This window comes from Sorex araneus, chromosome 3 (genome assembly GCF_027595985.1).
Source record: "Sorex araneus isolate mSorAra2 chromosome 3, mSorAra2.pri, whole genome shotgun sequence".
Lineage (NCBI taxonomy): Eukaryota > Metazoa > Chordata > Mammalia > Eulipotyphla > Soricidae > Sorex > Sorex araneus.
The window spans coordinates 164,792,532-164,864,145 of NC_073304.1; the positions used below are offsets into that span (position 1 = coordinate 164,792,532).

Here is a 71,614-nt window from a genome sequence, read left to right on the forward strand (position 1 = left end):
GAAATGCATCTGGACTCCACATTAGGTTACTGGCCCCGGGCCACTCCAGGTGAGAAAAGATGCCACCAGTTCCCCCTGGCGGCTTGGTGGCTGCCATTTTCCAGAGGCCAACGGACAACCAGGTATGGGCCTGCAGTGATGAGACACGCAGGGCCTCACAGGATGGGGATGGAGCCAGCCGTTTCCTCAACTGCCCAATGAGATCCCAAGTTGCCAGCCACAAACGGGCCCTCTGGCTACTGATCAAGCAGCTTAAGCCATGATCCCAGAGACTCAGAAACAAATCTCAGAACCCAGCGGCTTTTGGCAGCCATGATACGATGTTCATAATCAGCAATAGAATACAACTTGTCTAATGTTGCCTTTTCAGCAGATCTGAGTCCTGGGGTAAAATCTCAAATAATAATGGTGGGTCTGGTGTCTAAATATTGAATTTAATAAAAGTAGAGAGAGTAATGTGGAAATCATCTGCCACACAGGTAGGGGGAGGGTGTGGGATGGGGGGTATACTGGGGTTTTTGGTGGTGGAAAATGTGCACGTGTGAAGGGAAAGGTAATTCATCATTGTATGATTGAGACTTAAACCCAAGAGCTTTGTAACTGCTCTCACAGTGATTCAATAAATAAGTTTATTTTTTAAAAATTAAAATTAAAAAATGATTTTAGAAGTGATAGATCACTTGTGTTCTGCAGCATGGAAGAGCCAGTGACAGAAATGGTGTTTCACAGCCACCTATGAGGATGGAAATGCCTGGGAAGGGGAAGGGGAGAAGTGCTTCCTGAGATGGGCTCCTGGCAGATGCCCCTGGTGTGAGCAAACCAGAATCCTGCAAAATCCTCTCTGCTAGTGAATGTGGCCTCCCATCTTTAGAAATCAACCATTTCAGTTCAGATTTGCTGGGTATTTTGCCCGATTTATGGAGAGAGCCCTATGTATGTCATATGTTATTGCATATTAATTTGTATTATATATTCCTATGTTACTATGTATTATACATTTGCACTATATATATAATAACTAGGATTTGGAGCTTCTCAAGATTAGCTGCTCAACTTGCTTTTCCCTGTAGTTTCCTTGGAGTTTCCCATCACCTCCTCACATTATGTGAGAACCCCAAAAACCTGAGCCTCAAGTGAGCAGAGAACATAGTTTTTCCATAGGTGTCTGCCTCCACTTCCGGAGGTGGGGGCCCTCATATCCTCACAGAGATTGACTGGGTGGCAGGCAAAGAAGGGGACCCTGAGAAACATACTGGGCCTTACTCTACACACACCCTGGTGCTTGCTGGACCTCTCTAGGCCCTGCTGGTGGCACCTACCTCCATGGCAGAGAAATGGAACAAAGAGAGGCTACCCACCAATAAGCCAGCAATTAGGGCTTTTCTGTTTTGTCGTGCTTTGCCCACGGGGTGTCAGTCTGCATGAGGAGGAGCCACCGTTGGCACTGATGCCCTTTCTCCTCTCCGTGTCTGAAATTTGAGAAGGCATCTCAAATGCAGCCCTTGGCATCCAGAGGGCAACTCAGTGGCTTAAAGCCCAACTTCTGCATCTGTGGGCCATATTGCTGAATGGGGGAGGAAGGGTCAGGGGAAGTTTGGCAACAGTGAAAGTTTCCTGAACACACACCACCCAAAAGTTCACACGGAATTATAGAAGAAATAATTCTTGCACTGCAGAGGGGAAAGGAGTGGGAATGGAGTCCAGTGAAGAAGCTCCAGCCAAGAGCGCTGGCCAGGCAAGTGCAAGGCCAAGAGTCCAAACCCAGGGCCACTGCCTGCACCAAAGCAGACCAGCCAGCCTCACTGTCTCAGGCCCCTTGGCAGGGGCAAAGGGACGGAGCGGGCTGTTCTACAGTGGGAAGGTCTTTTCTTTCCAACTCTCTCCTCCTTCCCTCAGTGTGTGTAATGAGCACCCAAGAACCCTGTGGAGATTAGCAAAAGGCTCAGGGGCTTCCAATGAAGGATTTCTGACACACAGAGACAACACACTCTAGGAACCACAACCTTCTGAACATTTGCATTCAGAATGTGTGCCTTTGACTCGACCGAGAAATGTCAATTGTTCATAAACAGTATCAAGAGCCCAGTGCAACCTGCCATACTGGTCCCTGTGGGCAGGGCACGGCCAGCACACTAGGGCCACTGGGTGCCCAGAGCCATACGTAGGTCACAAGACTCCACACAGACACCGCTGCCCACGTTCTTCGGGACAGGAGTCTGGCGGGTGAATTTGCTTGCGCTTCCTCTCCGGAAACACACGTCTTTGTTTTCTCAACAACCGACCTGAATGCAAGTTTCTATATAAGGGATTTGAATAGGAACTCTTCAGCAACTCCTGGCTCACGCAGGTGGATTCTTTAAATAGACACAATGCACCAAGTGCTGTGTCTGGGGTGGGAACATGGGTGCCACTTTCAAACTCTCTACGCAAGGAGGGCAGGGAGAGAATGAGACCCCGAATGCCCCCAAACACAAAGAATACTCCAGGTGCAGGTTTAGAGCAGCATTTCCCCACTGTGGGCCCTAGAGCCGTCTGGATAATCCCAGGGCACCACAGGGAAGTAGTATTAGTGGGGCCCATGGCACAAGATTAGGAGCCAACCGTTAGGACAGGGGTTGTGTGTGGGGGGGGAGGGGGGTACAAGAAGAAAACAAGGTTGGAAGCAGGCCATGGTCAGAGGACAGGAAGGCTGAGAAGTGCTGGGGCAGAGGACTGGTAGCACTGTATCACTGTCATCCCGTTGTTCATCAATTTGCTCAAGTGGGCACCAGTAACATCTCCATTGTGAGACTTGTTGTTACTGTTTTTGGCATATTGAGTACGCCATGGGGAACTTGCCAGGCTCTGCCGTGCGAGCAGGATACTCTCGGTAGCTTGCCAGGCTCTCCGAGAGGGATGGAAGACAGAGGACGGGGACCTGATAAAAGTGCTCAGCTGAAATTCTTTCAGTTCCCTTTGTTGTTGTACGCAAAGGAGGTGGCTGAGTTTGTGAGGGAGCACTGCCCAGCTCTCTGCCCTGAAGCTCTGAAGAAAGGGTCCCCTCCCCTCCCCTCCTCTGAAGGTGCCCTCTCCACCTCCTTTCCCTCACCGTCTGTGCCCATTTCCCTGTCCCTCGGCACCTCTAAGAGTTGAGGAATTTGATGGACTTCCCAGCTATTCTGGTGCTTTTATTTTTTTGATTCATTCCACAAGTCTTTATCGAAGCCTGGCTGGATTCAAATGCTTATCTCAGCTAATTGTTCTCTCCACTCCCCCTTTCCACTCCTAATATGCCACATACAGGCCCCTGCATCCTTCTTTCCCCAGGACACCCCAGGACACCCCCAAACCTTTCAGATTCCTGGCTTCTCCTGGGCAGCGGAATTGCAGTAGCCCCACGTGGAGCTTGGATCTTCCCTGGGTACCACTGAGAAATCTGGATTTCCACAGCTATAAGTACTATGGGTTTAGAGGCATTTCTTTGAATGTCCAGTTCTAATTCTGGTCAAACTTCTCATCTAATAATAGCTACAGGATAATGTTGTGATTGTGCCACTAGCACCTTAAAATCAACATATACAAGAAGAGAAGTCTTTCCCCATCAGAATGAACTCTGTTCCTTGTTTTCTAGTTCTCTCTTCTGGGTCTTGTTTTGTTTTTTTGAGTTTGTGGGGGTGGTGATAAAGGGAGAGAGAAGGGTCCTTAGAGCATCTCCCTTCCTTGCTATTCCCACTGTTTCTCATGACTCGGCCATTTCTACCTTCTCGGCTTCCTCACCCGAGATCAACCTGCATTAATCTATCAAAAAATCATCCAGTTGTCCCCAAGACATATGTCAATAAATAAAACACACAAAATGTGACAATTCCTCCTGGTGGAACATTAAAAACCTCCATCACCAACACCATCAAGGAGAACATTTCCCAGATTGGTTTTCATCATCTTCAACAATTCTATCCTCGACAGCCACAAAAGCAAAATTTCTTTCAGTAAATCCAGACTAAATCCCTCAAGTATGGCACAAGCAACCAGCTACCTGCTTAATAAAGAAAGAAATTACATAAGGCATGAGCCAGGAATGGTGCTATATAGGAGAACCAGGGCAAGCGGGCGCCGCCAGATTCCTAGGGAAGGTGAGTTTTAATGATGTTTCCATTGCGAAGACGGCACAGGAACCAGAACTTGCAGGGTGCCAGGACACTGAGCCATAGGGAGATGGGGTGACCTTCCAGCAGACATTTTTGAAGATGAACTTCAAAAACGTGCAGGAGTACTCAGAGCCAGAGGGGTCGGGGGTGAGGACCTGAGGGTGATGAGATCGGGGCTCAAGGTCAAGAAAGAGGATTTTGGTTTTCACTCTGAGCAAAATGCAGAGTCGCTGTCTGGAGGGGTGACAGGACTAGCTGCTGTGGTGAGACTGGCGAGGGGTAAGGGTAGAAGTCAGGAGAACCAGCTGGGAGGTGGCTTCTGCAGGAACTCCCGGGGTGGGGGGGCGGGAGGGGGACTCCTATCAGTGGAAGAATAATGGCAGGAGTCCCGGAGTCTGCTTTGTAAGTGGCATCATCAGGAATGCTAGAAGCTGGTTTGTGACACAAGTGACAGAGAGGAAAGGAACCAGGACCCTGGAACTATGGGACTGAGCAGTTCCAAGCAGGGCATGGAGCTTGAGACAGGGGGGTTCTGAGAGAGCAAATGAGAATGGAGTTGCTATTTAGTGAAGTAGGGCTGGAACCAACTTCTAGATACCCGAGTGAAGATGGATGCCCAAACCTAAAATCCACACAGGCCATGGCAAGGAGCAACCATCTGCAACTCATCAACACAGATGGCATTTTGCGTGCTTTGGCTCCATTCCCCAAGTTCCTGAGCTGTGTTTTCTGTTCATACCTTGTACCTCTTCACTGCTCCTTCCAGCTCGTGCCGCATGTTATGTCTACAAGGCCTGTTGCCCTCCCTGAGCCTGTCCACAGCCTTCCTAGTCTGACCCATGTCCAGCCCTTCCCACAAAGCTTCACCAATACTCCTGAGTGTGCGTGTGAAAGTCTGACATCTCTCATTAAAACGGGATCTTTCAGGACATTTGCTGTAGGTTCTAAATTTATTCTGTATCCCCCGTGGCTCAGAGCCCAACTTGGCGCTAAATCAGACCCAACTGGTACATAAGCCTAATTACTTGATGACAAAATTTCGCAAGTTCTGGTCTACCATCTCAGAAACTTTCTCGATTAATCATCCTGTGGTTATCTGTTAAACTGATACAGAGCAGGTCTATTTCTAAGAGGTTGTTCGGATATACGTATAAAAGCATAACTTGGCAAGTCGGACTGAAATTATTGACTAAAAGAGCCTGCTGGGTAAGCAAAATTGTCAGCAAACACACAAAGGCTCCTAGTCTAAACCTCTCCGTGCCTCCATCCTCATCATACCCCCACCCCCACCCACTGGCTGCTGTACCCATCCAGTTAGCCAAAAATGCTCAACAGAAATGCCCAGATTGGAATCATAGAAAGTCCTTAAGGTCCATGTTCCTATGTATAACTGTGGTCCTCAAACTTCAGAATCACCTCATGGTATTGTGACAGCCAGCACAGATTTCTGTCCCCCCCCAATCACGATGACTTTTACCTAATGGGCCAGTAACAACTAGTGCTGGCAGGACCACAGAGAAATAGGCACCCTCATTCACTACTGGTGCAAGTGTTGTCTGGTTCATCCTTTACAGAAAATAATATAGAGATTTCTTCAAAATGTCAAAATGGAAACACTGTAGCATTCAGTGATCCCACTCCTTGGCATCTATCCCAAGAATACCAAAACACCAATTCAGAAAGATCCACACCCACTGATATTTACTGCAATGCCATTCACAACAGCCAAGATTTGGAAACAACCCAAGTACCCAACGAGGGATGAGTGGGGAAAAAAACTGTGATGGACATTTAGAAGAGAACAGCACTTAGCTATGAGGAAAGATAAACTCTCGTTTTATGACAACATGGATAAAACTGGCAAAGAAAATAAGTCATAAGAATGATAAATACTGGATTATCTCCCTCTTAGATGGTGTATAAAGCAGTGAAGCAAAGGAGAAAGCGATGTCCAATAAAGAGCAAGCCTGTAGTGAGTTTGCAGAGCTGAGGTTAGCACACAGGAGACAGGGAAGCCAGAAGTGAATGAGAAGGGACACGATGAAGAGATGCTGGCATCTGGGTGACGTAGTATGGACACGGGCTCTGGTCAGTGCCACCCAAGAGGGTTTTCTGGCAAGATCTGCACTTCTAGTCCCACCGAGCCTCCTTTTCTGCCCCTTCATGCTGGGAGTATCCCCTTTTCTCCTTCAAGCTGCTCAGGGCCAACTGCCACCATCTGCTCATCTGTCTTCCAGCCTCAGAGGTCAGGGCCAACTTGAGCCCTTGTCCCCAACTTCGTGCTGCTCTTCAGTCGTCCTTCCTTGAGGAATTTCTCTCTCCTTCCCAAATCTTCAGTCCTGCTTTAGGTATGCCCAGATATTCTCCCATCCCTGCCCCTCTAAGAAGGCAAATAGCCTTAAAACCAGAGCAAACCTGCCTCCTCACACGACACTTCCACTTGCATGCTTCCCCCCACCCACTGCCCCTTGCATGCTCCTCCCCTTCCCTCCAGCCCTTCGTAATTTCTGATCCTCCACATGCTCCTGTGCATTCCCCCTTACCTCTTGCCTGCATTCGCCCAGAATTCCCTGTACACTCTCCTTGTGTCTTTATGATTCTAAAATCTGCCCTCCAAGAAGCAGCTGCTACTAGAGAAGCAAATCCAACCACACTTCTCCTCCCTCCCTTAGAAACCTCCAGAGCAGGGCCCGAGAGAGAGTACAGGAATGAAGATGCAGACTTTGCAGGCAGCCTACCTGATTTGTCCTGGAGACCCCAAACACCATCCGGGTGTCCTGGGTAATGTCCCTCACCGCAGTGTCCAGGCAGCACTGACACCTCTGGCCCTCACACTGAATCTCTATCTACCAGGTGGGATCCCTGGACCTCATCAGCACCACCCATAGGTGTTCCCCTGTCTCCATCAGGAGCTGACACCTTGGCTGCCTCACCCCAACAGCCCAGACTTCCTTCTATTATTGCACCATGAACATCTGCGTTATAATCATTTTTAAGTATTTCTCTCCGCCCACTAGATAGCATGTTCTTTTGTGTCCCCAGTTCTCGACACAATGCCTGACACACAGAAAATAATAAATCCGTGATGAATAAATGCTGCCATAGACTTTTCAAAAAAGGAAGTGGGGTACATCCATACAATTCTAGGAGCAGCACCTGAGATTCCTTTGTAACAAGCATGAGGTCATTAAGCTTTAAAGCTAAGCCTGTTAAGCCTCTTCAATTAAAAGATACATAGTGAGACCAAAGGCTGTCAAAATGAAACCAAAATCAGAAAAAAATAATGGTTTCACTAAAACCAGGTTGCCTGTGACTATGTATGAATAAAATAATATATTGTCTTGGAACTTAAGTGTTCTCTCTCTATTGCATGCTGGGATGCTGCATGAAGCACGCTGGCGTTCAAGGTATTTCCACGAGCACACTTTATCACACAATGACAGCCACCACCCGGCCTCAGGCAGGTGCCACATGGCTTCTGGCTTGGTTTCTGCCTCCTCAAACACAGCCTAGAGCCCCCACGGTTTCAGTCAGATTAAAGAATTATTTTCCACTAAATGCCTAATGTTGGCAGTGCTAGTGTAGTCTGCTGTTCTCTCAGTTGCTGAATGCTGTGTCAGATATGCATGCTGGTAACACCTCTGCAAAAATGGATTTCCACCATCCGACCCTCCCCAGAGAGCTTCCCAGGTCAGAAACTGCTGTGGGATTCCTCTTCCAGCTCCACCAGCAGCTCAGCATGTCAGTTCAAAGGCCATGTCATGGCCAGATACACCTTTAGAGACAGGAACGCCCTGGGCCCAGAAGCAATGCTTCTAAGAAACTCAGAACCAGGGACAAATTTTCTCCTGTAGAACCTATTCTAAAATTCTTCAATCTGAAAATAGCACATTTTAGGGGTTGTTGGGGCAACAATGTAAGCAAAGTTAGAATCTCAGCTCTGTTTTCTTATTAGCAGTCATGAGCTATTAGTAAATAACTTAGCCACAAACCTGTCTTTCAAGCTATAAGCTGGATCAGGTACAGCACAGTTACACTGCCCGCGGTGCTGCAGTACCTTCAGTAAGTATATGTAGTGTTGTGCCCAATTAATATTTGTTATTGGGAATGAATGACACTTCCCTTTTAGTGATCTTTAAACATCTTTTCATAGCAAGTCACTGTGTTTTCAAAAGTTTAAAAGCTCTCACCGCATGCATGAAACAGGTAACTTAAGAACCGTTAGCCACTTAGGCAAAAATACTACATAGCACAAACGGGACAGATCTAGCTTTTATATCAAAACAGACAGAACAGCACTGTAGCACTCTCATCCCGTTGTTCATCAATTTACTCAAGCGGGCACCAGTAATGTCTCCATTGTGAGACTTGTTGTTACTATTTTTGGCATATCGAATATGCCACGGGTAGCTTGCCAGGCTCTGCCTTGCAGGCAGGATACTCTAGGTAACTTTCGAGGCTCTCTGCGAGGGATGGAGGAATTTAAACTGGGTCAGTCATGTGCAAGGAAAACAACCCTACCCGCTGTGTTATCACTCCAGTCCAAAACAGACAGAATAGGTAGGAAAAACTATTGTTTCAAGTCACCTGATCTCTGCTACTGTAGGTCTTCCTGGGTGCGAATGCTAGAGAAGGCAGTGAAGCACTGATGGATAGAAGATGAAACAGTGTTTCATTTTGCCACCCCCCACCCCCACCCCCCCACAGCACACTGGGGATAAAACGCTGGGTCCCAGACAGCCAGGCCTGTGCTCTAATCCTTAAATTATCTCCTTACTCTGATTTAGTGTTTGTTAATTTTTTTAAAAATTTGATACAATTTACATGAATTTCCATCAAAAAGCAGGAGACAGACAGGGCAAAACGACCTGGGTTCCAGCCATCTCCAATTCAAGGAGTCGCTTACTTCAATAAGAAAATAGAATCAGGTTTAGTAGGAGGCTATTAATTATTCCATCTCCAACTGACCGCCTCTGCTTCATCTGCTTAAGTCCCAGGAGACTTCAGCAAACGGGTGTATCAAGGCGTGAGAGTGAAGCACACAGTCAAGGATCTCCTGGCAGAGAAACGATCCCGGCAGACGAGCAACTCGAGATTTAATGTAAGTCACCACTCAACCCCTTGTGAAGCTTTAGGGTTTGTACTTTCTGAAATTCATAGGTCCCCTCTCCCATCTGCATCTGTCTGCCACTCTCCAGGGCAAAGCTCTGCTCTAGTTGCCTTATAATATAATTTATCTGTGTTAACTTTGGGGCGTGGGATAGTACAGTGGGTAGGGAGCTCGCTTTGTATGTGGCCGACCTGGATCCCAAATGGAGTATAAAAAAATGTTTTCCATCTTTAAAAATTGCCTGATTTGGGGCTGGAGCGATAGCACAGCGGGTAGGGCGTTTGCCTTGCATGCGGCGGACCCAGGTTTGGTTCCCAGCATCCCATATGGTCTCCTGAGCACGACAGGAGTAATTCCTGAGTGTAGAGCCAAGAGTCACCCCTGTGCATCGCCAGGTATGACCCAAAAAGCAAAAAATTAAAAATTAAAAAAATTAAAATAAAAATTGCCTTACTGACTTCGTGCTCAAGATCTCGGATGATCAAATAGTTGCTCTCAAGTCTTTAGCTTCGAACTCAGGAACTACTCACTTCCCAGTCACCTCACTGCCCACTACCATCAGATCGCACATTTCAGCAGGTGACTTTGGGAGGGTCACATGATCAGATCGCACATTTCAGCAGGTGACTTTGGGAGGGTCACATGTTCAGATCACAGCAACTCGCAAACAACGGACACAGAAACCAAGGAAAATACATGATGCAGAAAAAAGTTCTAGGGACAGAAAGGTACAGGTTCATCCTAAGAATGGGAGTTTAGAATGCTCAGGTCTCTGGCACACAGCGGCTGGGGCTCAGCTGGGGCCCAACATCTCAGAATACCCGAGTGCCAGCAACCTGGCGAACCTGGGCAGCTAAATTTGGGCTTTCCCAAAACATGGAGAGTTGGACTTCAGGTTTATTGCTGTGGACAGACTGTCTGTCCACCCGCTCATGGTTTTATGTTCCCAACTACCACCCCGGAATATCAGCACACTCCAAAAAAGCAACACTGCTTGATTCCTTCCCCATCTCCTCTTGGTGTCAGGAATCCTGAAGGGGCCCCTGCTGGACAGCAGCATTAACAGGGCTAACTGCAGAGACCAGCCTGGCCTTTTCTTTGTCATGCAAGTGCAGTAGGTGGCCATGAGTCCAGTCCAGTCTCTTGGGGAAGTTCAGACAGGAAGGTCCTGGGGGCCGGAGCGATAGCACAGCGGGTAGGGCGTTTGCCTTGCACGCGGCCGACCTGGGTTCGATCCCCGGCATCCCATATGGTCCCCCAAGCACTGCCAGGAGCAATTCCTGAGTGCAAAGCCAGGAGTAACCCCTGAGCATCGCTGGGTGTGACCCAAAAAGCAAAAAAAAAAAAAACCCCCCAAAAAAAAAAACAGACAGGAAGGTCCTACTTAGTCATGTTCAGAGGCTGTAATGGGAAGATAATAAAGAGCACAAGGCAACTCTGAGGGGGTGAGAGATCCAACCAAGCCATTTTGCCAGACACACTGTGCTAGACACACACATGCACACCACACACACACACACACACACACACACACACACACACACACACACACCACAGAGCAAAGATCCCATGTCAGACCAGACCTGGAAATGTCATCTCACAGGATGAAGTTAAGGATCTGACCCTGGCAGGTGGTGGGGGCCAAATGCATCACAGACATCCTCATGAGCAGGAGTTTCAAGAGGAACACACACACACACACACACACACACACAGACATACACATAGAAAAGATACAGAAGAGTCACAGTGCAATGGACAAGGCAGAGCCTGGAGCCAACCACGAGATCACAAGACAGGCAGCCTCAACATATCCCAGAGCACAGCCACGTCAGCACCCAAATAGGACCGCAAAAATAAAGGTCAGCCTTGTTTAGGCCACACTTCCATCCTGGTCACTGCAACTAAGAAAGGAACACACATTCACTAGGAAACTGCATCCTCAACACACCTGCTTTCTGGAGCAGGAATCTGATGCCCAAATTGCTGCTAATGTCCACAGTGGCTCTGTGGATCCATCTTTACAATTTCCCCTCAAGAATATCTGCTTTTTTGCCATGAAACATTTCCCACTTCTTCACAGTAGGAATAAGAGGCAGGTAAAAAAAAGAGGAATCTCTTGATTCCTTCATCAAGAGAGACATGCCAGAGACTGGAGTCAACCACCACTTCTGTGCGTTTCAGTTATAATTGTATGGTCTCACAACTATGACTGCATGTATTTTTTTTTCTCTTTCTCAAAATTCTTTTATTCTTCTCTATGCTACTAGATTCTTCCATCAAAATATTAAAGTATGAACCATCTACCAATATCTTGTACCCCTAAAAAAGGTAATTAGACTTGTCATAAAGATTTCTGTCACACTGTTTCAAAATTACTCTGTTTCTACCAAGCACCATATGAGCTAATCATTAAAAATATTAATTAATAATATTTTAAAAATTGTTAGGACAATAAAGAGAAGGAAGGAGAAAAAGATATAAGCAGTAAATAGTCAGATTATTTTGTTTTGAAATTCAATACATGATCTGGAAGTTACTGAGCTTTCTAAGTTTTTCTTTTCTTTTCCTTTTTTTCTCTAAGTTTTTCTTATGTGATCATAAAGATTCATTTAAAATTATCAAATATGTAATACCTAGCACAGAGACTTGGCCAAAATTATTTGCCAAGTAGGAAGAGCAGTTCATGTTGGAATTAAAATCACGTGGAATGAAGAATATAGTTAAAATGGGGAAGCGGGGTTCAGAATGGATCTAAGAATCAGACTCTGATGTGGAATCTATTTTTTTCTGGCTTATGGGCCAATATTAGTTCATTGTTATTAGCTATCACTGTCATCAAAACTTTATAGTAAGGAACATTGAGGAAATATACATGAAAGTTTCTGAGGTCAATATTCTACACAAATATAAAGTAACTAAAGATTTCTGAAGGTACTAACTGAGAAAAATGCTGGAGAAAATGTCCCAAGTGGGACATCAATTTGGATTTTATGAACTCGGAGTTACACTGCCGACAGGGTCCCAAAAGTAACCACTTCCCCTTGGCACATCTCTTCTCATGCAGCCTCTGGTGTTTGCTTTTCAAACCTTAACTGGGATTATTTTGTTTCCTAAGTTTTCCTAACCCCTTGCCTTCCAACTGGCTGCTCAAATCTCCAGGCAAGGCCACCCAGGAGTGGGCTGTGTTATCAGCTGGGGTTCTGGGCTAATCATCTTTCCTGATTACTTTTGGAAGGAAACCATGGCCAGCACAAAGAGAGAAGCCTGACAGTTGAGCACATTGATGGGGAACGGGGATGAACAGCAGGTGCATGGGGGCCAGCCCGATCAACACATTTATGGCCCTGAGTCCTCCCAAGTGTTTGATTTGGGTGGCGAGAAGGGGTGGCTCCAGCCGCAGAACAGATGTGCCCTGCCTCGCTCCATACCCCAACAACTGTCTGTGCCCCCCATCCAGAAGGCTAGCTGCGGGGTGTTTACCTCTCGCCCAGCTGCTATTTGGAGGCACCAATCACTGGCACCTGTCAGTTACCTCCGCATGGAAACTTTCTCAGGCCCCTCCCTGGGATTTGCATGATGACTTCTCGAGAAGTAACAGAAAACGAAAACCCACCATGGGAAGGAAGCTGGACGACAACATATCCCATAGTGGCCCTGATCTCCCTGACACACCACAGAACCCATCTCTTGGCCAGCACCAAGCAGCCACTCCCTCCTCGGGCAGCACCCCTCTCCCCGACTTTCCAGCCACGCAGCCACGGGGACACTTGTGTCCCGTCTCTGGGCCTCAGTGCCCTTGCCTGTAAGAGCAGAGGATTAGGAGGGCCCCTCCCGCTTCCGTTTCCAATTTAAAAACTCGTAACTGGGGCTGGAGCAATAGCACAGTGGTTAGAGTGTTTGCCTTGCACACGGCCAATCGGGTTCAATTCCCAGCATCCCATATGGTTCCCTGAGCACCGCCAGGAGTAATTCCTAAGTACAGAGTCAGGAGTAACCCCTGTGCATCGCCAGGTGTGACCCCAAAAGAAAAAAACAACTCGCAACTTGAAGATGCATCACCCCATTCCTTTTTCTTCTTTACTTGGGCCATTCACAGGGAAAACTGTTCCTGGCTATAACAGGAGCACTGGCCCTCTGAGGTCCTGCTGGCGTTTCCAGCCTCAGCTATCATGGTAAGGCCTTGCTGAAGCATCTGGGCTCTGGGTCCCAGCGCCCTGAACTCAGATCCCTGTCAGCAACACCTCACTGGCAGGGAAAGTCATTTAATCTTACCATCCCAGGTTGATAAGATTATCTGCCTCAGAGGTTATCATAAGGGTTAGTTAGTCTTACTATTTGCCAAGGGCTTGGCACGAGGGATGTGTTCAATCAAGGTGCTGGCTCTGAAATGAGGGTGGCATGCGAGCAAGGCAGCTGCCCAGGGCAGAGTGGGAGAAAGAGCCTGTTTAGAAATGCAGAGCTACGGGTTTGCCCCCAGCACCAAGTGCCTGGGAGTAGCGGTCAGTGCATACACGGATGTCAGACCGGGTGCATGGGGGGCGAGGGGTGTGCCCAGGGCAGCTGGGAAACCTGCTGGAGGAGGTGAGCCTTGAGCAAAGCATGGGAAAGAGGTGGAGTGAGCAGAAACAAGGGCTCCACAGAGGCAGATGGGGTTTGGGCGGGAGTTCGGGGCATGGGTGAGGTCCTGTCAGTGCAGCAGGGAGAGTGAGGAAGGGGAGGAGGAGGAGGTAGTCACAGGCCTGGCCTCAGCCTTGCAGGCGAGCGTCCCAGATGCCCAGCTCCCTCCCAATGCACAGCACACGCATCTGCTATACGCTCACCCCCAGCACCCTCGCTCCAAAATTCTCTCTCCCCCGACTAGTTCGGATCCTATTGTTTTGAGGAATCAAAGTGGGCCCAGGCAGAAGGACTGGAGCACTAGAGTAAGGAGTCTCACAGCCCAACTGGGCTGTGCCTGAGAGTGAGAACACCCCAGAGGCCTGGGAAGAGGTAGCCTGGGAAGGGACTGAGTCACAGCTGCCATGCGCCGTGTTTGCGGTGGTGGCAGGGCCTGCCACAGGACGCGTGTGGCTCCTGTGGTGGTGACAATACCCAGTACCGCATGGAGGAGAGACAAGCCCCCAGGTGGGGTGAGGTAGGAAGCTGAGGGGCTGCAATCAGGACCCAGATTGCCTGGTTTCTGGAGTCTTGTCTCTGCCCAACTCTGCCCCTTCATAAAGGAAGGGGGGAGATGAAGGCCCTGTGTGGTGTTCCCCCTGCAAACTGCTTCACCCCTGCAGCTCCAAGGAACCCAGCAGCTCACTTTTAGACAGTCAAGTTTCTTAGGAGCCTTAATAAACACAACTGACCCACCCATGAAGCATGGAATGGCGGAGAGTGGGGGGTGAGGGGTGGGGGTGGTGCTCTCCTGCCAGGCTCACCTTCTCAGGTGCAGTGGGAGAGACAGGGAGAGGGAGATACCCCAGAGTCTCCTTTCCGAGACACTACACCAACCTTTAGTTTGTCCTGCCAAAGACAGAAGCCAAGGCCAGAGCAAAAGCTAACTATAGCCCTCTGCCAGCCCAAGCCCACTGACACTGCAGCTTCTAGGCTGTGATCCTGCATTTTGCTACACTCAAGGCAGTGCCAGGGAAAGAACAGAATATGAGTGATATGAGGCCTGGGCTGCAGTGCCTTAGAGCTGGCAGCTGCTGCCTGCACTTCCGTTGCAGGGAAATTCCTCGGGCCTAGCCCTCCCTGCACCCTTGGATCAAAGAGCACAGCTTAGGTGAGAGCAAGGGTGAGCTGGGGATGGAACTCGAAGCTCTGAGGGTGCAAGTGTAAGAACCGTGACTGCAGGCAGCACTCAGCGCTTCTCTGATTCTTGTCTTTTCTCAAGGGCCACACTCTGTGGTGCTGGGGTTGGGGTGCAGGAGGGAGGCAGGCGATGCCAGGGATGGGGTGCGGAGAGTCACACATCCATATGTAAATATATGGCTTGACCCTTGAGTCAGAGAGCTGGTTTCTTAAAGTGTATCCTGTTGGTTCGTTCTCATCTCTTCAACTCTGATTCACTGAGCCCGCCTGCTGCTGGGCACTGGCAAGAGGTGTCGGGGCTTGTTCGGAACCGCCCAGGGTCATCAGACAGCAAAGTGCTGTTTCGCTGTGTTGTGTGGCCCAGGATCTGCACTGGAGTTTAGAAGCAGCTGTGCTCTCGTATGCCTCAATTGTTTCTCTGCCATAACCCATCTCACTTGCCCCAGAGACATTTCCCCTGGACTGCTAGCAGAAGGCTCTGCTTCTCTGGGGGGGTTTCGTAGTGACGGAAAAAAGGGGCCCATGTCTACTGGGCTAGCATCTCCCCACACCTTTCACTCACTCTCAGAGCACAGAGCTTAGCAGAATGCTTGTTTTTTTTTTAATTTTTTAAATTTTATTGAATCACTGTGAGACAGTTACAAGCTTTCATGTTTGGGTTACAGTCACACAATGATCAAACACCCATCCCTCCACTAGTGCACATTCCCTGCCACCAATATCCTGGGTATATCCCCCCTTTCCCACCCTCCCCCTGCCTCCATGGCAGACAATATTCCCCATACTCTCTCTCTACTCTTGGTTGCAGTGTCTTGCAACAGAGACACTGAAAGGTCATCATGTTTGGTCCATTATCTACTTTCGGCATGCATCTCCCATCCCAACTGGTTCCTCCAGCCATCATTTTCTTAGTGATCCCTTCTCTATTCCATCTGCCTTCTCCCCTCTGCTCATGAAGCAGTCTTCCAGCTATGGGGCAATCCTCCTGGCCCTTGTATCTACTGTCCTTGGGTGTCAGCCTCATGTGATGCTACCCTACACTCCACAAATGAGTACAGTCCCTCTATGAGTAGACTGCTTGTTAATGTTGCCATCTAAGCCCCTTCATGAACCCAGAAAGAACTAAAAAAAAAAAAGATCTAAGCAGGCAGTAAACCCAAAACGCCAATGTTTCAATATAGGGGTGCAAGTCCTGACCTTTACATCCATTTGAAAGAATGCTTTCTCCAGAACTGGCCCATTGTCTGACTTTAATTAGCCCGCTGTCCTGCCCTGTTTGGAGAACTGAACCACGTTTCCAGGGCTTTCCACGCTCCCCACCTAACCACCTGCTCCTTCCCTGCCACAGACATTTTTAAAAATAATCATCATAAAGGCAAACTCTTTGCAACTTATTTTTTCAGCTGTTCGACTGGCTCTGTCATTTTTTTTAAAGTCATGAAATTTAAAATATTTCCTGGCAGTGGATTCTTTCACGCCGCTTACAAAAATAATCAGGTTTTGCAGCAAAACAGCCATGGCACGTCCATCTGGCAGGGCTGAAGTTCTGCAGATCCTGTTCTGGCCAAAGCGTCCAGGACCATTTATCAGCACATCTCCCCGAGGCTCCCAGGGCTCTAACTGCTCCCCCAGCACAGGGAGCATTACCGAGGGTACCCCGACACAGCGGGCTGTGCTCTGTGGCTGGACCACAAGGCCTGACTTCCCCAAGGACACAGCCTGGCCCCTGGACCTTGCTTTGGGCAAGCAAGGGAGTTTTAACAGTCAAATGTCTAGAAGTCGTTCAGACACCAGAAACTGAAGACACTTGGAATATTAGTTTTTTAAAAAAACATTTACAGTGAGAGGAAGCTTTAATGAAAAATTGTAACTTTTCACTCACTAATGAACTTAAAGACAACAAAATGAGTGTCTAGAGTAAAAAGCAGATGTGGACGAACCTCCCATGGACCCTGGGCACCAACCGCACCCCCCGGGCACCAACCCCCCCACCTCCTTTTCTTTCCCAGGGCTCACCCCACTCGGATTCATGGAAAATCTTCCAGAACTTCGCTCTAACAGCTTATGGGGAATGAAGCAAGGTCGTGGATGTCGGAACCGATGTTGTAGATGTGCTTGCGCTAAGGCTAAATCTCATTAACTAAAGGCTTCCTGATACAGCCCCTTCCCGTGAGAGCATTTAAACCAGACTTGGAGCCTTGGCTTGGCCGCCACACATTTGAAGACCTCACGGAAATCCTGCCATGCTTCTGTGTCGTCTGTTTATGCCAGTTTACATATCGCCTACTGTCCCCAAGGTTGGTGATAATGAAACATGTGGCACAGGACCAGATGAGCTCACTTTGGGAGACAAATTCCCCCTAGTCTAGGCTTTGGGGACAGAAGGCGAATGTATGCAAGGACACGGGGCTCAATATTCTATCTTCACAAATTCATATTGACTTTAGGGTTGGACCGACCCAACATGCTGGGAAGCTAAAGACTTTCCGAGTTTACAGGGCAGTGTTAGGGGCAGTGCCAGTCCCCTCTTTACACACAGGTACCAGTGGGGAGGCTGCTGATAATGAAAAGAGAAAAGAGCCCTGGGAGTTGGCACAGGTGTCCAGCAAGCTCGCAGCACCCACAGGGTGAGGATCGACCCTTGCCAGGTTCAAAAATAAAGCCAGAGGCCAGGTTCAAAAATAAAGCCAGAGGGAGTGGGAACAGGACCAGTGGGAGTGCTGCCCTCTGGTCTCCAGAAAGCCCATGTCTACAGGGACCCCATCATTGAACCTGAACCACAGCCTGGCCTCGCCCTCCAGCCACCATTCCTGTTCCATCAGCTTCAACTCCAGGTCATCGCCCCAAAATGCCCTTCCTCATTATTAATCCTGCTAAGCAACTTCTGAACAAAGTCCATGCTCCTTAGCAGGACTCCAGCGTCTGTGTGCCCTGGCTCCACCCTAACTTCTCTTCCGCTTCCTGCCTGTGCATACCTTGCACACGGCTCTACATCTGAGTCTCTGCTTAGTCTTCAATACCACCTTTTCGTGGTGCTAGGGTGGAACCAACCTGGGGTCTCACACAAGCAAAGCATGTACTGTACCATTCTACTCTACTCTGCCCCTGCCATGTTTTGTTCTACTCTGTTGCGACATCCCTTTTATCTGCTGACCAAGTCCCTTTCATCATCCTTCAAAAGGGGACTGGCCCCTCACCTATAGTAGGAGATTCAGCCCAATTTTGCCAAGTCACAGCTTGTCGGCACGCTACTTTCACCCTCACTCTGCTCCCCACCTGCAATGAATCAGTCTCAGCAGATTTAGTGGGTCACCCAGACTAAGGAGCATAACTAGCTTTGTGACTTTAGACAAGTCCTTCATATTGTCTATTAGTTTCCCAATGAATAAGCTAGACATAACTTAAAATCGATTTCACTAGTTATAGACAAAGATGTATGACATAAAGTATGTAAATATACACAGCACAATATAGCATGTGTCATGACTACATATAACATCTACATACTGTATGATTTCTATACAGTCAGTACAAAGTGTATCCTGCACATCTCTCTACATTAGTGGTTATTAAAAAGGATGAAACCCAGAGTCTGCCCAAAAAGTAAATGCTCACAAGATGCCTCTCAAGTCTAATTTTTAATAAGCACACTGCTTACATATAGACATTTACCCAAGTGCCTTTCCCATGAAACTGCAAGGGCCCTGAGAACAGAATCCATGCTGCGTTCTTTGCAATTCTGGAAACTACTACAATCCTGATGCATTGTGGGCACACAAAATTCATTTCCATGTCATCAACTAGATGAAACTTCTCCCAATAAATAACTTATTTTCCCTGAAGGAGAGATGTGCTCCCCAACCCCACCCAGCCTCACAGTTGTTTCACGCCTGGACCTTCTATTCTCCTGTCCATACCTCTCACCCTTTGGGCCCAATGCACAGCCGAGCATGTGGATTTCCCAAGACAGCTGAGCAGAGACCCTGTACCAGGGTTCAGGCTGTACCACGAGCAACTCTTCCCTGGCTATGTGCAATTGTTTACCTCGGCCCCATCCTGAGAAGCTGTGATGAGTTACCATTCTCTCACAGTTAGAAGAGGGCCCAGGGTGTCTCTGCGGGGGTCCCTAGGAGGTTCAGCCAGGCTGGATCCCCCCAAGGTGCTCCTTTGCCTTTCATCCACCCTCCCTAAGGTCAGCTGCCTTCCTCAGGAGAAGACCCACAGGCCCTTCTCACGGAAAGCTGCATGCCTCCACAGGGAGTCTGCACTGGTGGTCCAAGCAAGTCACCTACACAGCCTAGGTGCAAGGTGGTCAAGAGGCCAGGCCCTGCTCCATGGGAAGAGATTTGTGTAAGGGACCTGTCTTCCTAAGAAGGGGGCTAACCTTAAGACTCGGGGATGCACTTGTCCTGGCACCCACAGTTGGAAGCACTGTGCCTCGCACCTCACAGGTACTCCACACACATACCTGAGGTCTGACAGAAGGACCCACCCACAGAGAAAACCCGCTGGTCTCCCCTCTATAGACCTGAGATGACCATGTCTGCTGTATAACAAGTTGCCGTCAGATCAGGCACAAGGAAGATGCAGTTCCTAGTCATTATAGAGTATTTTATTCTTATTTATGGTTAACTTATTGTGTACAGTGGTAAGTAGTACTTAAACCAAACCCTGTTCCATAGCCTACAAATAACTAGTAATATCTCTGAGGTTGGGTTTGGCAGTTTAGTGCCTGTACATCATTTCACACCTACCAGAATAGCCCTGGTTCTGCTTATTTGACACTGTCACTAAGACACCTGATTCCCTGTGCTAATTCTCTTCTTCCAATCTCACATGAGTATGCTTTGGGGCCTGTTTGTGTTATATCCATTCAGATTAGGCTTTATTTTCAAAACTGGAGGAAAAGCACATGACCTGGTGTGAGTCTAAATTCAAAGAATAAAATATGGTGTTAAAATATCCAAAACAGAAGCTGAAACGATAGTACAGTGGGGAAATAATTTGCCTTGCACGTGGTTGACCTAGGTTTGATCCCCAGCATCACATATGGTCTCATGGGCACCACCAGGAGTGATTCCGGAATACAGATACAGGAGTAAGCCCTGAGCATTGCAGGTTGTGGCCCCGAGACAATAAATAAATAAATAAATAAAATATCCAAAATAGTTATAAGTATCTCCTACCTCCCCTTCAGATGCAGGAACAATGAGAAATTCAATGCATAGAATTGCTGTAATTTCCTTGAAGAGGGATCCTGGTTCTTTGCAAGTGTCTATAACCATTATCATTTAAGCATTAGTAGCAATATCTTAAATTTAAAGACATAACTTTGTATTTCTATGAAATTAGAAACAAAAATTAGTTATACAAAGTATGAGCCCTTTCTGAAGTTACTCGGCAATCTCTTACCTAGCCCACTTTGATATATTTATTTGACCAGGTTGGCACCTACAAAATATTATAGGGCCATAAAAATGACTATGCCTATACTCCAGGAAAACTTCTAATCTTATCACTTTACTGCCTTGGTGACCTATTAGTTCAAATTAACTCATTTTCATGGAGGGGCTTTGGGGCAGCTGTGAGCCTGCCGTGTTAGCTACAGGAAGTTGCAGACTGGCAAATTTCATTCAAATATAAACCTCTAAATTTGGCTACCGGGCATTGCAGGATCCTGTTGTTTGCAGTATGCAAAATAAAAATTATATACCATCTCGCTTGGTCAAAAGTTATGCGCTCTTCGATATTAATTTCAGTATTCTTTCTGGAGGAGTCGGATGGTGAGAGGCAGCCATGTGGCGACACTGTGTTGAAGGGAGGAAGCTAGGATGCAATTCCTCCTTTATGCCAACGACAACAACGATGATGATGAGGGTCTGTGCCCCAAGTTCCCGCTTTAGCCCCGTTCTTTCCTGCCTATAAAATCTGTGCATGCAATTGGAGATATTAGGGTGTCAGTTATGAAACGTGTGCAGGGAACCCCTTGGAATGCCCACACGAGCCCTTCACAACTCTCCAGTGGTCCTGGGAAGAGGGGTTCCGAATATCGGTGGGCATATTTCTCTGTTCAATTTAAAATTTTTTTTATTTCTTTATTTTTAATATCCCGGTGATACACAGGGATTATTCCTGGCTCTGCACTCAGGAATTACCCCTGGCAGTGCTCGGGACCATATGGGATGCTGGGAATTGAACCTAGGATGGCCGTGTGCAAGGCAAATGCCCTACCTGCTGTGCTATCACTCCAGCCCCATATTTCTCTGTTTAAACACCTTCCAGAACACCTTAGAAGGGACAGCACTAATTACAACTACATAATAATTTCATGAAAATGCTTCAGATTATGCCTGAGGTGGACGGTGAGAGGAACTTGTCAAAATTTGTCAAATCCGAGGCTGGAGAGGTAGTACAGTAGGTAGGGCACTTGCCATGCACATGGCCTACCTGGGTCTGATCGCTGGCATACCACATGCCCCTCAGAGCCCTACCAGGAGTGGTCCCTGAGTACACAGCCAGGAGTAAGTCCTGAGAACCATGGGGTGTGACCCAAAACCACCCCCTTAAAATCTGTCAAAATTAATCAAAATACATGAGATTTACTACAAAGCATATCTCAGTAGACCCTACAAAACTAATGTGTATGTTTATATGTATATGTTGTGTGTGTGTGTGTAGTAATTAAGAACCAGACCATGAAATCAGAAAGGTTCTTATTTTCATCCCACTCACCACCAACCCAGGGGATGTCGTGTTTCCTCCTTATTAGGATGAGAATAGTTATCACTTATTTTCTGGGGTTGTTGTGATACATAATACATATAATTCATGTGGCTATGTGTCTGATAGTGCATTTATGAAACTGCTACAAGTATATGCTCATTAATTTGACTACAGTTTAAATATCTGATGGAAAATACTTGAAATCAGGAAAACAGCCTTTGTAACCTGTTTGGAAAAGATATATAAATATCTAGTTTCAATATTTAGTGACGCTATCTGTTGTGGTCCTACTAGATGTGCCAAGAGTGGGCATGCCTCAGCGATAATCCTGGATCAAGATCCTTCCTTGAACCCATTTTTATTCATTGGTGAGCCAGCAAAAAAGGAAGGAAAATCTGCTGAGCTGGGACTGAAAGGCAGGAGAGTTTGGCATGACTGAAAGGCAGGAGAGTTTGGCATGTTGGGAAAATTTTGGAGCAGAAATTAAGATATTAACTGATGTGTTTGAATTAAAAATCACTGAACACATGAGAAAACAAATCACAATGAAGGTGTCAGGATAAACAATAAACAACATTTAAATTCCCAAGATGATTAGAATTGACCAAATATGAAACATTCAGCTATTCAGTAATAAACTCCCTACAAGAAACTCCAGAACCTAAGCAGAATTTTTTAAATAAAACTTTTTAGAATGATAAAATATATATTGATGATTAAAACTAAATAGCGTATTAGCTATAGTTGAAAGAATCAGTGAAGTGGATACAGACCTGAAGAATTCTATATCTACATCAAAATATAGAACAAAGAACCATGAGAAACTGATGAAAGGAGGGGTATTGAGGACAGGAGTCAGAGATAAAATTATAACTCTACAGAATCCCAGAGGAGAGGGTAAGGGTAGAAGACATAATTTTGGTAAACAAATGCGTATAAACAGATAAGGCAATATTTTTCTCCACTTCTTTTTAATTGAATAACCATGAGCTACAGTTACAAAACTTTCATGTTTGAGTCAGTCATACAATGACTGAACATTCGTGTGTTCACCAGTGTACACTTTCCACCACCAATGTCCCCAATATCCCTCTCATCTCCCCTCCTTCTCCCCCTGTTTCTATGGGAGACAATTTCCTTCTTACTCTCTCTCTACTTATGGGCATTATGGTTTGCAACACAGACAATGAGAGGCCATCATGTTTGGTCTTTTATCCACTTTCAGCACACATATCCCATCCCGAATGACCCTCCAACTATCATTGACTTAGTGATCCTTTTTAAGGCAATATTTAAAGAGATACTGGTCCAAACTTTTCCAAAGTTTAGTCAAAACATGAATGCCCAAGTGCATGCTATTCCAAATAGGATCAATGTTTTCCAATTCATCTCTATATGAAGGTGAGCTAGAAGAATCCTACCATTAGAGCAAAAATATTTTAAAAAGCACCCAGAAACTAAAGATTGTCACACACAAAAGCTATAAGATTAGCAGCAAACTTCTCAACCTTAATAGATGCAAAAAGAAAATGGAGAGATAACTTTAAAGGCTGAGAGAAGAAACCTATATACAGACTTAAGATTATGCACCTAGCAATTTCATCAAGTTTAAGGGCAAAAAAAAATCCAATTTACCACAAATACCATCTAAAAATTTTTTCCAAAGAATTACTATAGAAGGAAAATTAATCTAAGAAAAATGTCTGGGCGGAAATATATGATAAGAAATCAGTGAAAGTGTAAGTAAATGTGTTCAAGGCACTTACTGAAGGTTGACAACAGCTACAATGGCGTGTTCATTTAACAAAAAGGCAAAGCTAAAATAAGAAAACGGTAGCCATTATCAGTGATGGAAAAGATAGGTCAGCTACTACAGCGGAGGGGCTGAGTCAGTGATATTCAGGAAATGACACTCAGGTAAGTTAGGAGAGGAGTGAGTATGGATGGCCCAAGGACACTGTAGTCTGTCAGAGGGAAAACTGAGGCTTTGTCAAGCATGCAAGGCAAAATTTTATGGGTAACCACAAAGAACGAAGGGAGAGCAATTGCCCACAGCAGAAAGAAGGCAAAAATTGTGTCACAGAAACAAGGACAAGAGCTTCCCCCAGCCCCCCACCATCAAATAATAAAAACAACCAATGAGACTATGATTGTGACAGCTTGGAAGTCTGGGGATATTAAAACTGGGTTGGAGGGAGTGCTGGTGATTCTGCAATAATCATGAAAAATGGCAGCTTGGGGCCACCCAAGCACCAGTGGAGGTGGCTCATATGAAAAAACTAACTTTTTCTATTCGTGGGCCATACCCAGTAGTGCTCAGGGCTTACTCCTGGCAGTGTTGGGGCATGTACATAGTACCAGGGATCAAATCAGGATCCAGCCATATACAAGAAATACAAGCTGTTTTAACCCCTCTACAGTTCTCCAACCCCCTAATTTTTTTTTAACTTTTAACTGGGACTGGAGGATAGTGCAGCGGGTAGGACATTTGCTTTGAACGCAGCTGACCCAGGTTCGATTCCTCCATCCCTCTCGGAGAGCCTGGCAAGCTACCAAGAGTATCCCGCCTGCACAGCACAGCCTGGCAAGCTACCCATGGCATATTCGATATGCCAAAAACAGTAACAACGAGTCTCACAATAAAGACGTTACTGGTGCCCGCTCAAGCAAATTGATGAACAATGGGAGGACAGTGCTACAGTGCTACTTTTAACTGAGAAGAAAGGGTAGGAGAGTGTGAAAAAAGTGATCTACTCTGAGAATACTGGGTTCCCCTTCACTAGACGTCAATTGTCCCCCACCTGCACCCAACCCACCCTCCCCCCCACACACACACTGATATTACAAAGAGAGGTTTGGCGTTAGTGGCAGGCGGGCAGGAGAGACTATGAAATCCCGCCCAGCTCAGGAGCACCAGGACTATGAGGGTCAGTGCTTAGCGCTCAGATCAGAGCTCTGGAGATCAATAACTATTTACAGCAGCTACATTTTCCATGTATTGGAGTGATAGCACAGCGGGTAGGACATTTGCCTTGCACGCAGCCGACCCAGGTTCAATTCCTACACCCCTCTCAGGGAGCCTGGCAAGCTACCAAGAGTATCCCGCGTGCACAGCAGAGCCTGACAAGCTACCCATGGCATATTGGATATGCCAAAAACAGTAACAAGTCTCACAATGGAGATGTTACTGGTGCCCACTTGAGCAAATCGATGAGCAAAGGGATGACAGTGATACAGTGATACATTTTCCACCTTGTTCGAGGCATCTGGGGCATGAATTTGCATTTGTTTGTTTGAAGACCTGATCATCCCTCACTCAGCCCCCTTCTCCCCTACTGAGCCTCCTTGGGATGTGGGAACGGAGGCTGGCCGTGAGCAGAGTGGGAAACAGCAGACACACAGGGGTCCCTCCCACTGTGCCGCCTCTTCCCAGTTCCCAGCTCCTGGTGTTTCTTAACTTGAAGTTTAGAGTTTCTGCCTCTTGCCTGATGAGACCAGTTCTCTGCTTCTCCCTGTCCCCTTCCTACAAAAACAATGGCCAGTTTGAGGGAGGATCCACCCTAACCCAGTATATCCTCCCCATTTTAGCCCAACCACAGGTCAGAACTCAGAATTCCTATCTCCAATAAGGCTGGATCCATTAACACGCCACAGGATTAAGGTCCATAGGTCTCTGTGGGGGCCAGGAAGATGTAGACATATTTCCACCACCACCAACCTCCAACCTCCCAGGCCTGCACTGCATCACATCAGTGTCCTGGACCCTGAGGATGAGTCATGGAAAAGGTCCTGAGCTCTGGGGGAGTGTCTAGTCTATGTGAAGGCAGACGGTGAAGATGGTGGTGCCATATGCCAAGCTTGTGCCTCTGTGTGCAGACACACACACCATCACTGTGTCTATTTGATGAGGAACATTAGTGCAAACAGCAAAATACAAAGAATGAACCAGTCCATTTCATCGAGCCAGGTCTCTGGGGGGATGTTTCCCAGAGCCTAAAACTTCATTCTCTGCTACTCAGTTGCTCCCCCTCACCGAGCCGCCCCCAAATAGTGTTGCTGAGGATGGGAAACCACACCGGGGCATTGCACTGCTGACAGGTTTGTGCTCTCCTTGCCTTCCAGGGCGGCGTCACCTCCTCCCAGTCTCCGTTCACCCAGGTGCCAGGTCAGTACCCAACTTCCACCAGCAATCACTTCATTTCCTTTGGAGCTTTCGGTGGAAACTTTGGGCTCTCATGGTGTGGCTCTGTTTGGGACTATGTGGTGGTGGGACCATCTGAGTGGTCCCCAGAGGACCCAGGGCTGCCCCCGCAGATCATAGGCACACAGACAAGAGGTTCAGTGAGCTCTGGATGCTGCTCACACCCTGGTGCTTGGGGCCACCAAGGCCATACCCGGTGGATTGGGGCAAGAGGGCAGTGGTCCAGGGCTAAACCTGGCCCCGCTCAAGGGGCCTGTGGGGCTGAGATCATGCCCAGGTGCATGCTTGTCATGTGCACTAACCCCTGTGCTATCTCCCTGCCTCCATGCGTCTATAAATGCCACACATCTCTCACAGAGTCAGCCTTGGCTGAACTACTAAAGCGGAAATCAGCGAAGACAGACCTGTGCAGGGATTCTGGAAGACAGTACTGTGTTTCAACGGTCTTTTGTTCCCCCACCTAGAAGCAACATATTGGGCCAAAGCAATAGTAGGAGACCCCTTTCCCCCAAGACAATGTCTCCATGTCTAAAATTCTGGCAGCTTGACCTGAGAGATAAGACAGCAGGAGCAGCCCTGGAGGCAGAGGGGGGTACCAGCACGCCATTCCCTGGCCTGAGTCAGGCTCTCCCTGCACTTCCCGTCATCACTTCCAGGAGACCACAGGCCACCCTTGTCAGGGGGGTGTGCTCTCATCCATGTGTGCATACACACAAACACACACACACAAGCACACACACTTCCCAAACATCCCTCTCAGAAGTGGCCTAGTAACTGTGGGGACCATCAGAGCTGCAGGAGGGGCTGGAGTCAGGGCCTGGGAAGGTTTCCCCTGTGGGCCCGTCTCTAAGATCTTTCTCAGTTATGGCCACGGCCACTGCCACCTGGCTGCTTCTGCCCCCTTCTGCAGCATGGCTGAAGCCTCTTCTTCCACCTAGAATTGTTCTCCCCCTTGAGAAGGAGAAAAGCAAAAAGGGCCAGAGCAATAATACAGTAGGTAGGTAGGTAGGTAGGGTGCTTGCCTTGCATGCAGCTGACCGGGTTTGAGCCTGGGCACCACATACGGTCCCCCAACCCCTACCAGGAGTGATCCCTGAGTGCAAACCCAGGAGTCCACCTCTCCCAAGGATGCAAATTGATGGCAGAGAGAGAACCTTCTTGATTGAATTTTCATTTGCTCCGCTCATGATGAAACCTCTTGTTGCCACTTTCACATTCACCAGCAAATGAGAAGTGTGGGGCTAGAGGGTGGATGGTGGACGTGGAGGACACAGGGGGTGTGCTCTAAGTCTCTAGGGGCAAGCCTGGCTTCTTTATAAGGAATGAACACTTACTTGTGTATCTGAGCTCAGGATACGACTTCCAGGTTTGCAGAAAACAGACTAGACCTAGACCCGACCCCCCTGGAGCTGGCAGATGGTGTGGAAAAAAGGTTCAAGGCGAAGTTTCCTCTCCTGTGGCTTTGACTAAAGTGCTGAGCATCCCAAGAGCCCTAATTGCAAAGGAGAGGAGGGGTCTTCCTGAGTCTGTCCCTGCTGCGCGCAGGCGTGGATCCACTGTGGGTGGGGGAAGACAAAGGATTTAGAAACATAAAAATAAAGCAAGGCAGATGCCTTTTCTTCTTCCCAGTCCTCTGGGCTCAGGCTGTGGGGTCTAGCTAAGGAGACCACCTCCACAGCACACTCTCAAATACGTCTGGGTGCCATGAGCTAAAGAGCCACACAGTCCTCAGCAGGGACAGCGTCACTCGTGTGACCCTGAGCGATCTGGCCCCTGCCTCGGCACTCAGGCCTCTCCTCCGACTTTCCCATCTGGGAAATAAGAGTTCCCGGCCCCACGTTCACTTTCCCGCCCAGACGCGCAGTGAACGGTAAACCCGCGGCAGCCAGCAGAGGGCAGCAAACAACATGGGACGGGACCTCGTGGAAGCCCCAGCCTCCCCCGCCAGGCTCTGCCCGGGCAGCACTGCCTGAGAGGACAGTGCGGGGAGACTGCGGTGTAAATCCCGCCTCCCGCGAGCACCACGCAGCCTAGACAAACTGAATCCCCCAGGGCACTTGTACAAGAGCTTGGGCCGTGCTAAGAGTCTAGTGTGTGTGGAGACGGCTCAGAAGCTAGGAGAAGGGTGGGGGAGAGTTGGGGTGCTCCTCCTGCATTTGGTAGAATGTAAATGATTCCCAGGGATGGGTCTTCCCCCCTCCCTCTCTCTCTCATCTCATCCCTTCCCAGCACTGTGCATGGCACGGATTCAGTCCAATCAAAGGCTGCTGAGTGAGAGCCTAATTGGAATGAACTAAAACTAGAAAGAACATAATCTAAAATGAACTCATACAAATATGTCATTTGCACGGAACCAGTTAGAAGCAGCAATGCAACGCTAGGTACCACTTTTCCAGCAGACACTGTGCTTGGCTGGACACTCCCCACAATGCCAAGGGACGGCAGGTCACTGGGGATGTGACCAGAGCTCCCTCCCCAGGGCCCCTGCCTCCAGCTCTTGCAGCACCTTCCTGGTGGCCTAGTAAATGTATTTCAATGCTGGCCTTGGCGGCCGATCCGCTTTTGAACCTCACTTCCCACACAAACTCAGTGGCCACAGAGATGCCCCGGCCCCTGAAACGGCCCTTCTGCCCCCTGCACTCGCTTTCCACAGCAGGTTCTCCGGCCATGTCTGGTTTCTACGGCGTCAGGAGGTCGTTCCTCTCCGACTCGGACTTCCACAGCACCAAGCAGTATCCTGGCGACGCCTGTGGCTCTGGCATGACCAAGGCCTTTCCCTGCGAGCCCTCAGCGGGGTCCAGCCACCCGGCCCTCCTGGACCCCTACTTTCCGGAGCCCTACGGCGACCACCGCCCATCCGCACTGACCCCCAGTCCAGGCTCTCTGTTCAGTGCCTCACCCCTGCCACCGCTGCTGCCGCCACCCTTCCCCGGAGACCCCGCACACCTGGTGCTGGTGAGTGGATGGAGGCCCGATGTTGGGGTGTGGCATCAGGCCAGCCCTGACACCCGTACCCCAAGGCTGAAGTGCTCAGCCAGGAGCCTGCCTCCTGATCCATGCCCAGCAGGACAGCCAGAGGGACCTCCTAGGGGTGGGGGAACAAGCAGGGGGCACAGGTGCTGTATCCACACGCCACTGCCTCAGCAGCTGGTCCCCTCCATCCTCCAGCAAAGGCCCCACAGTGACAGCTCAGACGGGGCTCAGCTGCTGTCTTTCTCCCCACTCCACGCTCCCGTGTTCCAACCCCGTGAAACTTTGCTCCCCATCCTTCCAGAGGGGTAAGGCCCAAGCGGTACAGGCAGGCCTGCCAGCACACAGGCCCGCCGAGGCCACGCACTGGCAGTGCCCTGCCTAGAGGAGAAAGCTCTGTCCCCATGCGAACAGACCCTGCTGACTCACCCCTGTGACCTATGTCTTCTCCCCAGAGGGACACATGGGAGCAGACGATGCCTGAAGGACTCAGCCAGCCAGACCCCGGGCCCACAGACACACTGTCAACCCTGTCACCGGGCACAAGCTGCCTGTCCCAGCTGGAGTCAGGAAGCGCCGGCCAGCACAGGAGCTCGAGCTGGGCACCCGCACTGCCCGGGGCTTCATCCTATTCGCTACATGCACTGGAGGATCTGTACCACGGCCCAGGGTACCCCACCCCATCCGCTTACCCCTTCAGCCCCTTCATGACAGTGTCCAATGACCAACCACCCAAGATGGTGCCCGACGAGGGCACAGATCCCTCCGTGCTGCAGGACCCTTCACCATGGACCAAAGAAGACGGGAGCATAGCCTGGGGGTCATTCGAGTGCCGCAGAGCTTACTGAGGGGCACCAAGGACTCTGCCGATGCTTTTAAGTTGGGTCTGCATCTGGGTCTTTCATCCCTGTGGCAGCTCATTCAGAACTGGATTTTCGAAGTGGGTCATCCTGCCACACTCTGTCAATGGACAATGCCACTTACTTGTAATCCTCCCCACCACCACACAGCACTGGACCACAACTGGTGGTTAACTCAGTGTATCCGGATCCATATTCGAGGGAGACAGCCTGACACTGAGGTCTTTTGGAGACCTCGGCATCCCTGACCTCCCACATCTCCTTTTATCTTTAAAGAATCTTTTTTCCCCTCTTAGCAGTGATACTTTTCTCTTAATTTACATTCAAACCTTGATGAGCTCATAGAATATAGTGTTTATTCCAGTTCCATTTTTCTTAGGTGTGAACAGTGTGTGCTCTGTTGCAAAAGAAAACACATGAATGCAAAATAGGCTACATGAAACACAAGTCATATTTACACCTGAGGACTTTAAAGAAGGAAACCATTAGTAGCATTTTTCTCCTGCCTGTGACCAGTAACAAGTATTATGCCTCACAAAAGTGCTTTACTGCCACACAACTAAGGTCATAAATACTGTTTGAGTCTGCCTAAGTCCATGGTGTTCAAAAATGAGTCTAATCCAAAAATAATAAAATTTATTAAATATCTTTGATTAGTAATAGCCTTAGTTAAACTATTGTCTCTCTGATGGAATAACCCTAGAGTTATCCACAGTTATAAGTAAGACGGGCATTGTGTGCTCAAATATGAATACATGCATTCTGAAGAAAAGACTTGGATTGAATTTGGGGAAGCAAAGACTCTTTGGAGCAAGACATTTTGTTAGGTTTGAGCCAGTAGAACTAGTTAACTAGTAAAACACAATACTCTCCAGGGGAAGGGAGACTTGCCAGTCACAAACCTACAGCTCAGGCTATGTATAAATAAACTGATACCAGAAGCATTCCTCTGTCTTCCGAGTTTAACCATTATACATTTTTTTTGCTAATTAGGTTCCTAAAATACTTCCCACCTAATGGAGTGCCCACATGTAGACCCAAGTCCATCATTAATGTCCTGCACAAGATTTGATTTTTTTTAATTTATTTTATTGAATCACCATGTGGAAACTTACAAAGTTCTCAGGCTGATGTCTCAGTTATACAATGCTCAAACACCCATCCTTTCACCAGTGCCCATATTCCACCACCAAAAAACAAACAAACAAAAACCCAGTATACCTCCCACCCCTCCCAACCCCCTACCCCCCTGCATAACTGATAAATTTCACTTCCTTTTCTCTTTACCTTAATTACATTCCATATTTCAACACAAAACTCACTATTGTTGTTGGAGTTTCAACACAGAACTCACTATTCTTGTTGGAGTTTATCCCCCAAGAATACGGCCCTATTGACAAGGAAACATTTGATAATTAGTTTTCCACTAATGAGAATGAAGAGATATAAAGGCTACCTTGGCCGAGCGATTTAGGATTTCTGTATTTTAGTAATTAAGTCCAGGGAGATTTAAGTTGGAAATTGCATCATTTCCCTTCCTGGAGCAGCATGGAGCAAAAGCTTAGTTCACAGTCTGGATACATGGCTACAAGCACTCCCTGGGATCCCAAGTAATATAGCTGGATCTGGATCCTGGTTGTTCAGCAGCAAAGCAGCTGTACAAAGGCATGGCCACCCGGGTCGAATCTCGGTGGAGCTCCAGCCGGCACCGGCCCCGGCCGGAGACTGCCACAAGATTTGATTTTGCAATGAGTGACTCAAGGCCCACATATGACAATGACACTGCCCTCCCATCTTCCTCGCACCATCCTCTCTCCCCTCCTTTCTCACATCTGTCTGACCTCTCTGGTACCTCCTGACCCAATGTCACCATCTTTTCCTGGGGCCAGTCCTCTAATTATTCCACTTGGCTTTCCAGAGTCCCTTAACTCAGTCTCTGGGACACCCTGTCGTAGTGTGCCATGCTCTCATCAGCAGAGGAGTCCAGACAGTCAATAAGAACATAAAATCACACCCAGAAGAAATGATTGCTGTTCCTCCTTCTCCAGGCCGTCTGGGACATTTATGCAAATTCTCCTAAATTAGGAAGGACCCTGGAGAGAGGGCTTCACCTTTCTGGTGCATCTCCCACTTCTCAGTCCCAACCTGCACCTTTCCTCCAAGGGCCAGTTCCTCTCACAGCCTGAGATGCACTTTGACAATGCCCCTCCATGAAGGGTGCAACTTCTGGGTTAGGGAGGCTGCAATCTGTGAGGCCAGAGAATGAGTCCCATTCCCAAGGTCCTTGGCAGTACCATCTGTCCCTCCATGTCTTTCACGCTGGACAACAGGTGACTGCCCCCTGCAAGACTCAGGGGTCTTGGACCAGAGACAGCCTTGCACGGAGCCAACTCCAGTTCAATTCTTAGCCCAACACGGTGCCCCCAGGACTGCAGGGTGCAGTCCTGGAGGTTCCTAAACACTGTTGGGGCTACCTGAGAAGGCCCCAATTCTGCAGGCTGTGTCACATCTTGCCCACCACCCATATAGACTTCCATTCCGGTCCCCCCACACACGAACTTCCGGTCCAGGCCCCACTCACATGAACTTCCGGTCCAGTCCCCCTACCCACATGAAATTCCGGCCCAGGCCTCCCACCCACATGAATTTCTGGTCCAGGCCTCCCACCCACATGAATTTCTGGTCCAGGCCCCACTCACATGAATTTCTGGTCCAGTCCCCCTACCCACATGAACTTCCGGTATAGACTTCCCCTCCCCACAACATGAACTTCCATTCTGGTCCAGCCCAAGATTCTAAGGGGCTCATCCTGTCCCCTGCCCCCAATATAATCAAGGCCAGGGTCGTAAACTGGTCTCAGCATCATTTTTCTGGAGTAGCTGTATAAAATGGACCATCATTACCATTCCGCAAAGCAGCCAGGGCCCAAAAGTGGGTTGTCAATGTGGGCGATGTGTGGATTAAGTACTCCCCACTACGTCTGTCCCTTGCGTGGGGTCCTGTGAAGGTCCAAGTCCCTACCGCCCTCAGCTCCTTTGGGCCCAACCCTAAGAGGTGGTGCTCAGGCCCGCAGCATGCATGGTGCACTTCTTGTACCTGGTCCATGGCAGCAGTCACGGCCACACCCCAGGCAAGGTGGCAGCAGCAGCAGCAGCAGGGATGGGGCTTTGGGCAGGTTCACCTTGGGGATGCTCCTGGGCCTGCCTTCGGGAAGCTAGGAAACAACTCAACCCAAGCCGAGGATGCTGGGTCCTGCGGTGCCCTGGGGCCATGCAACAGATGGGCCTGTGGAAGGAGAGGGAGGCAGCACCACTGCAGGGGCAGCCCCTGGAGCCTCCGACCGGACCCTCTGTACATGTTGCCTCGCTCCTGCCCTGCCCTACTGCCGGGACCCTTGGCACATGCTGCGTCCTACCTGGCTGCACATGCTACCTCCAGGCCAGCCCACACTCTCGGCTCATGCACCTCCGGCCCGGGGCCTCAGAACACAACACAGGTGCCACCCACCAGCGTCCTCGGCACATGGAAGTCCCACTGGACACAATCCAACATGCCCAAGCACACAGAACCCCAATCCTGCCCCTGCCCCCAGACCTCCAGCTGGCCTCTTCTAGCCAGTAAGAGCTCAGGTAATTAAAAAGTGAGTGAAGGGACCTGGCGGCAGTGCTAATACCTACAAATGGTGAATGACATTTTTAAAATTCTATTTAGCTTGCCAATACATCCCTACATTGTATTGTGGTCCTGTTTCATTGTTCAGAGACTTTACCATGTTAAAAAAATGAAACCAAGCTACCAATTATGACAGGGACATTAATCTTATTTCCCTGGCACATTCTCCATCGGATTCTTCTTTTCCGTTGCCTGCCTCGGTGAAATGCTTCTTTTCCTAGTAAAGCACACCACCAGTCTAAGGGTAGAAGGGAGGGGGAAGAATCATGCCACTTCCAGCCCTCTCTTTCCTGAATCAGGTTTCCTGGATTAGTGGGAGTAGAGTAATGTTCCATCTCTTTGGTGATGTCTGTCTAGTTCAAGCTGGACCAGATAATAAAGTCCAAAAATGAAAGTAAGGAGAGAGCCAGTATAGACAGCTGTCTAGTAAATCACAGGGAAACGTCATCACAGCATATGTAATGGCACAGGTTCTTATTAGTAAGTGATACACACTCCCAAAGAATGATCAGAGGGGCAGAGAGATAGTACAGCAAGTAAGGTGCTTGCTTTGAATGATGCTGACCTGGGTTCTATCCCCAACACCACATACGGTCTTTTGAGCACCACCAGGATCCCTGAGAGCAGATCATGTGTAGCCCCAAAGCCAAAAAAAACAAAAAAGAATAAGCAAAAAAATAAATCTTACACCTGATTAATGTAAATCTGATAAATGTTTTCAGATGAGCATAAGGACTTGCTTCAGCTCAGTTACTAGTACAGTATGATGGTAGTTATTGAAGCTACTGAACTTAACTGAAGTTCCAGAGTATTTCTCAAAGAAATTCTACAATAGGAAAATAATTACTCCAATAAAAAGATACATTTTATACAGACATGTATATGTATATATACAGCTCATGTATTTGATTCATTTTCAATATGTGAACATAAACAATACATCCATTTAAAACATCACTTGTATTGAAAGAAATAAAATAGTCACTGAAGTCCAAGATTTGTGACATTCCATTCTAATAATTCTGCCAGTCTCACACCGATTTGACACCTTCTTTAGAGTTCATGACTAGTTTCTGTCTAAACTATTCCTTCTCTTCAAAACAGTATTGCAGTGTTCCCCTTTACCACATCCCGTAACTACTAACTCTGGAGAGGCTAGAGAGAGCATCACAGATTCTAACTTTAAAATAGTGATTCACTTAATTACTAATCAAAGCGGCAACTGCTGGATAGCTCTGCTCTGTGACACCAGAAACAGGCTTAGGACCCAACAGTTCAGAGTTACTTAGAAAACTTGGTATAACCTTTTTTTACATGGGCCTGAGATCATTCCTCAGATGGGCCAATTAGACCTGATTCTGTGGGCTTTCTGTGCCTAATGAATGAGGAGGTAAGTCATCAGCATGTTTGCATTCAGAGGAGCCACCATCTCTGCAAGTCATGAAACTGTCACAAGGTAGATCTGGGGCATTAACGGTAGTATCTTTAAGACAACTAACTTAGGAAAGGGTTAGATACAGAACAATCTCCTGTATATAGGACTTAAAGATACAAAGCAAGGTAGTAATAAAGAGCCAAAGGTAACATAATGGAGAACTGATCCACACAAGTGATCTGGTGTGTATAGGAAGGTTCAAAAGGAGGGACATTGTAGTTCTTGGGGAAGGGAGTTGGGTACACTGGTGATGGATGTGATGTTGAAATTATGTGCCTGGTAAGTCACAATTAATGGTATTGTAAATCACAGAACCTCAATCAATAAAAAAATTTAATATATCCATTTAATTAGTAACCAATAAAATTTTAAAATCAATATAAATTTTTAAAATAATGCATTTTATAAGAGCATTTAATAAGTAATATTACTAAACCTTTGAAGTAGCAATGAAAAATGTTTATATATTAGTTTAATATCTACATATACCATTTTAGACTGCTGAGAAATCTTATAAATGTTGTGCAATACTTGGGTATTATTTCTGGTGTGGTTAAGGCAAATATGATGAACAGGCCAGAAGCTAGAATCCTCTCCAAATCAGTGTACATAATTATAATATCTTCTGTACTTACTTGTAAATATTGATACCATGTTATCTTTGATCTTTGACATGTAATCATAATCTCTGATAAGATACATGAGTTTTCAGTATTCACTGACATTGTCAATACATTACAAGCCAAAGAGAATGACATTTTTATGAATTTAAAAAAAATGTGGACCAAAAAATCATATCTAACAATTAACTCTTTTACATTGAGAAAATTTGAGAGATGTTTTTGTCAACCTACCTAGTAACAAAGTATCTTGAGTGAAATAATCCAAAATTTAATGCTTACAAATGTTTAGTTATAAATTAAATATTGCTTATCTGGCATATTTATTAATATAGTCATAGGTTTTATCGTGAAATCTTAAAATGTTTTATGCCTTTATTACTACATAATAAGACCAACATTTTAAGTAAAAGATAAGACATTTCATGCAGTGTCTGATGGTATATCCCTTATCTCAAATTAATATCATAAAATGCTAAATCCCCATGGAAACCACTAAGGAAAAAACTTTAAACTTTGAGTATGTTTTATGGGGGAAAGATTGGTATAAATCATCACCTAATATTTTCACCTAATATTTTCCTGTTCATTTCCCTATGCACCAAACACTCAATTGCATGCCAGTATGTACTTGTTGCTCCATGTTTTTGGAACTTGATATTTTCCACAAGTTTTGGTAACAGTGTCCCAAAGCCAAAATGACAAAAGAACTTTGCATTAATAAAGAGAATTTAGATCTGTAGTCAAATTTGGAGGGAATAATCTATCATTTTGCTATTCATGTTGAATAGTATTCTACTTTGGAGAAAAAAATACAGTGTTCTGCAATGTCATTTGCATACAAAAGTCTGCCAAATGTTTTCAGTGGATATCTTCAGTTTAAAATATAAAGAAATTGGGCAGGAGAGAGAGTACAGCATGAAAGTGCTTGCCTTGCAGGAGGCCAAATCAGGTTCCATTCCAGGCACCCCATAGGGTCCTCAAGCTTTCCAGGAGCGACCCCTGAGTGCAGAGCTGGGAATAAGTCCTTAGCACCACCAGGTGTGGCCCATAAGCAAACGAAGAATAGAGAAGTCTAGTCTATGCCCAATATGCTGGATTCCAAGGAGGTAACAAGCTAAAGGGTTGCTGAACTCCATGACTGAGATCTCTGTAAACCTTTGTTCTATGAAGATCTGGAGAGATTACAGTGAGCCTCAAGAAAGCAGGTTCAGGGCTGGGTGAGAGGAGGGCCTGGTAACTTCTTCAGTCTTATCACAACCCAGGCGGGTCAGAGCAGATAACTGTCTGTGATCAAATGAATGAGTCAGTGAAGGAAGCCCAAACCCCAGGATGGAGAAGGAGTGTGCAGAAATGGGAGCCGCTGACAGCAGGAAGCAGGGCTGAGTGATTTATTTTAGTGCTTGACACGGTGCCTGGGGCGGAACTGGTGCTCAATGAATACCAGCCTGGATTGCGGTTCCCATTCACTCATCATCAATGTTAAAACAGTACAACAGCCAAACAGGCTTTGAGATGAAGACCGTGTCCATCTTAGCACATGCCAACAGCTCCCCATCACTTCTAGCCAGTGTCTTATTCGGGCAGGTGGAGGGGTGGGGAGGCAGGGGTTCTGGTATCCTGGTCTTTACAGAACACTCCTAAGTCAGATTGTGCACTGCCCAAGTCTCCACACACATTAGAATGCATTATAATCTGTCATTTTTCCGGTGTTACTCACAGTGCATCAGTGGCTCATTTAGTTTTTTCAGTGACTCCCAACCAACTTTTTTTTTTCCACAAAGAGAATGAGAGGGAGAAGATGGAATAGAAAATAAAATATAAGGGTCCTTCCTACACAGGAGTATATTGTTTCTTGAAAAGTTTGTCTGGGGACTAGAGCGATAGTACAGCAGGTAGAGTGTTTGCCTTGCATGCGGCCAATCCCGGTTCGATTCCCAGCATCCCATATGGTCCACTGAGCACTGCCAGGAGTAATTCCTGAGTGCAAAGCCAGGAGTAACCTCTGTGCATCTCTGGGTATGATCCAAAATAAAAGAAAGAAAAGTTTGTCTGGTGAATATAAAAATGTCATCAAATGGGCTACAGAGATAGTACCGTGGGTAAGGCATTTACTTGCCTTGTATGCAGCCAACTCAGATTCAACCCTTGACACTATATATGGTCCTCTAAGCACTAGAAGTGATCCCTAAGCACAGATCCAAGAGTAAGCCCTGAGAACCCTCTGAGTGTGGCCCAAAAGTCAACTGAAGTTTGTTTCATGCCCTGCCACATCTGGGCTCAGTAATTCTAGGTATGCTTCTTCCACTGAGCCTTATCTGTGAACTATGTGGCTAGAAATATCCACAGAATGACACTTTCTGAGTTCAGAAGAACCCCCAACTCCAAGGGGCCTCAGGGGAAATCTGCATACTCTAGGCCTCTACTACCAACAGTTATATCAGAAGGCCACAGGCCCACTTAGAAAGGGGTTTCCTGGTATCCCCCCAGGGGCATTTATCTCTTAGATTCCTGTGTTGTCCTGTGCTTGGGGTTTAGAATTATATACATTTACATATATATATAAAAACAAACCCAAACTCTTTTCATGGCACACTGAAAACCGGGACCGGACTCTGGCCTGTGGCGGCCCTGTTTGCTGAAAGTGCCCAGCAACAAAGGCCAGCACAGAAGCAGCCAGAGTCATGGCCATAACACAGACAGGGGCTGCTGGGAGCAGGGGTGAGCTCTCCGCCATCTTTCAGTGATGTTGCCAATGGCCCCTTTATTTCCTGTCCATCTCCAGGCGGGAGGAGAGCTCTGGAAAAATAAAAACTGAAAAGAAGCCAACCTCTCATGGCAGGAAGCAATAATAGAACCATGCTGGGCACAAGGGTGTGAAATGTGGAGGCCAGCAGAAACAGAAGAAAGAGGCCAGGAAAGAAAAGGAGTTGAAGGGAGGAGGGTTACACAAGCCCAAAGAGACAATGAGATTCTCCAAATCAAACCGAAAAGTAAGTGCAGGAGAAAAGGAAGGAAGGTAGTAGGGAAAGGAGGAGGACAAAAGACAGTGCCCAGGCCAGACTGCTATGCTCCCAGAGACCGCAGACCAGGCAGCACCCAGCAGCGGGCAGGGCAGGGAGAGGGCACAGGGTGCCTGAAAAGCCTTCCCCTCCTCCCAGGTCTGCTCTCAAGCCTCACTTCTGTCACAGGAACTCTGGACACAGGCTCAGGGGCTTTGGGGAAGGAAGCTGACAGGTGCTGGCAAGCGAGTTAGAGACGAATGATGTGACCCAGAGAGAAGGCTGCAGTGCCAAGGAACTCCTGCCATCACAAACCCTGGGGCTGGCTGCTCAGTGAGCCTATTCCCCACTTCCCTGTGTTCCAGTCTGCATCAGACTCTTTCCACGACCTTCAGGAATGTTCTATGCCACTGTCTGTCTTTCTGAGACAGATTCAATTTTAAGGGCCCATCATGAGAGTCTTGGCCTATGGATGTAGTGGACTCTGTTCCACCTTTCTAGGGCTGCCCACTTACCCTCACGGCCAGGATGGAGCAGGCACTCATTGCCTCACTAGGCCACTCTAGCTTTCCAGCACCCCTGAAGAAATGCACAGTGCTCGGAGGAAAGAACCCAGCAGAACCCCCTCCTGGGAGCCTAAGCAAAGGGGCCTGAGCCGTAGGGCAGACCTGGCCTCCAACCCCTGCACCTCTCACCCCACAGAATGATGTTTGAAGGCAAAGCAGGCCCTGTCTGCTAAAGTGAGGACTCAAGCTCATCGCTGCTTCTCAACACATCTTCCGACACCTCCCTGCCACAGCAGAGCAGGGATGGACCAGAGGGAGAGGAGCGGGAGGTCCAGCCTCAGAGAATCCATCCCCCGGGATGAGGCCCACAGCATCCTGGGCTCCCAGGGAGCGTCAGAGGGCCCTTCTGTGCTGAATCTCTGGAGTCCGCAGCAGCGCAGACAGAACGCAGGCTGAAAGGGGAGGGAGGGAGGAGAACGCAGGGCCAGGCGGGGCCAGACTGAGCAGGAGCCCAGCACTGAGGCCTTGCTAGGCCTCCGGCCTACAATCTGGGCCCAGCACAACTCACAGCGACCGCCAGGCTCATCTGCTGCCAGGCTTATTCTCCAAAACCTGAGTTTTTCCCTTAAAACGGAGACTGGGGATGTGGGCGTCAGGCGGGCCGGTGCACCTGGGCCAGGGGTCCGGGAAGGGCAGCCTAGGCTGCTCAGGGCCCCTGCAGCTCTCTCTGAGGCAGAAACATGGAGCATCTTTGAGGCCTGCTGCCCTGTTTGTGAGAAGGTGGGCAAAATGCTCAAAATACAACAAAATCAAGGGCTAGCACCCAAAGGGGGCTCACTCCCTGTTTCTTTGGACTCCCTGTGGGGTGCCTGTGTGCAGGATTTCTGCAGAAGATAGTCCATTTTGTTAAGCCTTTGAATATTCAAATTGAAAGTATCGCGCAATCATTGATTGTCAAATCATGGGTTTCTAGAGGTTTTAAATACTTGGCATGAGGGGGAAAAAACTCAAACCTATACCCGAAGGTATAAAACATGAATTCTGTTTGTCTCCTGCTCCAGGAACCTGGATGCAGCTGGATGCTTTGTGAAACTTTAAAAATGTTGCCTCTCTGTCTCTCTCCTTTGCACAGGAGCCTCCTGGGCGCCGAGTCTCTGCAGCCACAGCAACTGGCCAGCGACCCAGCCTCTGCTGACCACCATGTCGGGTAACTCAGCCTCTTCCCCCGGGGGAGGGTCAGGCGGGCCTGGGGCGCTTCAATCCTGGCGTAGAGCCACCGTTTTTCCTGCACAGAACAGAGAGGCACAAAGTCAGGGCATGCAAGTCTGAGCCAGAGAGGGCACGGGCCATGCCGTGGCAGCGCCCACTGGGCGTCTGCAGCCGAGGGCAGAGGTCCAGAGGCCGACTTGGCCGCCGCCGCTGTGTGTGTCCCCGGGTACCCCCCTACCCGCTCTCCCACTTTGCCACTGGTGACCCTGAACTTGGACGCTGCGCGGGCGCTGCGCGCCCCAAAGCGGCGGCGCGGGGGAGCTAGAGACTCGTGGAGCGCCCCGGGAGCCCGCGGGCCGCGCCGGCCGCCCCGAGGGGAGTCGCGGCCGTGCCGGTAGGGACCCCGAGCTGCGCCCGCAGCCCGCGGAGTTTAGACCCAGGCGAAAAGGGAGTCGGGGGAGACGAGATCGAAGACCGCGCAGTGGGGGGCGGCACGGCGCCCAGACCCCGGGAGCAGCCGCGCACACGGTGCCTGAGTCTGGGCAACCCCGAGCGCCTCTTCCTTCCCCGGAGAGCCCCTAGACCCCGAGACACGGGCTCAGGGGGGCTCCCGGCAGTCCGGCTGCACTCTGCACAGTGGCCAGGCGAGGCGCTGGAGGCCCGCCCCTGGCCGCGGCCCACGCCCGGCCCCTCCCCGCGCGTCCCTCGGCGCTCGCTCGGGGTCGAGGTCAGAGCCGGAGTGGCCGGGTTCCCGCGGCCACCCCGACGGCGAGAGCGCGCCCCGGCCCGGCCCGGCTACTCACCGCGGCTCCGCAGAGTCCGCTCGGGGCCGCGGCGCGCCGGGGCGCGCTCCCCGCCGGTCCCTCCGGGCTCTGCGCTCGGCCCGCGGCCCCGTCCTCCCCGCCGGCCCCGCCAGGCCAAGCCCGGCGCCCGCGCCGCGCTGACTCCCGCGGACCGGAATGCCTGCCCGGGAGGGAGGGGTGGAGAGAGAGGAGAAGAGGGGAGCGCAGGAGCGGGGGACCGAGGGGGGGAGGAAGAGGTGCCGAGCCGGAAAGGCGGAGAAGGCACCAGGAGAGAGGGGGAAGGAGCGATACGAAGACCCGGGGCTGTGGGGCTGCAGCCCGGTGCCCCAGCTCCCCAGGCCTGGCCCCTTTCCCGGGTCCGTCTAGCAGGTTCCTGAGTGCCCAAGGACAGGTCCACTGCCAGCTGCTTGCCCAAGCTGCCTTGCAGACTAAGGACACTTAGAGGTCGAACCTGGCAGAAGCTGCACCTGCCCAGGTGGAAAAGGGTCTCAGGGCTCCTACAATCTGAGAGCCTGGGGGTGGGGACTGGGGGGCGACTTAGAGCAGCTGCTGCAGAAGAGAGAGCAGCCCTCTGCCAGGCCAGCAGATGGGGCCTGATCCCAGGATCCCCCACCCCCAGTTTAAGTGGCTAAAGTGGTGAACCCACACTCACACCACCACCCCCTCCAAACTGATCTCCATATTTCTCAGCTGAGAAACCCGGTGCACTATTAGCCTAGGGATGGAGTCAGGCTGGGGTGGGAGCCCCCACAGATCCCCAGAGGTTATGCTCATCTGAAACAGCTCCCCCCCTTCCTCCTTCCAACTGTAGGGCATGAGGGACTCTCTCCCACCAGCCCATCAGCCTTCCCTTTGCATTCTCAAAGCCTAGAAACCTGGATTCGGGTGATTCAAGAGAAATCCTCACAGCCCAAAACCAGATACCTGAATCCCACATTTAACCACTGACTTGATTGCTTTTTCCCAGAAAAACCAAAGGTGTATCAAGGTGTCCGGGTGAAGATCACGGTGAAGGAGCTGCTGCAGCAGAGGAGGGCACACCAGGCAGCCTCGGGGGGAACCGTAAGCATCCCCCCCCTCACTGACCACCACTTCCTGGTAGGGCCCCTGCAACCGCGAGTCTCAGAGGGGCTTATGGATTGCAGACTCGCCTTCCTCGTTCTTATACCTTCTGTGCCCCCTTCCTCCTGGGTCACCCCAGGAAGTCACAAAGAACAGCTGTGTGGGGCTCCGGGCTGTGTGTGTGTGTATGTGTGTTTGTGTGTGTGTGTTGGGGGGTGGGAGGTTATCATCCCTCCCTCGTCAGAGTTAAGTCTAAAGGCTCGTGGGAGGAGTGCAGCGGGCGGCTGTGGAAGGTGTTGCTCTGAGGAAGATGTGCCCTCAAGGACACAAAGCAAGTGTCTTGGCTCTCTTCATCAGACACCCATCTTGCAGAGCCCAGCCTCTGAGGTCACTGATCTGTAAATGTCCCCTGCCAGCCTCCAGAGGAGAAGGGACCTGGGCTCTGCAAGGGACATGGCTTGGCATGGAGAACTATTTCCTGTGAAGTTTCTTGAGCCGTGCACAGTGCAGTGTTAGGTTGTCACGAGGCAGATCTGAATAGCCCAGAGGCTACCCCCATATTCTGTAGATGTCTCTATATATACACAGAGTATTGACAAGCGTGCCTGGGGCAGCAGCAGAAGCAACAGAGGTGAGGTTAGGCCTCAAGGAGGGTGATTCTTCGTGAAAGCCCTTGAACATAAAATTGTGCTTCTGTGGGTGTCAGGCAGAGGATCTCACAGCTGGGGCGTAGGTGCTGGTAGTGGTCAAGTCTCCAGCTCATGGCATTTCTCTGACGGTTTGGTACTGGGGTTGTTTGTGTGCAATGCAGGACTGCAAGAAATGGGATCGTGTGGGAAGAGGCAAATAGCAGGCGAGATTCAGACCCCAGTTCCTTTGTGATGTGTGTCCAGGAAGACAGGTCTAGCTCCCTGACCTCTGCTTTTCCTCTTGAAACTGTTGGTGATAGGACCCCTGAAGGTTAACTGAGTTACTGCATTTAAAGCACTCAGAAGAGAGCTTTCCTCACATAGGAAGTTCTCAATAGATACTCTGTTATCATTATGAATGTTTGCAGAAAGTTACTAAAATAAAATTATAAACAAGGACTGAGAGCCAGCTATTCAGGAATGTTCATTCACACCCTTTGCTCAAGTTTCAAGTTCAGGTGCGATCTGGCTGTGGTCTGGCAAGGGAAGCTGTCTGCAAGAAAAGCTAGGCCCTCCCACTGCAGCCTTTCAGCAAATATCATCAAATGGTCATTTGTGGGGGGGTTGTACAGGGGCTGATTAAAGCAGTTTCACAAACATGTTTCGTTTAGTTCTTATAACAGCTACGGGAGGTAAGCAGATCAGAGAAGTGTATGTCTTTTATACAGCTGAAGTCCAGAGTCTTAACAGTTACAAATTAGACAGCTAAAAGTACACCTGTCTTCTTTATATTATTTTTGTAAAGCCTTCCCACTGCTTAGCTCCCTAAGTTCACCCATCTGCAGATCCAGCTGGGCTGAGCAGAAATCTGGTAGCCTCAGCCATCAACCCTGTCAGTACAGAGATGGAGTATTAAACAGGAATAAAACCAGAAGCAAGAACCTGAGAGGAAATTCTTGTGGCACAAAACCCCTGAAATCATCAATCTGTTCATAACAGAATGTAACCTGTCACTCAGGTACATTATAGGATTGAAGTCAGTTCTATTGCTATGGTTCCCTCGCAGGTTCATTTGACCAGTGTCTTCTCTTGCTTCCGTTCCTAACCGCAGGAACAGAAGCGAGAGGAAAAGTCCCTTGGATTTGTTCCCTGCAGCAGTTTGATGATTATGGTTTTCTGAATTCCCCCTGAAACAACAGTAAACCAGACCTTCTGGGGAAGTGCCTTGCACTAACATGCCGAGCAAAGCCTAGAACATTCTCTCTGCCCAGGCCCTTACAGGTACTCGGAATGACATGCAGACAGTTAAATTTAAAAAGGCAGAGGTAGATTTCCTTACCCATCAGAAGGATCTGGAATTCTAAGAAAGCTTGAGATTGAGTTCAGTAAGCAAGAATGGCTTATATTAGGGAATAAGGTCTTCCTGCTTCTTGATGCAACCCTTCTTCTGCTTCAGCAGTTTCTCCTAAGGCTTAAGGATGGCTTCTGGAATGCCTGTTGCCAAGAACAGTGTTAATTTTGTTTATTTGTCTTTGTTGGGGGCCACACTCAGAGGTGCTCAGGGCTTACTCCTGGCTCTGCACTAAGGGATCACTCTTGGCAGGCTTGGGGGCTCACAGTGGGTACTGGGGATGGGACCTGGTCACCCACGCGCAACACAGGTGCCCTGCCCACTAACCAACTATCTGAAGAGGGACAAAATTTGTTGTAAATATAAAATTGTGTGTGTATTCCTGGGGACAAACCAAGGACAAACAGTGGCAGTAGAAATGTATGCATGCCAGATTTATATGTGATTTTAAAAAATGATTTCAACCAGATCAATTTGCAAACATTACACACACACACACACACACACACACACACAGAGTTCTTTCACCTTTAGAATGAGTGAAACTTGAGTTAGCACTATCAAAAGATATCATTTACCCTTTTATTTGTACCATTCCTTTTGTAAAGCAGCCTTGATGTATTTTTATAAACTGCAGATTGTGGGTTTCTGTACTGTTTGAAATCAAGGAGAGAGGTGTCTTTCTTTGTATTCTTGGAGCAAAGTTGAAAGTGAACCCATGACTAGAAAGATAATATCAAGTAGGATATTGTCAACATACCTGCGGGAGATAACTGGGGAGGCAGACAAACAGACCGTGCCGGGGGAGGAACGGGGTGAATGGGAGCTCTACAATGAGGCTGAGTTTTTAAAACCCACTCCTTCCAAGTCCTTTAGTTCAAGCTGCAGTCAAATATTTGCATAAAGAGCTGGTGAAGGATTCCAGCTTCCTGGTTCATGACATTACAGTGTGGATCATTTTCAAAATGAACACCACCTCCTGTTCCCGCAGGGGCTGGCTTGCAGTCTGCAGCAGCTCGGGTAAGGGAGTAAGTATACCCTGTAACCCAAGAGAGAGGTGTGGTGAGCAGGGCTTCCCAGCACCGAATCACAGAGCCAGATGGGGCCCTTTAAACTTTAAAGCCTCCACCTGGAAGGTAAAAACAAAACACAACACAAGCCTAAATTACTGTTAGGACTCTTATCAATTCAATGGGAAATACAGGTTGCTTTCAGCAGTTAAATGGGGCCAGTTCATGAATTTCTAGTATTTCTGTCCAGTTGTCCAAAAAGCAACTTTTTAATAGAAAAGAGTTTGCTAAAAAGAACAGTTGATTTACTAGAATGTGGAAAGGTTCCAGTTTACTGACTCAGCTCCAAAAAGACATTTTCTATTTTGATGTTTTCAGAGTTGGTTAGAACATGTATGTGAATATTGTTTGCTATCAAGACTAACAAATGTTAGAAATGAAGTACTTTGAAGAAAATAAATTCCTAAGACTAAGCAGTCAGATAATAGCTGAAAATTCTGAGGAAAACTAAGCAAGTAACTCACAGAGGATTGGGGTCAAATAAATGTTAGTCATTCTTAATCACTTTAAATTGAATAACTTAACAAGAAGGTGCTTACTGAGTTTTCTTTAATGAGCACACTTCTGCATGATAAAGACCATTTCAATGAATTTGTATAAAAAGAAATAACATTTAAAATTCAAGTAAGAGAACCTGCTATTACAAAATAATAATAATGAAAAGATCCTCCCAACAAGCATGAGATGTTGGATCTAAGTGAATAGAACCTTGGTTCTCTCTAATGATTTTGGAAAAAAAGACTTGTGCTTACCTGAGCGCAGAGGCAAGGAGGCTTCCCTGCCAACCCCGAGTCTCACCGTTTCCCGTCGTCATATTCTTGTTTTACAGGTATCCGGAGGCAACGGTGTTCCCCCTCCCGAGCCAGCCCCACCCGTTTCTGCAGGTCAGTAGAGCCAACTTTACAGTTTACTCACATAGTCCTCAAAAAGGCCATCTCAGAAGTCTCAGTGCTTGGCTTGGGAGTGAAGATAGGCACCACCATTGCATGGGAATCCAGCCAATCAGAAGGGGGAGAAAGGCGCAGACCAGAGCCGCAGAGGCAGCCCCGGCTGAGGAGCTGTGCAAATGTCTGTCCTGCTTCTCAGCTGTCAACTCTGTGCTGGCTCTTCTGTCCCAAGAGTGTGTGCTTCACCTCTATTCCAGTTCCTCATCTCCAAGTTACTAAACTCACCTAAAGGATTCGATTTGTTTGCCCCAACCCACCCGGTTTGGTGCACTCTGAATTGCAGAGTCCAGGGCTGCTGAGGTTCTGGAAGAACGCCTTTGCCCCGCTTCAGCCTCCAGCCAACAGGGGCTTCCGTCCTCTTCTTTTCTCTCTTCCCAGAAAGCAATTCAAACAAGTATAGGTTTCCCCCGGCGCATTGCGAATAACTCTATTACATAAACACTCCTGCCTATGCCACTCGACAGCTGAGGCTGTCAGGAGGTCACACAGAAGGAAGCTTATGCTAGCTCACTACTCAGAGTGCAGCTGGAGCTTAAGGCATCCTGAGACCAAAGATGCTGGTATTCCGTGGTCCCTCTGAGGGACCTACTTCTGTACTCTAAACCTATCTTCTTGCAGCCTTTAAGGATAAAAGTCACAAACTGACACTGAACTGGAGAAAGGACTCATGCTTCTGAAATTATTTTTGTCTGCTGCATAACAACTTATCTCAGTTTCCTTAGCCTTCATTCTGTTGGTTTTTGTTTGGGGTTTTCTTTGGGTTTGGATGTTTTTTGGTTGGTTGGTTGGTTGGTTGGTTGGTTGGTTGGTTGGTTGGTTGGTTGGTTTTGTAATTTAAAACCAGTTGCCCTAACTGTGCTCTCTGTTCTGGTTTCCATTTTGATCAATACCCTTGCCGTTGACATCATCCCTCAGGATTTTTACTGAGTAAGTGTGCTTAGTTTAGGAAAGCAACAACCAAAGTAACTGTAATCTTCTTGGAAGGTTTTGGGCAAGGAGGCTAAGCATTGATTCTTTAAAGTCAAGAAAAGTGGAGGCTTGAGCCGCTATCGAATAGTTACAAGTGGCCACCGGTTGGGACCACCTTTTTTTATTTTTCCATAGTGACTTTGACAGTTAATTTTCAGATTATTTCCCAGGGACTTGAATGAGCTAAGGCAACTGAAAAAATCCAAACTGCCTGCTTACATGTCATTTGACTTTTCTGGAACAAGTGAGCCCTTTGTATCCCCTAAATATAGTAATTTTTAGGGTAGAAAAAAAGACTTCTATTCAAACCCACCAATTTTTAAACAAAAATCTATCTCTTTTCCTTCTCTTTTAGGGCTGATTTTAGAGCCTGAACCAATTTCTTCTTCCACACCCGATTATTTTTCACCACGAGAATTTCCCAGTTGTGTTTCTTATGAAGAAATCCCAAACTACCTTGACCAAATCTTCGAGTCCTACCTCCCACCAGAGCCCCATGTGGACCCTTCACTCAATTCCCTGCAAACTGCTCCACACTATTTCCCGGAGAGCTTCCAGTCCACCCCTTCCTGCTTTAACCAGAGCCTGGTAATTTATCTCAGTTCTTTACAAATCCTGGTGATTGCTTTCTATGGGGGAGAAATGTTTAAAACTTCATCTCATAAGAATCCAACAGACACCACCAGTAAGGACTTATCCAAGGAAATAAGCAAAGTTGGCACAGGCTCAATGGAGCTAGAATTAGCTATGCAGTGCTAGACTTTGGAGACCCACGTAATTATGATTTCCCCAGTCAGCCATGCCTGTGGAAGTTGGTATATGGAAATAGAAATCAATTCCCTGGCAATAATTGCTGAATGGATTTTAAATGTTAAAAATCTACTAATTGGAGGACTGGAATGATAGGACAGTAGGAAGGGTGATGACCTTGCATGCAGACAACCCAGGTTCGGTCTCCAGCATCCTATATGGGCCCCTGAGCACCGCCAGGAGTGACTCCTGAGTGCAGAGCCAAGTAAGCCCTGAGCACTGTTAGGTGTGGTAACAAAATAAAATAATAAATAAATAAATCACTCTTTTAATTAAAATCTGCTAATTGGCAATGACTAGGTGACAATAATGGCCCTTGGGTTTTTGAATTCTTGAAGAAGGAAGGCAGGTCGTTACTGTGATAAGAGGTTTGGGGATTTATTTTGACAGTGAATGGGTTCTTCAATACTGCTTGTTTAAGTCTATCAGCATGACAACTCATTGGGTCACGGAGGATCAGCAACAAATTATGCCCTAATACTTGAAAGAATGTGGGTGAGCAGTTCATGATGGACCTGAATATTTGTAAATATGCTATCATCTGTAATGGAGCAAGGCAGCCAGTAGTAGATACCAGTGATCCTAGCAGTCTTTGAGATGCTCCTATCATTTTTGTAAATCTCAGAAAGCATGTTTTTTTAAAAAAAATGAAACAAAAATACTTCTTTAAAAATTTCATCAGAAGTCTGTGTAGGGATCAGAGACCTTTTTAAGGGAGCAAGAAGTTAGTTCTACCACAGGCTCTGTGTGAAGGGCCCTGAGCATCTAGACTTGTCCCGCTTTCCAGGTAGGCCTCTTGTTACCAAATTCAGATCTGCTCAGGAGAAGGCAGAGAGAGGCACCAACCCCTCGGCAGATCAAACTTTAATGATGGGAAGTTGCAGGTCTTAGAGCCTCCTGGATGCTGGGTCCAGCCAGACATGTATATGTCCACATTGTTCTCTTGGTCAGAGGTGTGGGGCAACATCTAAGGTGCCACCTGCAGTTTCCGTTGTGGCACGCAGCAGGATCACTGTGCAGGTGACTGGAAGCACAATGGGATTTGTGGTTTAAGAACAAAGCATCCTCTAAAGTAGGGGTATAACAAAGAAAGCCAGTGAAGCAGAGCAATTTATTGTTGGGAAAGAACTGGGTAAACAGAGAGTGTGATGTCGTGAAATCACACAGTCAGCAAATAAATTACTTTTCCCGACCTGGGCTGGGTTGTGGGTTTTGTTTTACAAGCATGGGTTGGTTTTTTTTTTTAAGGGTTTTATTGTTGTTGTTGTTGTTACCCCAAACGTTCTTAGACTTAATGAATACGTCACTCTATTCAGTGATTTTAATCCTAAATTCTCAAACTTTTTGTTCCTTGGTTTTCATTGGTCTAGACCCCAGGATCGCCTTCAGATTCCTCTACTCTCTCTGGCTCCTTCGACTACAGTTATTCACCAGCTCAGCTACCTCCATACATGCCAGAGAATTACAACTGTCTCCCTTCTCTGGACACAAGACACTCTGACTATCCCTCAGACTATGTGTGCCCTGCCTTGCCCTCGCACGCCCAGGATGACTGCTTCCTCCCCAGCACCACCTCTGGCTGCTACTGCGCATCCTGTGAGGCCGACCGCTTGGATACCCTTCGAGCTGCCGAGTATTTCTCCTACCCCAGCACAGACTTTGTGGACTTCAGCCCCTCGGTAGCCTCCACCAATGATTTCTATAAAAGGGACACAAACTGTGACGTATGCTACAGTTAATAGAAATATCATTCACTTGGAATATGGCATGTTTCTACCCAGTAACAACCTGGAATCAGCAACCTGGTAACCAAATATCACAAGGGCCATCACCTGTCACTGTTCTCCACATTCTGACACTAGCTTAGGCATCCACCCGAAGCCCTCAGGCCCAGTCCTCAAGTCACTTCTACTTTCTATGTTCCCAGTGAAAATTGTTATAGGGATCGTCCAGTTGTTTCACTTTTTTACGTCATGAACAAATTCTGGGGTTTTTTTTTTGTTTTTTTACTAATAAATCATTTTGTTTTAATAAATGTTGGTTTGTGTTTTTTCAATTTTTCTAATAATAGTAGCAGTTCTGGGTTCAGGCCTAGTCAGCCGTGTGCAAGGTATCTTGATTATTTTTAAATGAGGAAATACTTTGGTTCCTGGGAGGATGGAGGATAGACACTAACACTGTAGCTGAAAAGGGAAGTTGACATCACCTGTAAATGAGAGGCACTACTTGGAAGAACACTAAGAAAATATTTATCAATCATTACTTTTTGTAGCTAACATTAGTCAATGAAATGTTCATGTGACTAAAATCACATCTTACTGACAGCACTATTAACTTGCAGATGATTATTTTCATCTTCAAAGTAATTTCTGGCAAATACTTTTTTTCCTGGGAAAATATTTTAACCTTTTTCTCTTAATAATTGCCAATTAAGAATTGAGATACCAAAAAGTTTAGAATTTGCTGTCACCTATAAAATGTCTAAACTTCTGCTTTAGATTTGTTTTGCTTTGGTCTCGTTTTTGGGAAGTTCTCAGAAATTACTCCTACCTCTGTGCTCAGGGATCACTCCTGGCAGTGCTTGGGAGCCATATGATATGCTGAGAAATGAACTATGGTAAGCTGCATGCAAGGAAAGCATTCTACCCGTTATACCTCCAGTACTTCTGCTTTAGATTCTTTTTTTTTTTTGGCTTTTTGGGTCACACCTGGCGATGCACAGGGGTTACTCCTGGCTTTACACTCAGAAATTACTCCTGGCGGTGCTCAGGGGACCATAAAGGGATGCTGGGAATCAAACCCGGTTAGGCTGCATGCAAAACAAACACTCTACCCACTGTACTATCGATCCAGCCCCCTGCTTTCGATTCTTAACTCTCCATCACTCATGTTTACTGATGGATCTATAGATTGACAAAATGGTTTACAACAGAACCTCAGAGTTTACCTCCTCTAATTTATTTGAACAGACCAACTATCTTTCAACGTAAAGAAGAATTACTTAGACCACCTATGCTTGAGTCTACTGGTAAATGATGTCTGCAGAGGTAGCAAGGCATGGGACAACTCCCTGGTGTGAAGTCTGGGGAATTTTTCCATATTGAAAATTTCTGTGCAAAGGCAACATTAGGGGTACCAATGAGAGTAGTCCCAACTACCACTTTCAGAGTCATTTTGTGTGTAAGATTCTGCAAGAGCTTTCTTCTACCTTATTCCATTTAATATTCATGATACTGGAAATAAAAATGAAGAGTCTGGGTTTCAGAGATGTTGTTCACCCACTGGCACTCAGCCAGTTAGAGAAGAAGGCCGTGCGCCTGACTCACTCTCTGGTTGTTAAGTTGAAGCTGACTTTGGGGGAAGATTGTTCAAGGAATCCCCCCATTCAAGCCCAGTGTCCTCAAAGCAGTGTCCTCATCACAGCTCAGCTGAACTCACAAAGGGCTGGACTGTCACAGATCATAAGGGTGGCTGGAAGCCCCTGCTTCGCAGTTGGGAGGGAAACTGGGTGACTATCATCTTGGTGGTCCTCTTCTCTCAGGACACAGTATGTGCCCAACAATGACCCTGTCTGATTGTCCCATCCCTGGAAACTCTCGAAGGCTCAGGCAAACAGAACATGTCAGAACCTGTCTCCCGATATAGTTGTTCAGGGAGATCAGACAATGGCCACCTTTCTGAGACGCCAATAAAATGAAATTCTGAATAGTTTTAAATGACACTGAAACTGGGCTGCTGCCAACAAATTTGTTCTCACAGACCAAAACCCCTGCACACACCCATGCATAGTACCTATCCCCAAGGGACAAAGCCTAGAGAACTCCAAATGTCCATTAGTTGGCACTGAAATATCCTTTCCCACCATGCCACTCCCATTTTCAATTCTTTCAATTTCCACCATCTGTTGTGGACTAATGCAGCTCTCATAGAGATCTTTTCTTACAGCCTGTTAATGTCCTTCTTCAACTGTCCTTCAGATTATGACTACATCTTGTATGGGGGAATCACTGTATCACTATCACTATCATCCCATTGCTCATTGATTTGCTTGAGCAGGCACCAGTAATGTCTCCATTGTGAGACTTGTTACTTTTTGGGGAAAATTTCATAAATATGTGTGAAGTGAAGGCTTAAAAAGTTTCACAGTGAACAACTCTACCTTAAATGGCTCTTTAAGATCATTACAGAAATTTGAACCAGCAGGTCACCCAGCACAGTAGGAAGCAGATGGATGCTTCATACTTCTTCTCAATTGGTTTCTTAACCACTGAGGCTCACACATAACCAGTGAGGAAGAGCCTTGACACAAACCTATGTGAGCTTTTCAGGGTGTCTTCAGCTCTGCCTACCTGTAGGGCTGCAAGATTGTCTATGGTCAAAATGGGTATCTGCATTGAAAAAACTCTAGGTTGAGTCTGATATAATTTGTCCTCTGTCTACATGTGAAAAACAGTGACATACTCAATGTCTGAAATGTTCAGCATAGGTACCTAAGAACCTCCAGTAGCTTATGTGGACTCAGGTATTTCTAGGGTTATATACAGGCTTTACTACCTTTTGTCCTCAAGGAACCACACACAACAGATTCCATTATAGCCCTTACTTTTTTGCTCTGTTTTGTTTTGGGGCCACATCGGGTGTTACCTGGGTTTTCACTCAGGAATTATTCCTGGCAGTGCTCAGAGGACCATAGGGAATGTTGGGGATTGAACCTGGCCGCATTCAAGTCAAAGGCCTTCCCACTGTACTATCACTCCGGCTCCAGCCCTAACTTCCATCCATGATAAAGCTGAAGTTTCAAGAGATGAAATAACTTGTCCAAGATCACACTACCTATAAATGAGAGTCAGACTTCTCCATCTCGGACTTTCTGATGCTACACTTGGAATCAGTAGCTCCACTATGCCTCCTGCACATCAGACCTGGGGAAACAAGTTGCTTGGAATTAAATATTTTGTCTTAAACATCATATGTATCTCTGCAAACAGATCTCATTTGACAGAAACTTTTAGTAAGATTATAAATGGAAGAGAAAATGAGGGAATAATTTTCTTAGAATCATTGTCAGAAACAGTGGGATGAATAAAACAAAATATTAATTTAGGTACTTGTGTACAAGACTGATTATGTGCCTTCAAACTGTCACCGAAAGCTAAAAGAAGCAGTTGAAAACTTTTGGAACTTGGAGGACTTCAGTTAAGCCTGTGCTGATTCTCAAATTCTGCTTCAGAGCCACACCCTTAGGAACAAATAACCAAAAATTCACATTTTAAAACTATGCTTTGGAGCCATGCCATCAAGTAACCAAAATTTCATCCTGTAGTCTAGAAACTGAGATTTGTTGGTAATAGTATCCTGTGAATAGATATCAGCAAATTCAGTTTTTGATTTTTTGCTTGCTTGCATTATTTTCCATACAAATGAAGTCAGAAACTTAAAGCATTCTATGTTTTGGTTTTGGTTGTTTTACTTTTTTCAGCAAGTGAGGATCTGCTGATTTCCAGAGAGAAACAAGAAATTCAGAGAGAGAAGCATTATTCCAGGCTCCCTGAGACACCTCCTGCACACTGCAGAAGCAGCCATGGAGCTGGTGCTGGGCTGTGGCCAGGTCTGCTGCTAGGACCAGAGATAAGCAGCCTCCAGTCATCAGGGCCACAGGAGCAACCACCAAGTCCACAGGTAGAGGAAGCAACCCAGTGGCATATGGGGAAAAGGCAGCTCCCTCAGTCTCCATGGCATACTTACAGACCAACGTAAGTAAGGACTCGTGCCCACAAATATTTCAGGAAATCTATGTATCTTCCCAGTTGGGTACACAGTCAGGGCATGGGTGCTGACCTCAGAGTCCAACTATTTGGTAAAAGGTTTTCATTATCCGGCCTGGGAACCATGAGGAATGTGTGGAGAGAAAGGAAGGGCAGACATTGGGGGGAGGGAGGAGAGAGAGAGAGAGAGAGAGAGAGAGAGAGAGAGAGAGAGAGAGAGAGAGAGAGAGAGAGAGAGAGAGAGAGAGAGAGGAGGGACAGAGGGACGGAGGGACGGAGGGACGGAGAAAGAGAGAGAGAGAGAAGCAGAGAGAAAAGAGAAGAAAGGAAGGGAGGGGAAGGGAAATGGAGGAAATTGAGGCGACATCAAGTGACGGGGATGGGTGATGGCAAGAGCAGAGGCACGGGAAGAGCAAACACAGGAAGGACTTTGATCTTGCCAAAGAACACGGCAACCTGCTGCCACTGACGTCTGGTGATGCAGCATCATTTAGCAAAAAGACTTTTTCATCAAGGTGTGCACATGGTTCTGGGGAACAAAGCTGGGGCTTTATACCCACACTGTGTGTGACGGGCTTTATTTCAGGATTCTGTGCTGGGATGGTCTGGAAGTCAGCCCACGAGATTTCTGAGAAGGTTTATACACATGAAGGGAACATGGGGAGGCTTGGCAGCTTCAACTAGGGCAGAACCTTCGGAGGAGGTGAAGGCTTGAAGTGGGACCACCCTTGTTCCTTTTCCTTCAGCTGTGAAAACAGAGTGACATGTCCTTAGGGTGGAGGGTTGACAATAGGTCACATGTACCCTCTGCTGCCCCAACTTTGGACTCCCCAGCTCTGCCCAGTGGAAGTCCCCAAACCTCTCCCTCATCTCCATCCCTGCCTCTCCACACAGGCATGAAACAGCTCCTCACATCCCCACCCAAGCTGCCTTAAAGAAACCTAAACCTGATAGGGACCACATTAAATTTGTATAGTGATTTAGGCAGTATTGCCATTTTGATAATGTTAATTTTCCCTATCCATGAGCATGGAATGTGTCTCCATTTCCTAGTCTCCTCTTTTATTTCTTGAAGTAGTATTTGGTAGCTTTCCTTGTATAGGTCCTTCACCTCTTTGGTTAAACTGATTCCAAGGTACTTGATTTTCTGAGGTACTATTGTGAACAGGATTGTTTTTTTAATGTCTCTTTCTTCTCTTCATTATTTGTATATAAGAAAGACATGGACTTTGGGGTGTTAATTTTGTAGCCTGCCACTTTACTATATCGACCTATTGTTTCTAGGAGCTTTTCTGTAGAGTCTATAGGATTTTCTAAGTATAGTATCATATCATCTGCTAATAGTGATAACTTAACCTCTTCCTTTCCTGTCTGTATGCTCTTGATATCTTTTTCTTGTCTAACTGCTATGGCCAGGACTTCCAGTACTATATTGAATAGGAGTGGCGAAAGCAGGCAACCTTGTCTTATGCCTGATCTTAGAGGGAAGGCTTTTAGTTTTTCCCCATTGAGAATGATACTTGCCATGAGCTTTTGGTAGATGGCTTTGACTATATTGAGAAAAGTTCCTTCAATGCCCATTATGCTGAGAGTTTTCATCATAAATGGGTGCTGGATCTTGTCAAATGGATCTTCTCTGCATCCGTATCAAAATACCCATGACATTTTTCAAAGAAATAGACAAAACACTCCTGAAATTCATATGGACCAATAAACCCCTACGAATAGCTAAAGCAATCCTTGGGAAAAAGAAGATGGGTGGCATCACTTTCCCCAACTTCAAACTCTACTACAAAGCAGTAGTAATTAAAACAGCATGGTATTGGGATAAAACAGACCTGCAGACCAATGGAACAGAGTTGAATATCCTGTCACAGACCCCCAACATATATGGTCACTTAATTTTTGACAAAGGAGCAAGAAATGTGAAGTGGAACAAGGAAAGCCTCTTCAACAGGTGGTGTTGGGAAAACTGGATAGCTACATGCAAAAAAAATGAACTCTGACCTCTGTCTAATGCCAGACACAAAAGTCAGATCAAAGTGGATTAAAGACCTCAATATCAGACATGAGTCTATAAGGTACACATAGGAAAATGTAGGCAGAACTCTCCATGACATTGAAGCTAAAAGTATCTTTAAGGATGAAACAGCACTGACCAAGCAAGTGGAAGCAAACATAAACAAATGGGACTACATCAAACTAAGAAGATTCTGCACTTCAAAAGAAACAGTGACCAAAATACAGACAGAGCCCACAGAATGGGAAAGAATATTTACCCAATATCCATCTGATAAGGGATTAATATCCAGGATATACAAGACATTAGTAGAATTGTATAAGAAAAAATCCTCCAACCCCATCAAAAAATGAGGAGAATAAATGAATAGAAGTTTCCTCAAAAAAGAAATAAAAATGGCCAAAGGGCACATGAAAAAATGCTCCACATCATTAGTCATCAGGAAGATGCAAATCAAAACAGCAATGAGATATCATCTCACACCACAGAGACTGGCACACATTCAAAAGAACAAAAGCAACCAGTGCTGGCATGGATGTGGGGAAAAAGGGACGCTCTTTAACTGTTGCTGGGAATGCCGACTGGTCCAGCCTTTCTGGAAAACAATATGGACAGTCCTTTGAAAACCAGAAATTGCGTTTCCATATGACCCAGCAATACCACTTCTGGGAATATATCCTAGGATGCAAAAAAGTACAGTAGAAATGACATCTGTACCTATATGTGCATTGCATCACTGTTCACAATAGCCAAAATCTGGAAACAACCCGAGTGCCCTAGAACAGATGACTGGTTAAAGAAACTTTGGTACATCTACACAATGGAATACTATGCAGCTGTTAGGAGATGCAGTCATGAATATCCATTTTGCTTATAAATGGATAGACATGGAGAGTATCATGCTAAGTGAAATGAGTCAGAAGGAGAGGGACAGACATAGAGGGACTGCACTCTTTTGTGGAGTATAGAATAACATCACATGAGGTGAACAGCCAAGGACAGTAAATACAAGGGCCAGGGGGATTGACCCATAGCTGGAAGACTGCTTCATGAGCAGAGGGGAGAAAGCAGATGGAATAGAGGAGGGATCACTAAGAAAATGATGGCTGGAGGAATCAGTCGGGATGGGAGATGTGTGCCGAAAGTAGATAATAGACCAAACATGATGGCCTCTCAGTGTCTGTGTTACAAGCCATAATGCCTCAAAGTAGAGAGAGAGTATGGGGAATATTGTCTGCCATAGAGGCAGTGGGAGGGTAGGAAAGGGGGAGTATGCCGGTGATATTGGTGGTGGGGAATGTGCACTGGTGGAAGGATGGGTGTTTGATCATTGTGTGTGTGATTGTAACCCAAACACGAAAGCTTATAACTATCTCACAGTGATTCAATCAAATTTTAAAAAAAGATTTAAAAAAAGAAGAAAAAAGAAACCTAAACCTCTGGTCTTGTGGGTCACCTGCTTCCTCCTGGCACCTCTCAGGAGCCGGCTTGTCCTGCTCCTGCTAGCAGCAGAATGCCCAGAGGAGCAAACAATGCTGGGCCTGTATCCACCAAACACAGCTACTGCCATGGGCATGCCCAAATTGAAATTGTCAAACTCATTTTCTGAAGGAAAAAAGGGAATTCTGGAGGAAAATGTTGTGGTCCACAGGTCTGCCACCTCCAATAGGTCATACCATTTTTTGAAGTTCAGAGGAGTACATTAGCCAGAACCCAAATTAGCCACAACTACCTGCCAGCTTTGCATATATCTCCCTGACTGGAGCTTCAGCATGTCGGGCTGAACAACCTGCAGTGATACTAAAGCTGACTGAAGTCTGGATTGATCAGAATCAAACCTCCAGGCCAATCAACACTATTCTATTTTCTTTTTTTTTTCTTTTTGGGTTACACCCGGCATTGCACAAGGGTTACTCCTTGCTCGTGCACTCAGGAATTACTCCTGGCGGTGCTCGGGGAACCATGTAGGATGCTGGGAATCAAACCCGGGTTGACTGCATGCAGGACAAACGACCTACCCACTGTGCTATGGTTCCAGCCCCTCAACCCTATTCTTTAGGGAGCCTTCTAAGAGCCAGATCCACTCTCCTCAAATCATCTCAGTAGCAACATCTTGTAATGTATTAAAGGTTTTTGTTTTTGTTTGTTTTTGTTTTTTTTACTCTTTTTTTTCTGGTGGAGGGCATCATAGTTGTCCTGGAAAATTTCCTTACTAACTTCTCCTAAAATCTCCTAAAGAGTTTGGGCTTAAAGTTGTCCTTGGAGATAAAGTAGGCAAATATTCCGTTGGTATCATGGGAATTCAATTTGGAAAAAGCATGTGGTTGGGAAGAACCAGAAGTCTCTTTTGGGAGCTGGGGATACCTTGTTGGGGAGGGGTTGGGGAACATACTCAGGGATCACTCCTGGTAGTGTTTAAGGGACCACTTGTAGTGCTGGGCATCAAACAGGTCGGCAGCATGCAAGGCAACCACCCTGCCCACTATACTATCTCTCTGGCTCTCATCCTGGGATTCTTAGCTGGATTAAGACCAGTCACTCAAGCAAACTGATCTTGTGTGAGCACCACGCTCCCATGAATCCAAAGGAAATAAGGGGGAAGGAATATAATCCTCCTGACAAGAGGAGGGCAGGAGAAGACCAGACACTTCCCTACGTGCAGCTGGTTTGCTGCCTGCTACCTTTTTACTGCACACCCCCCAAACTGGTGAACATGAAACATATGCACCCCTTTGCACATGGTGATAGCCCTAACCCCCAGTTGGATATATTAAAGTTGAGTTAAACTCTCCTCAAATCTCTGCAGCCCAGAGACCTTGAGTGGTAATATTTATCTCCAGAATACATCCTTTCTGAGCATATATCTGATGAAGCAGGATTTCCACCTCAAACTCAGATCCCTCATTGTTCAACGAAACACACGTAGGGGCTCCCTCTCTCTGAGCAGGCGAGAGCAGGGAGACTCAACCCCACGCTTATGCCCAGCCTGTCCATTTCCCTCTGAGCACTGTCCCGGAGCTCAGAACTCTAACACTCCAGATACTTCTAATCCCATTGCAAGACAAGGAGAGATAAAATAGTCCTTGAGCACCTGTCTTGCAGGCATGGGGCCCTGGATTTGGTCCCCAACACCACCCCACAGGCTGTGTATGACCCTGGCAACATGGCCGTTAGCGAGCCTGACACTGTAGTAAAGTATTCGATCTCTAGGCATGTGTGGTGGCATGCGTGACCCCAGTTATCATCACATCAAAGACAATCAAGGAAAAGGGAGAGGAAAAATACTAAAGCAAAATATAAATATAAAAGAGGATGATTCATTTTATGGGGTAGTTCAGGTTCTTTATAACATCTGGTATTCAGAATGAAACCAAGGGGAGGCATCTTTTATTCAAAGGAAGTAGACAGCAAAGGAAGTAGAGGCCTGGAAAGGTAATTAAGCTGCCTAAGGTCTTTCAAGCGAGGAAAGTGGGAAGGATTCAAATCCAGTCCCCTGGTCCAGAACGCCCTAAGCATCACCACTGCCAATGGGCGGCAGCAGCTATGGCTCCACGCCCCTCACTAGCCAGACCAGACTCTCAAAAATGCAAAACTCGCCAGGTAGGCGGCCATGCAAATGTGCGTACAGCCCACGGTGATGTGCCGTGGCATTGGCGACCCGGGTGGTCACTCAGCCATGGAATGTGTCCAGCCTGATAAGAAAGCAAATGCCAGGCATCTCACGCAGCCAAGGTCTGTGTCATATTTCACTGCTGGGTGGTGGCAAGGCAGGAGCAGCACTTGGTCTTCACCTGCCAGGACCGGCTGGCACTGCCACCCACCCACAGCCTGCCAGGCATGACAAGTCCCGAGGCATGCCCCCAGGGCAGCACTTCTAATGTCTTCCTGGGGGACCCGGTTCCATAGTCCCATTGGGCCAAGAAACAAAGCTCTGTATTGACCTTTGCCCTCTCCAAACCTTATAGCACTTTCAAGGTCAAAGCCCCACACCACCATGCAGTCTCCGTGCAAACTTGAGCCTATTCTAGCTGTGTGATTTTTTGGCTAGTTTTTCAGTCTCGAGGACCTTTTTTTTTTTTTCAAGAAAAAATAAAAAACAGGAAAAGAAACAGAAAAAAAAAAAAAGCTGTCTACTTCTCAGGACAATGGGAAGGACTGTCCCCCAAAGTGAGAGCAGGTAGTGCATAGTAAATACCAGGCCTATGTACACTTCTCTGAGTGGCTTTCATTCCAATTTCTCTTATCTTACACCTCTCTGACTCAGCATCTTCTTCTACACAGCCTTGCACCTTGCACCTGCCCATTTCCTGGAGCTAGGATTCTAGTCTTGTTTCTCACATGGCATCTGAGAGCCCAGGGACAGAGTTGCCCTTCCTAGCCTCCCAGGGGTGCTTAGCAGAGTCTGACCCCCTCAGTGCTGGTGACTGGAGCTCCTCAGTTTGTGAATAATCCAGTAAGCAAAGAATTAAATTTTCTTGGGAGGACTTTTAAGTCTATGATGTGATTTACATAACTATGTATTTCCTTCTGCAAAATAGAGCAGGTGCTGTTTTCATTTCCATCCGACAGGTAACCAAGTCTCCAGTAGTTAAATGAGTCGTCCATAGTGACAGGACAGGAAGTGGGAAACCACTGTTTGGATCCCATCTATCCCGCTTACAGCTCGTGCTTTTGGCCATTCTCTTAATCCTAGTTAGTTCAATCAGGGACTATCATCCATGGAACCAGAGTGTTCCCTTAAGGTCTGCAAGGGGTTAAATAAAAAAATTAAAAAGTAGACTAGAAGGGCCTAAACAAATGAAGGATAGGGAACTTATTGGTCCAAGATTGACCCATCTGGGTCCAAACTACAGTCCACAGCCCCCTCTAGGAAAACACACACACCAAAAATTAGGGTCAAATTCAAAACCAGGGTAAATGCCCTCTTAGAATTTTCTCCAGTGTTGACTGTTTTCCTAACACCACAGCCTGAAACAATCCCAGGATGGAAGAGACCCAAAAGATTTGTACAGGGAAAGAGAAATAATAATCTTTCTTTTCAGTGATGAGTCTTATGGCAGGAAATAAGCAAGAACTTCCTAGTGTTAATTCACCTGTCTGTTACACCTCAAATTAAAGCCATTTGCATATTGACTAGAGGGGCTTTGAAATTCAGAAATCTCTGTGTGAAAACTTGAAAGCCAAAAAAAAAAAAACAAAAAACCAACAACAACTCAATCAGAGCTAGCCAGGAGTCATTCCCTGGAGCTATAACTGAAAGGTACAAAACTTGCCCACCCCCACCGCCCACCCCCAGGCATCTGGGTTTGTCCCTGCAGGGAGACTGTCCCTACCCTCTAGGCCTGGCCTCCACTTGGTGTTGCTGGATAGGGAGATGGTCTGGTTTTGCCAGTTTCTCTACTGGCAAACACAAGACCAAACTAGGTGCTCTCCACCTTCTGGAGCTTCCAAACTTAAGGAAGAAAGAGCAGATTGTCAGAGGAAGTGGTCCCAGGACCAATGTCTTAACCTGACAAGAGTGATTCCACAGAGGGACAAGAGAAAATGAAGGTCCTATTTCTAGGCTGAGGCCTTTGATGTATGTCAGCCCCTTCAACTGACCCAGCAAATGGCTTGGCAATCAATAACACTATCCTCATTTTCTAAGTCAAGAATCGAAAGCTTGGGGCCAGAGCAATAGTATAGCGGGTAGGGTGTTTGCCTTGCACATGGCTAACTTGAGTTTGACTCCCAGCATCCCATATGGACCTCCAGGCACTGCCAGGAGTAATTCCTGAGTACAGAGCCAGGAGTAAGCCTTGAGCATCTCTGGGTGTGACCAAAAAAAGCAATAAATAAATAAATAAATAAATAAATAAATAAATAAATAAATAAATAAAATAGAAAGCTTAGAGCAGTGAAGCAAAGTGAATAAGGTCAAGTTATCTTTTATAAGTCAGGAAAGGGAGTCAGGAATTAAACCCAGATGCTGACCCCAGTACTTAGGTCACTTCACCTGGTGACTCCCCCTGAACAGTCGATTGGGGATGGGAAGGGGTAGAGATAGCCAAAAGGTCTGCCGTTCATGTCTTGTGTGCATTAGGCCCCAAGTTCAATCTCTAGCACTTCAAACCCTGGTGACCACCTGCAGCATTGGGCTTGAGTCGCACTGACTAGTAAGGCCTGCCTGGCCTGGCCAAGTATCAGCTGGAGCCGGGCCTCAGCACTGCAGCCTGCAGACAAGACCGGGCATCGCCGCCCAGATCACAGCCCATGGCTGCATCGCTCAGACCCAGGTCTGAGGTCAGAACAATAACCAGGGCCCTGGCAGGTGAGGGGGCCTCGGAGATCGCCGTCTGACTGGTTCTATGTCCTCACAATGGTGCGTGGTGTCTGGCAGCAAGCACAGGCTGGGTGGCTGCCAAGGCCACAGGCCAGGACAAAGGGCAGGTTCAGAAAGGCCCCTGAAGCCACCTGCCCGCTGCAGGGCCCCCGGACTTGCCAGGCCAGCTCTAAGCCCTGTTCTCTTTCCAAGCTCCCAGACTGTTGTGGCCTTGGCGCCCATCTGGCTTAGGGGCACACGGGAAAGCAGGTGATAGCCTGCCCCTGTGTCCACCACCACCTGCCATCCAACGGCACAAACATGCTCATGGCACGTTCTCCCCCACCCTGCCACAAAAGCCTTCCTTGGGGTGCAGGGGGAATCTGGGTCTCAGTAAAGCCACTAGACTGTGGCCATGGGGCTGTTTTCGATAATAGAAACAGGAACAGGAGCTGACACTAGTGAGAGCCTCCCCTACCCATCATGGTGCCCAGGGCACCCCCACTGTCATCCTCCAGAACTCAGACAGCAAGAGTACCCACAAGGGCACCAGGGCGCTCTGAAGTTTGCCCGCTGCAAGGCTTGACTCCTCTTCTATCTACATACCCCGGTGAAAATTCCTTCACTCCTCTCGGCCCCTCAGCTCCCCTGACCCCAGGCTCACAGTCTGCCTACGAATCTGAAGATTTGGGATTTGCCAGATGCCTCTGTCAGAGATACCAGTTCTATTTCGTGGAACTGCCATGGGAAAAAATGATGTGCTAATTTACTGAAAATTCTAGGCTCATGTCCTGGCATCTGATAAGAGTGCAGACCTGGCACTTGTGCAGATGAGAATGGTTTGTCACATCACCCACCCAAGCATGGACACGCATCACAGACTGACTCTCAGGGCAGAGGCTGGGGGTGGGGGGAGGCACAAGGACAGTGTGACACCAAGGTCATGGGGAAGAAGAGTGAGGGGGCTGAACTCTAGCAGATAAGAACCAAGGGCATCTGTATTTAGACACTCCAAGATCAAAGCAGCCAAAGCATCATGGCCCAGGTCTTGGAGAACAATTGACCAACTGGTCCTACTGTGGCCAAGCTTCTCTGATTTTGACATCAACATGTCCCACATTCATGGCACTTCATTGAGTCAGGGACTAAATTAGACAGTTGTCCCCCGCCACAGGAACTGCAGTCTTGGAGAACAAGAATCCTGGAACTTGGATGTTTTTCATACTTGAGTCTGAGTCCCTCAGACTCACTAGTGTTGATTTGGGATTTTCTGTTAAAGAGAATGTGTGCCTATACACTAAAGAAGAGACAACCCCCCCCCCTGCCCAAATAGCTAAGTGCTCTTGAACCCTAGCCCTGACAGACTCATTGCTGGCAAGAGTCAGTACACCAAGGAGAAAACCACTGAAGCTTAGCACCCAGAGATTCGCACTGGGTTATCTATCTCCTTAACTCTCTCTGGGGTTTTCTGGCCATGGGCACTGGTAGGCGCCTCTGCTGTCCAGACCAACAGTCTTCCTATGACAGCTGCCCACTGCCCTCGGGCACACATCCCTTAGACCAGCTAGAGATGTCCAGACTCCATCTGACTCTCCAGGCTACATGCCAGCACAGCGTGACTGGGGTCACCTCCCAAAGGAAGAATGAGGCAGGTCACCAAGATTGAGGCATTCACAAGCAAAAAGCACGTCCTTCCAGGCAAGTCCCCAACCCCTTCTTCCATCACAAGTCACCACTCCATGTCACTTCTCCCCTGCCCTGTTCTCAGCATCCCACCCACCAGAACAGGCTCAGATGAGCTCCAGGGCTTCTCCCCCACTGAGCTGAGCCCCCAGAGAGGGTCACTGGGCTTGTTAGTTGAGTTTAGGACAGTTCTGGGACAATGCTTTGGCACAACAGAGTTGGGCAAGGGAAAGAATGAAGAAGGGAAACTGATGGTTGTAGGAAGCTTGTAAGGCTTTAAAATCTCTGGGCTTCAAGAACAGATGACTGGTTAAAGAAACTTTGGTACATCTACACTATGGAATACTATGCAGCTGTTAGAAAAGATGAGGTCATGAAATTTACATGTAAGTGAATAAACATGGAAAGTATCATTTAAGTGACATGAGTCAGAAAGAGGGACAGGCATAGAAAGATTGCACTCATCTGTGGGATATAAAGTAACAGAATGGGAGACTAACACCCAAGAGTAGTAGAGATAAGGACCAGGAGGTCTGCTCCACGGCTTGGAAACCAGCCTCACATGCTGGAGGAAAAGGCAGCTCAGATAGAGAAGGGAACACCAAGTAAAGGATGTTGGGAGGACCCATTTTGGCTGAAAGATGCATTGCCAAAAGTAAACCATAGACCAAACATGATGGTTGCTCAATACCTCTATTGCAAAGCACAACACCCAAAAGGAGAGAGGGAGCAAAAGAGAATTCCCCACCACAGAGGTGGGGTGGGGTGGAGGGGATGGGGTGGGGGTGGTGGGAGGGATGCTGGTACCATTGATGGTGGAAAATGGACACTGGTGGAGGGATGGGTACTCAATCATTGTATAACTGAAAAGCAAGCATGAAAGTTTGTAAACCTGTAACTGTACCTCACAGTGATTCACTAAAAAAAAAAAAAACCTCTGGGCTTGTGACGAGGGCATTTGCCTTGCACACGGCCAACCCGGGTTCAATCCCCGGCATCCCATATGATCCCCCAAGCACTGCCAGGAGTAATTCCTTCAGTGCAGAGCCAGGAGTAATCCTTGAGCATTGCTGAGTGTGACTCCAAAAGAAATAATAAATAAATAAATAAATAAAAAATAAAAGCTCTGGGCTCTAAAATATTATGCAGCTCTAATGTACTATGCAGGCCCTGAATCACCAGGAAGCGGTCTGGGATGTGTGACACCCCGCCACCCCCACTTTCCTTCTCTTCAACCCAGAATTGCCAACATATAGGTCTGAGAGAAGGAGAGCTGAGGGAGCCCTGGGACTTGATGCTGTTTCTCTCCTGGCTGCCTAGGCTCAGTTGTCACAGGGCTCTTTGCTTCCTGGTTTCCAGGCCCCCCTCAGGCCCACCCACAGACTGTACCTGGCAGAGAGCATCCTACACAGGTAAGTCCAGTGCCTTCCCTCTCTTTTCCCCTATCCCACACTGAGAACCCATAAATGTTTTTGAATTCTTTTTTTCTTTTACTTTTTTGGGTCATACCCAGCGATGCTCAGGGGTTACTCCTGGCTCTGTGCTCAGGAATTACTCCTGGCGGTGCTTGGGGGACCATATGGAATGCCGGGGATTGAACCCAGGTTGGTCGAGTGCAAGGCAAACGCCTGACCTGCTGTCCTATTGCTTTGGCCCCTATCTCTGGATTATTATCAGCCCATAATCTTCCAAAAAAAACCTCTCTCAAACACAGAGACACCAGGTCACCAGTCCAGAGCTACACTGCTGGGAGATTTGAGAACAAGTATGCCTCCTGAAACTACCACATACTTACTGGGAGAATCCAAGTAGATAATAAGCCAATAACATATGAAAAGTGATTAATTAGCATAATATCTGATATGTTAAGGATTCTATGAGGATGAGCTTTTCTTCTAGATATTATTATCATCCAGCTTAGACCACGCGTTGAGATTTAATGTGGTTACACAATTTTCTCAAAGTTATCTGTATGAAGTGAAGGTCATGCAGATGGGAAAATAACACCACCACCCCCACCCCGCAAAACAAAAGCACGACCGCCGTACTGATATTGCCTTGGCAACAGAAATCCTGCACACTTGTCACGTAGAATGTTGAAGGTTAAAAAGTTCAGATTGCTCCAAAGTGAAAACTTCAAAAGCATTCCTTGTAACTTTGTTAATTTTTATGAAAAGGCAATGAAGGCCCATGCTCTGGGCTCTTCTACTTCATTGGATCAACTTATCAGCATAGGGCCATGGAACTGTGTAAGTGTTGGAACTGTAGAAACAGCGTCAAGTCCGAGGGCCTCTCAGCCTACCTGGTTTATTCTCTGAACTTGCTAGGCATTAATGCCCTGCCATCCAGCCCTTTTCCTGCAGGAGAGATAGGCTTACTGGCCCTTTCCATTGACCAGGAATGACAGCACTGAGCCTCCCCTGGTCATTGTCTTCCCCTGTAACAATGCTAACTACAGGATGAGAGAGATGAGATATCCTCTCTACTGAGCCATATGTTGTGACCATCTCCTAGATGCCCCTCTTCCCAGTCCTCTGTGCCTATGAGACACTGGGTTATCTCCATGACCCAGGTATGAGCAATGACGTCCAGCCAGAATGGTTGGGACACAGCTCCCCTCACTGATACCTATGTGTCCGCCCTCATACTTCAGTCCATTTTCCCTTGGGTTGTAGCCCTAGGAGAGAGAACGCCTTGCCCCAACCTTTCTAGAACAACTGTTGAAAAGTTATTACCCTGTGCTGTTACTTTAGAAGATCGTTTATCGGTATCTATTAAATTTTAGAATTTGTACATTCTGTCACTGTCACTGTCATCCCGTTGCTCATCGATTTGTTCGAGCAGACACCAGTAATGTCTCTAATCAAGATACTTATTGTTACTGTTTTTGGCATATCCAATACGCACAGGTAGCTTGCCAGGCTCTGCTGTGCGGGCTCCATACTCTCAGTAGCTTGCCAGGCTCTCCGAGAGGGGCGGAGGAATCAAACACGGGTCAGCCACGTGAAAGGCGAAAGCCCAACCGCTGTGCTATCACTCCAGCCCTTGTACACTCTATCGTACAGCAATTCTGCCTCCTCTCCCTTAGAAATATACTCCCAAGGGCTAGAGAGATAGTAGAAAGGGTAGGGAGTTTGTCTTACACTCAGCTGATCTGGGTTCAATTCCTAGCAACTATATGGTCCCTTGAGTGCTGATATGAGTGATTTCTAAGTGCAGAGCCAGGAGTAAATCCCAAGTGCCATCATGTTGACCTAAATCAAATAAAGAAAAATTGCTGTACCACTGTAATCCTGTTGCTCATCGATTTGCTTGAGCGGGCACCAGTAACGTCTCAAAAAAAGAAAAATATTACCAAATATTCACAGGAGCTAGGTTTACAGGTCCTGATAGAAAGTTTCTGAAAATGGGGATTAAATAACAATATAAATGTTCACCAATTAGGAAATGACAGCAACAATAACAAAACAGAATGCTTTGGTATTTGCAATTCTCAACAGCACTTAGGAATAAAGTGGGACATAGGCTTACATGGAAGAACATGGAAAAAAAACATCAGAATGGGCTTCAGGCACAAGACCATGAACTGAGGAAAGGAGAAAAGAATGTGTGTATGGCAAACTAAAAGAAGAAGCCAAGGAGATGGTTCAAGGATTAGGACATTTGCCTTGCAAAGGACCAACCCTTATTTGATACCTGGCACCATGTGGTCCCCCAAGCATCCCTCGGATGGTCCAGGTGACCCCCAGCAATGCAAGGGTCCTTGACATTAAACCATGAGCCTGATTAACTGTGGGGGCACCAGGAGATGCTCCCATGTCTCCTGAGCATCTCTCGAGAGACCCTCTATATACATAGTGCATGTGTGTATATATACATGTACGTATATAGAAAGGTCTAAAATGAGACAGGCAAATTGAGGGGGAAACAAGAAATAGGATATGTTGTCCAACGGGGAATAGGGGGTAGCTTTATTTGAGGAATTTCCTTCTTCCTCCCACATTTTTTTTTCCCAAGAATATGTTACTTGTGAGCTTCAATTTAAAATCAAGCTGTTTCCTTGATTTCCATTAGAGAAATGATAGCACATGGATGTAAAGAAGGTAGTGTGAACTCTCAGAGACATCGGCTTCCATCTGGCTTGACCAGGAGCTGTGTGGCTTTAAGTAAGTTAGGTAAGCTCTCTGGTCTCTTTAACCTTATCTATAAAATGAAGTTGATAGCAACACTTAGCTGGTGTAGTGAGTTCAGTGAGATCGTGGATAAAGTGCTTAACCCCATGCCTAGAGCAAAGTAAGTGATCCAAAATCACTACTTCAGGCCAGAAATACAGCACAGGGAACAGGATTCAAGTTTGCCATATACCACATGGTCCCCTGAGAATTGTTGGCCATGACCCTTCTCTTTTGGGACAGGAACGCAAACATTCTCCTCATGTCCTCACATTTAACCACCAGCCTGGTCGGCTAAGTATTGCCAGAAATGCCCCCATTCTGAGCCCCTGAATACTTCTTGGGAGGACCCCCCCCCCCAAACTAAAATGCCTACTCTAGACAGTCTGTGAAGAGCTAGTGATTTGTACCTTCTGTCTGACTAAGCAGCAGAACGCAGGCCCCAGCCTCAGGGCTTCTGTCCCCTACCTGGCGGACTCTGTGGCTCTGAGGCAGGAGCTCACCCCCAGAGAAATCAACTCCCTACAAAAAGTTTGTTGCAATAGAGGGGCTGGAGTGATAGGATAGCGGGTAGGGCATTTCCTTGCACGCGGCCGACCTGAGTTCGATTCCCAGCATCTCATATGATCCTCTGAGAACCGCCAAGAGTAATTCCTGAGTAGCTGGGTGTGACCCAAAAAAGAAAAAAAAAAAAAAGTTTGTTGCAATAGAAAGGGGCTATTGTAAGAATCTAAAGAGTGTTTCTTCCTTCTTGTAAGGTCAGCACCAGGTTGACCCCAGAGAGTAAGGAAGGTAGACCGAGGGCTGGGGAAGCTGAGGGAACTGGGGCAGGTCCAGTCAAGAGGATGGAGGCCCTTTCACAGACAGTTGGCGCAGCACAGACACTGGGGCCCCGCGGGGCTCTGAGAGACCAGGGTCTGTGAGGAGCTGCACCGCAGGGCACATCATCCACTTGAATGCCGGCAACTGACTTGGGGGGAAACAATCCCTCTCTGAAAGCACGGACTGATACTTCCCTTGGCGCTTAGCCAAGCCAGCAAACACAGGCCCAAGTGTCGCCTTTGCCAAGCCGAATCCTGTGTGAGCGATTAAATATTGACAAGCGCTCTGCCTGCCTTATCTTGATTCTGTGGAAACCTGCACCCTGAGGAGCTGTGCTGCCTCCCACCGTGCGCCCTGGGTTCTCTCGACAACCATCTCTGCCAAGACACCTCACTAAGAGACCAAAATATCCCAGGCCCAGGCTCCTCGGCCAAACTCCTCTGTGACTTGTTAAACCCCAGATCAAAAGCCTCCTTCGGCCTTCTGGGTTTGGGGGGTCAGTAGCAGGAATGTTACCTGTGAGATTTAATCAATCACTCATTAACTTCCTGCCTGCAGATTATGCTGCAGGTGCAGGGCGGGGGAGTTGGGAGGGTGGAAGGCGGGAGTTGCTCCTCCGATGTCTGCAGACCAAATCAAGGTCCCCCCCGCCAGAGGCCAGTGGACATGCTGGGCCTCAGCGAGTCTCCTAAAAGATCAGCCTGAGGCCAGGATTTGAAGGGCAGAGCTTATCCTCTGTCTGTACCACCTGTTCCTTTTTATCCCAGGGGCTTTTTAAACCCTTTGTGCCACCCAAGGTGATCTCCTCACTGGGTCTTCCTGGGAATACCCCAGTCCTCCCCAGACACCCCAACTCTGCCATGGGGACCTAGAACCTGCTGGGAAGAGGAAGGGCTGACCTTATACCCTAAGCCTCACTGGCAAAGACCCTGAGGGGATTCCTCACCAGGAGGGCTGCTGATGGCAGAGGTCCCTTGAAGGAAGATGAGAGAGACAGACAGACAGACACAGATAAAGACAGAGAGAAAGACAGAGAGAGGGAGGGAAAGAGAGGGATAAAGGGAGAAAAGGGGAGCTCCACTCTTTTAATCCCTGGGGTTTGCTGGTGAGAATGAGATTTCTGCCCCTCGCCCCAGAGTGAATCTGTTCAAAGTGCAAACGCATTCTGGACTGGTGTTGCTGTTTCCACTGCCAAGACTCTTCTAGCAAGACTTGTGTTCAGGTCGGCCCTCCAGCCCGTCCACCTTCAGGCAGCAGATTGTCTGAGAGAATGGGGATTCCTCCATGGACTTCTGTGCTCAGTGAAGGACCCAGGTCTCCAGAATAAGAAACACTCTGGTCCACCCAGAGGCCAAGTGAAGTGCGGTGGGGGAGCAGAGGTTCTTCTCAGAGTCCTCACAGCCCCCCATCACTCAAGACACTAGCCTAGGCTAAGAGTTTTAGGGCTGGTGCAATAACACAGCAGGTAGGGCATTTGCCTTGCACGTGGCCGACCCCAGTTCGATTCCCAGCATCCCATATGATCCCCTGAGCACCGCCAGAGTAATTCCTGAGTACAAAGCCAGGAGTAACCCCTGCGCATCGCCAGGTGTGACCCAAAAAGCCAAAATTAATTAATTAATTAATTAATAAATAAATAAGAGAGAGAGAGTTTTGCACGTACTGCTTTATCTCTTCTACTTACTCTTCCTGACAGGCACCTGAAACCCATTGTGTAGTAGAGGAACTAGGCAAAGGGGAGCAGAGCAATCTGTCTCACTCACACAGGAAGCAGCTCAGTTGGCACCAGTGGCCCTGCTTGCAGTCAGCTGCGACTGCACTTCCCAGTGGGATCAAGGAGGCACCTTATAAGTGCTCATTAAATTATAAAGAGTTATAAAGAGCCTGTGGAACCCCAGGAGAAGCTGCCCCTGAACAGCTATGTGGCCAGGATGAAGGCCTGGAATGGGACAAGGCTGAGGCACCCCAGGCCTCCTGCTCCGTCAGACTCTGACCTGGAGCTGAGACTCTCTTGCTGTGGATGCCTCACATATTCCCAAGCAAAGGCAGCTCTGCCTGTCCTTTAGTTGTCCCTGACACCCCGACAGTCAGGCTAATCTGCAAGAACTCCCAATCTGCTCTCTCAGCTTGGAGGTTACTACAGCTGGAGTTCGTTTGCATTGGGAATTCGTAGCTCTCCATTGTCCAGGAGATAAGTCTGCAATATGCAAATGACTTATGCCAGGATTCTCCAGAAATTACCAAACCACAGGAACTGCCTGACTGTTTAACCCTCTCCACCCAGTGCTCCAGCAACAGAAATACCGTTGAGCAAGGCAAACATTCCCTAGGACCTGGCATTTAGATGGGCAGAGCATGGCGGCTCAGGGCACACACCCATTCAATGTGTTCGCCCTGGCAGCAGGTAAGGAGCCAGTCCCACCTCCCTGTACCTCTTCAAGAGGGATGCATTTTCTCCAGCAATGCTCGGGAGTTCACAGGAGGAGGAGGGGAGATTTCTCCTCCTGGCCTTGAGAGCATAGAACCATTTACTCCCACTGTCCAGTGGTCTCAGAAAAGGTGGCATTTCAACTGGGCACTTAAGGTAAGTCAACAGGAGAGAAAGGTCATGTCAAGAACTCGCAGCCAGGAAGGTTCCCACATTTTAGAGATAGCAAGTGACTGAAGTGAAGCAAACTGGATGGCATATAGGGGCAAAGTACATGTTTTGCTGGGAAAATTATAGTAACAACACTAGAAATGTCTAATAAGTGGTAAGTATACATCTCGAAAGCATTAAATACATCACCTCAACAATAAAAACTATTGCTCGTATTCCCTAGGTGGCCAGTGGAGGTTGAAAAGCCAAAGGAGAGGTTGGCGCAAATATAGACTCATAATTGATATTTGCATAGCTGAACTCCTGGGTCCAGCTGGAGCAGCCAAACCTGAGAGGACAGCAGCTTGGCCACCTGGGGCTTAGACAGCCAGGTGAGA

At 47.5% G+C, this 71,614-nt stretch overlaps 2 protein-coding genes across 2 annotated transcripts; both read left to right on the top strand.

The window, feature by feature from the left end:
• The first annotated feature begins 1,693 nt into the window (after positions 1 to 1,693).
• POU2AF2 (POU class 2 homeobox associating factor 2) lies at positions 1,694 to 29,778 on the top strand. Its single transcript, XM_004605038.3, has 5 exons — positions 1,694 to 1,703; positions 9,119 to 9,228; positions 25,882 to 25,924; positions 28,617 to 28,915; positions 29,386 to 29,778. Exons 1-5 carry the CDS (start codon positions 1,694 to 1,696, stop codon positions 29,776 to 29,778), a joined length of 855 nt encoding a protein of 284 aa, XP_004605095.3.
• Positions 29,779 to 33,249: 3,471 nt separating this feature from the next.
• Positions 33,250 to 49,901, top strand: POU2AF3 (POU class 2 homeobox associating factor 3). The gene is made up of 7 exons (XM_055132170.1): positions 33,250 to 33,407; positions 40,158 to 40,232; positions 40,540 to 40,628; positions 42,005 to 42,099; positions 45,979 to 46,033; positions 47,421 to 47,653; positions 49,246 to 49,901. The coding sequence occupies exons 1-7, from the start codon at positions 33,250 to 33,252 to the stop codon at positions 49,612 to 49,614; spliced, it is 1,074 nt and encodes a 357-aa protein (XP_054988145.1). The 3' UTR covers positions 49,615 to 49,901.
• The last annotated feature ends 21,713 nt before the right edge of the window (positions 49,902 to 71,614 follow it).

Bases quoted from the DNA above. Each gene is read 5' to 3' on its own strand.
- POU2AF3 (XM_055132170.1), top strand. From the start codon at position 33,250: ATGCACCTCCGGCCCGGGGCCTCAGAACACAACACAGGTGCCACCCAC. The intron at 33,408-40,157 runs GTAAGAGCTCAG...TCCTTTGCACAG, and splicing joins CAGCTGGCCTCTTCTAGCCA to GAGCCTCCTGGGCGCCGAGT. The intron at 47,654-49,245 runs GTAATTTATCTC...TCATTGGTCTAG, and splicing joins CCTGCTTTAACCAGAGCCTG to ACCCCAGGATCGCCTTCAGA.
- POU2AF2 (XM_004605038.3), top strand. The intron at 9,229-25,881 runs GTAAGTCACCAC...CTTGCCTTCCAG, and splicing joins CGAGCAACTCGAGATTTAAT to GGCGGCGTCACCTCCTCCCA. The intron at 28,916-29,385 runs GTGAGTGGATGG...TCTTCTCCCCAG, and splicing joins ACCCCGCACACCTGGTGCTG to AGGGACACATGGGAGCAGAC.